General features: G+C 41.8%; 1 protein-coding gene across 4 annotated transcripts; it reads left to right on the top strand.

Moving 5' to 3' along the window:
* Nucleotides 1–33,861: 33,861 nt before the first annotated feature.
* OPRK1 (opioid receptor kappa 1) lies at nt 33,862–70,698 on the top strand. 4 transcript variants are annotated; one of them, XM_055128663.1, is made up of 4 exons: nt 33,862–34,256; nt 34,956–35,198; nt 52,850–53,202; nt 65,341–70,698. In XM_055128663.1, the coding sequence occupies exons 2-4, from the start codon at nt 34,963–34,965 to the stop codon at nt 65,871–65,873; spliced, it is 1,122 nt and encodes a 373-aa protein (XP_054984638.1). In that variant the 5' UTR covers nt 33,862–34,256; nt 34,956–34,962; the 3' UTR covers nt 65,874–70,698. The 4 variants fall into 4 exon arrangements, with proteins under 4 accessions (XP_054984638.1, XP_004602394.1, XP_054984639.1 ...); XM_004602337.2 differs by lacking the exon at nt 33,862–34,256 and adding an exon at nt 34,604–34,734; XM_055128664.1 differs by lacking the exons at nt 33,862–34,256; nt 34,956–35,198 and adding an exon at nt 43,557–43,675.
* Nucleotides 70,699–72,089: the final 1,391 nt, after the last annotated feature.

Here is a 72,089-nt window from a genome sequence, read left to right as displayed (position 1 = left end):
CTTTCCTCTTGAGAAAAGTTTAAATCTACCAGGTAGGATTTGTTGCTTTCAAGTATCAAAGTGTTATATTTGTTGCATATAGAAATTTCTAGGTCATTTAAAACACACACACTTAAGAGACATATACAAAATAAGCTCAATTCTCATGCTTGCTAAAATGAGCAAATGTTTATTTAAAACATTATTGGACTTTCTCTACACTTTTGACATAAAATAACTAGGGCATGTGACATTATGAGTAGTAAGAAAGCAGAGAAGAATATGCATTTCAGGAGTCATAGGGTCTTACCTAGCGCAGAGAGGAGAACAGGCCAGAGGCATAAATTTGGAGTAATTTTAGTAAACAAAGAACTCTCTCTTGCTTACACTTTGCATAATATGACATAAAGATAAAAATTTGCTTGTATAGTATAGATAATTCTACTCTTTCCCAGGTCATTCATTCTAATAGACGGATTAGGATCCAAAGATTCAAATTAGTCAATGCACTATGCTAAAAAATATGAATTTAAAAATAGTTTTAGAGGTTAATAGACCAGTTCAACTACAGACAATGCCTTGCCATTCAGCCAAGAACAACTGGCTGTCATTCCATGTGGAAAAGTGCTACACAAAGCACATGCCCCCAGGACTCGCCCTCGGGGAATTCTTCCCAAAGGCTTCTGGCCCAGCTTTAAGAAATCGATTGTTCCTTTCCCACAGAAGAATGGTGAGGGGCTGGAGCAATAGCACTGCGGGTAGGGCATTTGCCTTGCATGCGGCTGACCTGGGTTCAATTCCCAGCATCCCATATGGTCCCCCGAGCACCTCCAGGGGTAATTCCTGAGTGCAGAGCCAGGAGTAACCCCTGAGCATCACGGGTGTGACCCAAAAAGCAAAACAAACAAACAAAAAGATGAGAGTGTCACTATAACATTTATAATACTATGAAGAGTAACATTTTTTCACCTTAAGCACCCACTATGTTCAAAACTCTTATGTCTTTCCATGTGTTTTGAGCTTTTATTTTTTCCCCCTAAATTTCTTTCAGTATTTCATTCAAATATCACTTAGTCTAGGAAAATATCCTCAATTGTCTTTGTAGATTTGATCACACCTTTTATTTATTTATTTATTTATTTATTTATTTATTTTGTATACATGGCCCTTCGCATAAAAGGGTCTGTCTCTCTGTCTAAAACATTTCATAAATTCACACCTTTTATTCTCCCCCTACCCTGAATTCTGAGTGAAGAATAGCTATGATGACAGTCATATTCGATATCCTCAGCCATTATTTCAGTGCCTGGAAAATAGGAACTTTCAGGACTTATTCAGTAATTGGACTTTCTGTACACTTTTGATATCCAATTTGCTTGGATAATCAAGATAAGTCTGTGTCAACTTTATCTGGATTATTTGAGTGAAAGAATCTATGACAGAATAAAGTTTTGAGAACACTGAAAAATTTTCTGCCTTGATAGTGAATGTGGATCTATTATTTTATTCAGAAGATATTATATTATTTATGATGTCATTATATGAAAATATTTCTAAGTATAATCAGAAGATTATCATTTTGATACAGTAGATTGTGTCTTTTTGAAAAATCTTACAAATCATAAGTCCATTTTTCTTTTATTGTACACCAGTATGAACCTGGACTTAAAGCACTTGATATATAGTTAAAGTCTGGAAATGGAAAAAAAAACACCTGAGTTCTTACGGTGTCTGAATTTTAAATGACTTTTCCAACACAAATGCTGTTTCTATGACCTTTATTTTGTGATTACCCGAAAAAAGAGAATAAAGGAAGATTTAGCTTGATCAATAAGCAGAGTCAAGAGGGTAATTTAATGTTTTAGTGTACAATAAAAAGAGTATAATCAATCTTTAGAATATTAAATAGTCATATCAGTTAATTTAGGCCTAAAAATGTCATAGTGAGAATTGATTCAATAAAAGCAATTTTGTGTTTGAATTAAAAATAGACTGTATCTTAAATATTATCACTGATTTATGATATTATATATTGGAAGATACATAAATCTAAGGAAATTTTTAAAATTCTTTTGTAATATTGTTTTTTTATGTTTTCTACTTCTACTTGTAGCCTAAGCTGCCATTTTTTATCACTTTAAAGTTAAATTTAAAATTAAGAAATAAAACTACCTACCTCCAACATCACATTTCATTCTTTTCTTTTATTTGCTCTTAAGTCACTAAACCTCCTGGCCTTCCAGAAGCATTCCAAACTAGTTTTCATTTAGGAGATTTTTGCTTTCTCCCCTATGCCCACCTCAACCCATGCCTGAGATTTATCATCCTAAGTATTCACTAACATGGTTGCCAGTTTTCATTAAATTGCCATTTTATATGTAAAGCAGCATGCCTCTATAAAAAACTAAGATACAAAATAAATGATAATTTTCTTAACTTGACAAGAACTTAATATCAGAAAAAATGTTTACCGTTTTTCCAAATTATAGAGCAAATTGTATGTGGAAATGCTATTTATATGTCTTTAATATCTCTTGTGATTAAATTTGCTGCTTAATTGCAGAAAAACTTCCTTCAGTAAATTCATTAAAAAAATAAAACAGACAATTCATGGAGAAACTTATTTTTTGCAACCAAGTAGAATGATGTCATTGACATAATTTTAAAGGAGCTATATCTTCTATGGTTTTAGGAGCCTTATTTTAGAAAATTATGTGGTCCTCATTCTCAGATAGTTTTCAAATTTAATAAAATATTTCTGAGAGGGAACATGTAGGTCAATTTAATGACAACTTTGAACCATGAGGGGAAAAAGTGACAAATAATAGATTAATTACACAGAGCCTATTATATAAATAGAAATGTGACTGCAATTGAAGAATTTTGAGAATAGTAAATACAAATTAATGCTGCTTTTTGGTTTTTATAAACTTTGTCTCTATTGACTGTCACTTTCATAAATGATCAAATCTATAAATTTATTTAGAAACTTACTCAATTTGGTTAAAAATACAAAAGACCACAAAAACTGTTACTGGGAGAATGGACTGGAAATGGGGTGGGAGTCAGTTTATCGGTGTGACAAGTTATTTGAAACCAAAATGGAAATGAGAAGGCTCAGTAAGAGGGAGGAAAAGTTTAGAAAAAAAATTCCAGTACTCAGTGTAGCCTAAGAAGCGTGAGTGAGTATGTGTGTCTGTAATAAGATGCACTTTAATGCATGACTGGAGAAATTATTACTGCTGTGGCAGTTTGGGTTGAAATGTCAACTTACTGGGTTCGCTTTTATTGGAAAACAATCTTTTCACTCTGTGCTTCTTGTCTGAGCATATACAGAGAGGCACTAATATACGGCAAAATATTTGCAAGGAACCCTCATCCATTACTGGTGGGGCTGTTGTCCGGTCCAGCCCCCTTGGGAAACTGCAGAGAGCACTCTGGAAGCTCAGGATGGAGCTCCCACATGACCCAGCCATCCCGCTTTCGGGTCTTCATCCCCAGGACCACAGGACGTTTATCCAAAAGGATGTACGCATGGCATTATTCACAGCAGTGTCCAGTGCAACAGCTGAGATTCGGAGTCGACTTAGGTGCTCAAGGACTGATGAGGGGCCCTCAAGGTGGGGAGTTGGGGCACAGTGGAACACTGATCATGCAGTTGGCTGCAGCATGGATGGAGCTGGACGACAGACATCCCGTTACACAGAGTAAGCCAGGAGAGGTGGCACCACTTTCCCGCGGTGTTTAGAATAGCTGGGGGAGGGAGCGCCCCGTGCCAAGGGGAGGCTGCCCGGGCACAGTGGCCCCAGGGCACAGGGAGGAGGATGGGAAGCCTGCGGGAGGGCGTGAAGACACAGCTGGGAAGGTGGCCAGGTTGGGGAGTCAGGTGCCAAGGGGGTGTTAGTGAGCACCCGAGTCGCAGTCAGCAACGCTGAGCTCAGGGACCCGAACTCTGACAACTGGACTGAGGAAGGGGCCTCTGGAGAGGGCAGGCTGGCGACGGGGCCATGGGAGGGACTCGGGAATGTCGGTGGAGGGCAGTGGACACAGCAATAGCACAGCGGGTAGGGCGTTTGCCTTGCATGTGGCTGACCCCGGTTTGATTCCCAGCATCGCATAAGGTCCCCCGGGTACCGCCAGGAGTAATTCCCGAGTGCAGGAGCCAGGAGTAGCCCCTGTGCACCGCCGGGTGTGACCCAAAAAGAAAAAAAAAAAAACATGTGACGGGCCAGGAGATAAACTGTGCTTAGGGTGCTGTCCAGCTTGATCTCACCCGTGTTAGATTCCAAGCAGCACCTGGTGTGCCCTAGGATTTACCAGCACCAGACTGTGGTGTACCCTAGGATTTACCAGCACCAGACGTCGCCCCGGAGACCTTCACCACAGCCACCGTGGCCTGGGAACCCCCACACTGAGGGTCTGAGCAGAACCAGTCCCTCAGACCCTCTCAATGAGTCACCCAACTGGTTTGCTGAGTTAGCGGAAAGTGCTACATAATCCTGAAACTTTATTTTCTTTTTGAAACTTTATTTTCTTTTTCTTATTAACTTTAGTTATCTTGGCTTTGCTGAGATTCGACCCGGGTGGCCATGCTTTTGCATGGCCGCTTTGCTGCTGAACAACCAAGATCCAGAGCCAGCTACACTACTTCTGGTCCCAGCAAGTGCTTGCAGCCATGTCTCCAGACTGTGAACTAAGCTTTTGCTCCATGCTGCTCCAGGAAGGGAAATGATGCAATTTCCAACATAAATCTCCCTGGACTTAATTACTAAAATACAGAAATCCTAAGCCGCGAAGCCGCTACCGTGGTTGCACAACTTTATATCACTTCATTCTCATCAGTGGAAAACTAATCATCAAATGCTTCCTCGTCAGTAGGGCTGTATTTTGGGGGGATAAACTCCAACAACAATAGTGAGTTTTGTGTTGAAATATGGAATGTAATCTAGGTAAAGAGAAAATGTAGTGAAATTTATCAGTTATGCAGGCGGGGGTGGGGGTTTGGAAGGTGGGGGGTGGGAGGTATACTGGGTTTTTTTTGGTGGTGGAATATGGGCACTGGTGAAGGGACGGGTGTTTGAGCATTGTAAAACTGAGACATAAGCCTGAGAACTTTGTAACTTTCCACATGGTGATTCAATAAAATAAATTAAAAAAAAAACTTTAGTTATCTTGCTTGGGTTTCATTGTTACAGCTTAATACCTCCATGTGCACTTAGAACCCACTATATGAATTTTTCCCGCTTACTTTTTTGTTCATACTGTTGTAATCAGAAGAGAATAGCTCACATAATTCCAATCTTCACATGTTTTTTATTAAAACATTTTGTGTCCCAAACAATGATGTTTCCCTGGGAACCATCTGGGTTTGTTTCTTTGAGGAAGGAAACTTTAGCTTATATCTGTTAAGCCATATAATGAATTATTTTGTTTAATGTCACAATTTCCTGGCAAATATTTATCTAGATAAATTGACTGCTGTTGCAAAAGTTATGCTGAGATCAAGACAATTATTGTCTTGCTGTTAGTGTACCAATTGAGGTCTTTTAGCAGTTGGCTTTATTGTTAAGGTATTCTCCTCTTGGGTGCATAAATATTGACAACCGTTTAATCCTCTTGATGCATTGGCCCCTTGACCTTTTTCTCGTGTTATCTTCTTGGCAGAATATCCGCTTTGTCAGGCCGGAGAATCACAGTTCCTGCTCTTATTTCTGCAGTACTGTTTTGGAACGCCTTGCTGTAGCTTTTCTCTCTGAGCCTGTTTGTCTTTATTTATTATGTGAGATTCTTGTGGGAGGGGCATAGATGTGTCCCGTTTTCTCCCAATCCAACTCTCTGCATCTTTTGATTGTTGAGTTCAGTCTGTTCACATGTAAGTGATGGCAGATTAGATGGCTTGCTTACTGCTATTTAGTCACTTGTTTTTCTGATTGTTTCTTATTTTTTTAGTTACATTAAAAATTGTATCCATCTGTCTTTTCATGTGGGTGGTTTTCTGGCTATTATTTTCACATCTTTGTTTTTATATTCTTTATAATTTTTTTTTACCTTATTTAAGTACCCTGGTTTACAAAGCTGCTCATAATCCAGTCGCTTCCAGCCTTTGCTGTTCCAGCCTGCGTGACCTTCCCTCCACATCGTCCCCACTTTCCCAACCACCCACAAGCCCGCCCTCGTGGCAGGCACACAATAACTTGTTTCATACTAGTTGTCAGCCCTGGAGCGATAGCACAGCTGGTAGGGCATTTGCCTTGCACTTGGCCGACTTGGGTTTGATTCCTTAGTCCCTCTTGGAGAGCCCGGCAAGCTACCGAGAGTATCCCGCTTGCATGGCAGAGCCTGGCAAGCTCCCCGTGGTGTATTCGATACACCAAAAACAGAAACAACAAATCTCATAATGGAGATGTTACCGGTGCCCTCTTGAGCAAATCAATGAACAATGAGGTAATAGTGCTAACAGTTCTATATTAGTTGTTACATCCAAATGGCTAAAGGAATTATCAAAATTACTTCAGTAAAAGAAAACTAGTGAAAATTGCTTTTTCTTACCTCGGTGTTACTAAGTCTTTGTTTAAGGATTTACTAAGCTTTTTGTCCCTACTTGAGCCTTCTGGATTATTGGGTTTGTGGGCTTCTTGTTACTCTCTCATCTAATTTGGTGTGCTCCTACTGGAATTTCAGTACTGTGCAGTTTGGAGGTGTCATGTGACTGTGTATAATAATGCAGCTGTGCAGTGCAGAGATTTTGGATCTGTAGAATTGGGCAAGTCTGCAGAGACTGATTCTTAGTGAAGCTGTGAAGTTGGGCAGAGCCAGGACTGAGCCCTGAGTACAGCCAGATGTGGCCCCCAAGCGCTAAACAAACAAAATTTCTCTGCTCTAAACTTTTGCTTTTTGGTTACCACAGGGGGCTGAATCAAACTTACGATACCTACATACCTAAAGCTAATATTTTGGTGCTAAAATCAGCTCGCTACCATTTGACTACGCAGATTATGTTCTTCTCTTCCTATTTTTTGTTTTGTAATTGTCTCATAAAATGCGTCTTGCCTGTTTATTACCTTTCAAAAGGTTCTGTGTTCTCTGTTATTTTCATATACTAGATGTTCTTTCAACATTTCTTGCACAGCAGGTTTCGTGACAGTAAATTCCATGAGTCTTCGCTTGTCTGTAAGAGTCTTTATTTCATCATCATGTTTTAATGTGAGCATTTTGCTCCACTCTCTTCTAGTCTGTGTTATTTTTGCTGAGAAGTGCAACAAAAATGTGATAGAGTTGAGTTTCTATGTTACTTTTAAACTTTATCGACAAGGTTGAATGATTTTCTTTATATTTGACTCCTGACAATTTGATATATTTTGGGTTTCGGAAATAGGGGCATCCTCTAAGCTTCTTAGCGTCTACAGCTAGTTCTCTTTTGAGGTTTGGGAAGTTATCAACTATTATTTCTTTTAATATGGTCTCTGTTCCTTTCTCTATTTTCACCTTCTGGAATCCAATTATTTGTCCAAAAGGATAATTATAATTAGAATGATATTGATTCTTCAAATGGCCTGATATTTGTTGTAGCTTTTTGTTTTTTTTTTCTTTTTGGATTACACCTTGCAATGCGCAGGGGTTACTCTTGGCTCATGCACTCATGAACTATTCCTGGCGGTGGTCAGGGGACCATATGGGACGCTGGGAATCGAACCCAGGTCGGCTGCATGCAAGGCAAATGCCCTAGCAGCTGTGCTGTTGCTCCAGCCCCTGTTGTAGATTTTTTACTTAAAAAATACTTTCCTGTTTGGGTGGGCACTGGACCCACCCATTCCCCTCTGGGATGCCCTGGTCTCAGCCATGCTCATCTTTCATGATGGACTTATGAGTCTCTGTAGCAAGAAAGGTGAGCTCATGGGGATGTAGTTCATGGGAGTAACTGCCGGGGCACTGAAAGGTAAAGGAGGGGGAGGTAGCCCATCCCAACTCCAAGAAAGCCTGGAGATTTCAGTCACAAAACCCACATACCTGATTTTTTGGCAGATTAATTTCTTAGAGAGGTTCATCCTGAGACTATGGAATCTGGCTGGGGTCATGGTGGCAAATATCTGTTTGGAATTTAAAAAATACTTTCATGGGACTAGAGCAATAGTACAGCGGGTAGGGATTTGCCTTGCACTCGGCCGACCCGGGTTCGATTCTCAGCATCCCTTATGGTCCCCCAAGCACTGCCAGGAGTAATTCCTGAGTGCATGAGCCAGTAGTAACCCCTGTGCATCACCAGGTGTGACCCCAAATCAAAAAAATAAAGAAAAGAATGAAAACATACTTTCAGGGGCTGGAGCAGTAGAACAGCAGGTGGGGCTTTTGTCTTGCAGCAGTCTGGGTTCAAGCACCAAGTGTCCCTTGTATCGGGAGTCGTCTCTGAGCACAGAGCTAGTAGCACTGCAGGGGACAGCCCCCAAACAAACAATACTTTTCATGCATTTAGAAAAGGACTAACACCCAGCCGTGCTTGGGCACTACGAGGCTAAGCTTGGCCTGGGGCTATGTGGAGCCAGGAGCAAACAGGAGCCTGGACAAGCGGGTACCTTAACCCCTGTACTAACTCTCCCAGCTCACTCGGAGTTTTGGTTTCATCATTTTCTTAACGAGCAATGAATTTGAGCATCCTGTCATAAACTGAGGTAGTAAAAGTATTTTAAATGACTCGTTTGTTGTGTATTTCCCCATTTTTGTGTATCTGTATCTTTGTATATCCACCCACCCATCTATCTGTCTAACTTTTTCTTCAGTTTGAGTCGATCACATATTAGGACATTATCCTTTCTCTATTCTACACGTGCCAAATACATTTACTTCCAGTTTATAAGTGATCTCATGACTTATTTTTGAAGCAAAATGATTTTATTTGGAGACATATGAGGATACAGCACATACATGCAAGAGAAAGACAGAGAGATCGAGATGATAGAGGCAAACATCTTCAGAAGAGAACACCGGCTTCTTCAAACGGGAGAAGGCAAGGAGAGTCACTCGGGGGAAGGTGTGGGAGACCCCCAGAAGGAGACTGTGACGTAAAGGAAAGGAAAGGAGTTACATGTTTCAGGTTGAGCGTGGGCAACCTCTAAGGAGAATGTGCTCTGCCTGATCTTCCAAAATTTGTTTTATATATAGTAGGGCTTTTCCCAAATTGTTCCCACCTGGGGATATCTCTTCCTTCCTTCCTTCCTTCCTTCCTTCCTTCCTTCCTTCCTTCCTTCCTTCCTTCCTTCCTTCCTTCCTTCCTTCCTTCCTTCCTTCCTTCCTTCCTTCCTTCCTCCCTCCCTCCCTCCCTCCCTCCCTCCCTCCCTCCCTCCCTCCCTTCCTTCCTTCCTTCCTTCCTTCCTTCCTTCCTTCCTTCCTTCCTTCCTTCCTTCCTTCCTTCCTTCCTTCCTTCCTTCCTTCCTTCCTTCCCACTCTTTTTTCTCTTTCTTTTTCTCTTTCTCTTTCTCTCTTTCTTTCTCTCTGTCTATCTTTTCCTTATTTGTTTAGATTTGGATCACACCTGGTTATGCTCAAGGCTTATTTCTGACTCTGTGCTCAGTCATCACTCTGGTGGCCTTGGAGACCATAGGGGTGAGCGGGACAGGACCCCGATGGACTGCCTGCAAGGCCAAGCCCTACCCGCTGTACTGCCGACCCAGACCCATCACCAAATCTTTATCCTTTGGGATGCCTCAGGGCTGGTGACTGGGCATTTAAAAAAATTATTACTTAAAAAAACCCTCACTCCCAGTCCCCTCTCCATCCATCCACCCTCAACATTTCTCCCAGAGGTTTCATCCCCTTAAACCTTCAACACTTGGCTTGGCAGCACATGCGCCCTTCCTCTGCTCAAGGTGCCTTGTAGGGTTCCTCCAACCTGCCCCCACCTGGGCTTCTATCTAGGGAAGAGTCCGTTGCTAGGGTGGTTGCTAAGGGGATACAGTTGGGAGCAGTTGAAGGTCCTTTATGAAATTCCTTTCCTAGTCTTTGTTTTTTGCTGGTGTTTCCCTCTGAGGAAGGTCAGAGTTTGCTGCCGCCAGGTGAGTCTTATCAGGCCGTGGTTCCTGTGTTTACAGCCTGGCACTATTGATTTCATTGCTTCCTACCTACCAGTCCCTGCCTGCCAGTGTTTCCAGGTTCCCTGTCACCCACCCCTCCTCCCAGCCTGTCCTTTCGACAGGCACCTTAAATGATTTACTTTTATTCATGACAAAGTGCAATGTATCTGTTTGCTTCAGGTGATAGATCATAAAAGAGTTGTTAAAATCTCTAAAATCTACAGAAGTAAAAAATACAGTTTAAACAAAAACAATTATATTTGAAACCTCCAGTTCCTTTTATTTTTCAAATCTCACAACAAATTGTACTCTGCAATATTTGTTAAAGTCTTTTTCCTACAGATCACTCTGATACAAGAATTAGCACCATTATATAAATGGCAAGAAGACTTTAGAATGTTCACAATGATCATGAGATAGATAATATTTATGCATTCAAAGATAATATTTATGAATTTTAGTTCTCATAGTCATACTTATGTTGAATTATTTTATTAAGTCATTACAGAAATATAAATATTAGGGATCAGAGAGAGAGAGAGAGAGAGAGAGAAAACAGCAGTTAAGGTGCTTGCCTTTCACACAGCTGAACGAGGTTTATTCCCACCGTCACATATGGACCCCGAGTCACTTTAGGAATCATCCCTGGTACAAATCCAGGACAGTAACTCCTGAGAACAACTGAGTGTGGCTCCCCACACCCCCCAAACCACACACATACACACAAAGAATGAAATACAAGTATTAGAAGTAGCTATGAGATCTTTGGTCCTTGAGAATAATGATTTTTCTTATTTTTTAACTCTATTTGACAAGTAAAGAGTACTCTTTAATCCTTATGGCTGAGAATTTTAATCCTCTTGGTTGAGAAAACTTAATAAAGTTAAGTGATTTCTTATGTCCTGTTTATGCACGTAATATGGCTCAATTTTTTCTTTTTGACAGTTTCCCTGGAAGCAATTTTATAAGAACATAGAATACTACAAACACGAATATGGCTGAGGAAGTAGGCATAAAATGTCACTCAAAATGTCATTTGAGCCAGAAAAACAAATTCAAGACGACTAAGCACTATCCAAACACATAATGTCTGATATAGTTCCTAGTCAAACTTGACACAATAAAATACCAAAGCCTTGTTATTTAATAACTCGTGACTTTGATAATATTGCCTTTAATGACATGTATGTATGCTTTTATACTTTTGAAATATCGTGCTAGCGAAGATGATGAACAAAGCATAGATTTTACTCTTGGGGTAAAAGGGAAGTCTGTAGTGATATTTCCAGGTCCATGACTGTGCTTCATAATTGTGCTACGATTGTTCTCAGTCTCAGCTCCACTGGGAGTGAGCAGAGAGGTAGGTTCAAGCTCAGGCACACGCAGATGCGGCTCCTGCTGGCCAGTGTCCAGTGCCAGACCAGTGCCCTGGTCTAACTATAGAAGAACTAGACCTACGTAGTCTTTTCAAAACCACGTCTAACTCAGAGGGAACTTGATCCAATCAGCCTGAAAAGGATCATTGTATTTATCCCATACAGCGTGACTGTGAAATTTTAAATGAGTGGCATTTCATTTCATATTGAGTTAATATTTTTAGCCTTAAGCACCCAGAATACACAGTGACCCCACGTCCACTTTACATATTACAGTCAGCTTGTGGGCAGTGATGTGTGGCTCCACCTGGCCCGGACACACACAAGGATTCTATCTGGTCTAGACATCCCGGTCTTTTGTAAGACCTGTAAGCACTTGAGTCTGAGACTGTGGTGACGCTGACAGAGAAAAAATATCCATCACATCCAGGCCAGAGAGATAGTACACTGGTCGCCTTGCCTTGCACACAGCTGACCCTGGTGGTATCCCCAGAGTCCTGTATGGTCCCCTACATGCCACCAGGAGTGATATACAAATTCAAAGCCAGGTATAAAGTCCTGAACACAACCTGCTGTGCACCCAAACAAAAAATCAAGTGATAAATGTATTGACATGAAGCCATCCATGGACACGAACTCTCTGTGTGTGTGTGTGACAGAGAGAGAGAGACAGAGAGAGAGAGAGAGAGAGAGAGAGAAAGACAGACAGACAGTAAGACAGACAGTAAGACAGAAATACAGAAAGACAGACACAGACACAGAGACACAGAGAGGCAGAGATAGAAATAGACAGTGATAGAGACAGAGACAGACAGACAGACACACACACACAGATTTAGTAATACTCCAAAAGCAAAGTAGTCTGGTGGAATGTAAACTTGATTCATGCTGCCTGTCCTTTAGGTTGTCATTCCATTCACTGTAATCAAGTACCGATAGCATGCCACAAAATAATTTATGTGAGATATTTTAGATAGCATAGCCGTAGGGCGTTTGCCTTGCACGCGACCGACCTGGGTTCGATTCCTCCACCCCTCTCGGACAGCCCGGCAAGCAACTGAGAGTATCTTTCCCGCACGGCAGAGCCTGGCAAGCTCCCTGTGGCATATTCAATATGTTAAAAACAGTAACAACAAGTCTCACAATAGAGACATTACTGGTGCCCGCTTGAGCAAATTGATGAGTAGTGGGATGACAGTGACAGTGACAGTGATTTTAGATCACTCCAGGGACTGGCCACAGAGGTATTATTTTCTATATCCAGATATTTCTCTGTTTTTGCATTTATGACCTTGCTTGCTTAGGATCACCCTTCAGGCAGCAGAAATCATTCTAGCAGTTATGATCTCCTCAGAGGCTTGTGAATTTGAATAGAGAACCCTTTAATCTAAAATATACCTAGGAAGCTACCCAGAAAGAGTAGAGTTCTCTCAGTGAAGTGTTCTTCATCACGATGGGCCAATACTTGGACATAGGTGCCCGTAACAGCTTGTTGTAGAGACAAAGACGTTCCATTTGTTTCTGAGAGACATGGTGAGAAAGGGGAATTAATTTTGAGAGAAAGAAAAGGGTAAATTAACTAGAATCCACAAAGCTCTCTATGGTGTACCTGAAGACCGTAACCCCAGGGAGAGCGGAGGCAAGGGAGGACACGGGAGTTAGCCTGGAACTTGAATGCTGCCTAAGCGTGTTCTGCTTCTTTCACATTTAGGAAAACTGACGGTCACTAACAGAAGACTGGTGAAGTAGCGGCAACAAGGTGGGTGCATGTCAACAAGCTCTTTCATGTCTGTTTGTGTCCTACAAAAACTCACGCAGTTAACATTAAAGCTTCAATCCAGAAGCAACAGAGAATATGATGTTCGTAAGTATGAAATATGATATTGGTACTTTACACAAACATAAAAGGCCAAAGAAAAAGAAATTTATTGTTTCCTTTGACATCAACCAGATTACTGTAAACAAAATGAAATGAACATTGAAGCATTAAATTATACTGCTTAAATTATTTTCCATTGAAAAATAGATTGCCTTAGAAAACCAAGGACTCTAAATTGATAGTGTACGGTGGTAAAAATCATTATTTTATTTCTTGATTCATGATTTCATTGTACCTGGTTAAAAAGAAGTATAGTCACAAACAGCTATATATTTAGTTGCTTCCCTTTTCTTCGTGATTGATTATTTCTCTGCAATTTATACTGACACCTAAAGGGAAAAAAAACCATAGTTGAGGAAAGGATCACTCTAATTTACTGCATAGGCAGGTGGTGTTAAATACCAAAGATGAATTGACGTACAGAGATCAGCTGTAGGCTTTAATTTAACATCCCAATAAATTTATTAATTATCTTGGAAAAGTATATATTACTTATTACCTTCTACTTTTAAAACTAATTATAAAGAAAATTAATGGGCAATGAAATAATAGAGTTAAGAGTGTCTAATTAAGAATTAAATTAATTAAGAATTTGTAGGACTGGTTAGAGGGGAGCCCAGAGGGCAACTCCAGCTGAGCGTCTCCACGCCCCGCACAGCAGAGCTCTCAGGAGAGGCTGCTCTGGAGCCTCCTGCACACGGGGGCCCGTGGCCTCTCCCCCACAGAAAGGATGTCAGGGGAGGTGAGGTGATGCAGCAAGAAAGATTTTATTAAGACATATTTAGTAAGATGTGAGGGAAAATGGGAGAGGTAAGTGTTTGAGAGAGAATACTGGCTTCTCCAGTGTGGAAATTAGCAAGCAAAGAATCATTGAGACATAGGCCGTGTGGACGGCAGGGAGAGAAGTGTTCTACCCAGAGACAGGGCCCGTGTGGGCGGCAGAGAGGGAAGCATTCTACCCCAGAGACAGGGCCTGTGTGGAGGACAGAGAGGAAAGCATTCTACCCAGAGACAGGGCCCATGTGGAGGGCAGAGAGAGAAGCGTTCTACCCAGAGACAGGGCCCGTGTGGAGGGCAGAGAGGGAAGTGTTCTTTTGGGGACTGAGATGTGCAAGACAGCACTTGGGTTTGATCCCATGTCCTGGGACACTCTTAGTGAGTCCTGTCCTTAAATAGTTGCCAGTGGTTCTCACTGTGGGGACCAATGTAACCAGAAACATAACTGGTTACACAAAACAGCTGTGTGGCCACTTTTGTGACCTCAGTGTTTGCTTTTCAGAACTATCCGGGGTATCTAAACCCGCCTGTGTTCCTTTTCCCTCCCAGGTGAGAAAAAAATCTCAGTCATTATTCTTTCAGTGATTCAGTAAGTTTAATTTCAGTAAAATTTCTGTTCCTTCTTTCGTACCTTTCCTTTCAGGACTCCCTCGTGCCTAAGCCAGAGAGTGGGACTCGCTTTGTCTTGTTTCAGTGGGGAGCATCTCTCGCTGCACTGCGGGCGGGGCTGGCTCTCTCCTCCTCGCTGCACTGCGGGCTGCTCAGTGCTCTCTCCCGGTGGTGCCGGGGAAGCCGCTCAGATGTGGGGCCGGCGGTTGTGCCTTCCTTGCCCACTGTACTACCTTTGGCCGCCAGCTTGATACTGTCTCTTTATTAAACGAAAGAATAACCTCCATTCTTCTTTTCCCTCCTTTTGCTCTTCTGATTGGGTGAATCCTATTTCCAAATGGCTAATTGTTTCTTCTGCTTGGGTGATTTCTGCCTTTATGGCCTGTACTGAATTTTTTTGTCCACTGACATCTTCGACTTTGTGATTTCTATTTGGGTCTAATTTTTTTTCTTTGTTAAAATTTTTACTTTTTAAATGTTTTTCTCCTACAGCCTGAATCCTTTTTTTTTTTTTTTTTTAGCATATCTGGGCAACATCTGGCAGTGTTCAGGGCTTATTTCGAGCTCAGGGATCACTGGAGGGAAGGGGAGTTCAGCAGACCAAACGAGATGCTGGGATTGAGCCCAGGTTGGCTCTGGGAAAAGCAAATGCCCTGTCCACAACAATAGTTCTGGCCTCAATAAAAATTTATATGACCATTACTTAAAACTCTATTTGGGAACCACTTATCTCTGTTTTGTTAAGATCCACTTCTGGAGATTTATCTTGTTTTTTGGTTTGGATCCCGTTCATCTGTTTATTCATTTTCTTTGAAAGTCTGTGTTTGTATCTGCAGATTAAATGAATGAACCACATCTCCAAGTCTTCAGAGAAGCTTCCTCTGGCAGACAGCAGGCAATGTGTAGCAAATTTGCAAACCAAATGGTGCAGGCTGGGCCCCATCTAAGCTCCAAGGTCCTCTCAGGCCATTGCAGGAATCCAAGTCGTCTTTGCTTTAATAACACCCAGGACAAGTTGTCATTGTCAGAAAGATAGAGGTCTCAGTCAATACCTAGACTGATCAGAAATGGGGTCGACCAGGTCTCAGCCAGAAAAGTGATTAATCCTCTTCCAGGCTAAATTGAGGAGAAGAACGTTATTTTCTGTTCCTTTTACTGAGTCCAGGGTATATCCACTGTGCAATACTGCTATATCTATTCAAAGCTGCTTCTTTCTGAGTAAGGAAGATAGCACAGAGGTTAAGGCACTTGCTTGCATGTGGATAACTCAAATTTAATCACTTGGCACTCATCTGACCTCCTGAACCCCATCAGGACTGAGACAGAGCCAGAAGTAGGCACCAAGGACCACTGAGATTGGCTCCGAACTGAATAGACAAACCACGGCTTTCTTGTTTGTCATAATTCTGCGGTGTTCATAAATGAAATCTCTGTTGGCTCCCAGAACTGGGCTGGCTGGTGGTACACACAACTTGTGAGAGTGTCATGATGTTTCTCAAGTGCATGGAAACTGGACCAAGTGACCCATTCCTTGAAATAAGCCTCTCAGTAGCATTTGAGATGAAGGTATTGGTGGAGGAGAAACACACGAGTTCTCGAACTGTAGAAACCTTACTAAGAAGATTGGGGGAATGTTACTGGTGGAAATCGATAGTTCATCCTATTACAGATCACCTGAATAGAAATGGTTCTGCCTGCTAGTTTCCAGAAGCTGTTTCTGTACAACAGGCAGAAAGCCCGAGCCCCAAATGAGCACATTAGCTTTAGAGGACTAGAGTGTGTAACCAAGGTTGTCTTGTTTTCAAACTTAGAAGCTTAAAAACAAGTCCTTTGCAGTTCAGTTGCCGATTAACAAAATAGAAAGTAAGAGGCTAGACAGTTTTCGGGAGATGCCTGGGACATGAGTGGTTCTGACTCATCCTCCGTTCCCAGCTCCGGGAGGCTGTCATGGTGAAAGGTCACGTGCCTATTAGGACCTTCCCATTTGCTAAGTTCATGTGGGTCTCCTGGAGAGAAGCATTTTAGTCTTCAGAGTCAGGTGTTTGGGTGGGCGCCTCTTGGAGAGGAGACAATAGTTGTAGTGCTGGCTGTGTGGTTCAAACTTTTTAACGGAAACGGTGGGAGGTAGGAATGCTTCTTGGCTTTGAGGCACAATCCTGGGGTGAAGCTTCTGGACAGAGAGTTGTCACCTTTCCACCTGGCTTAAAATGTGGCTGGTTGCTAATTTTCTTTCTGTGTAAGGGTCTTTAGGGACTGGGTTTCTTCCAGAAGGAATTCCTTTGTGTCGAGTCATAGATGGAATGTCAGTGTGGGAAATAGAAAGTTCTGGAACATCGACTTGTCCAGCCCTGTCTGATAGTAACAGACTACTACCAGACAGTGTTATTAGAACGATGTCATCAGCGAAGCGGAGGTGGTGTGGTTGCCGACCGTCTATCTTCACTCCCATTCCTTCCCATTCCAGTTGTCACATGACGTTCTCGAGGGTGGTATTGCCCTGCCGCACCCCTCTCTTTACGTCAATGATCACTTCCTTGTAGAATGGTGAGATCCTGGTGGTGAATCCGTAATACAGCTCGCGGAGGATCCTGATGTACTGAGTTTGAACACCCTGTTTGGCCAGGGCTTTGATGATCGCTTCAGTCTCAACAGAATCGAAGGCCTTCTTTAAGTCAATGAACGTTAGACAGAACAACATCTTGAACTCTCTTGAAACTTCAATGAGCTTGGTCACCATGTGGATATGGCCGATCCTGCTGAATCCTGAATCTAGTTTTCAGCCCTTCCTACTCAGGATGACTCAAGTGAACAACTTGTAAATGACGGACAACAGGCAGTTGCCAATGTCGTGGATGTCTCCCTTCTTGTATAACAGAATGGTCCAGGAATAAGCCCTAGGCACCACTGGGTGTGCCCCATAACCAATAAATGCGTTTTTTTTTTTTTTTTGAAAAGAAGAAACAAATTGCCCAGTAGATGGCTCAGTGGCCCAGAGCATTTGGCCACCAAGCCTGAGATCATGAGATCAAGCCCAGGTCCTTCCCATGAACCGTGAGGTGATCCTGGCAGCTATGTTGTTAGGGGATACCCCCCTCCCATATGAAAGAGCCCAGAACATGAGCCAGCAGCTTGCACCGGGGCCAAAGAGACAGTCAGTGGTGAAAGCACTTACCTCACAAGCAGGTGGCCGGCCCGGTTCCATCCCCGCACCCTATGTGGTCCCCTGAGCATGGCAGCTGAGAGCGATCCCTGAGCACAGAGCCAGGAGTCAGTCCTGACGGCTGTGCCCCCAAACCAAACTGAAACCGAACGCAAGAGGAAAAGCGTGGGGCTGTGAGCTTGGTCTCGTTTGCTCCCCGTCCACAGGCACTGAGCCCTACGCAGCCTCACAGTCTCACTGTCGGGAGCCTCCCCCGGGGAAACCGAGTTCCACTCCAGTGGACAATGTGAACAGCAGCAGTGGATCAAAACTGAAAACAAATTCCTTTGGAAAGGATTTGGTGAAAAGCAGCAATGACAAAATCAGATACAGGATCAATTTACATTTGTTGTTCTGAACTCATGAACACTGCAGCTACATGTCATTCATCGATTTGCTTGAGTGGGCACCAGTAACGTCTCCATTGTGAGACTTGTTAAAGCAATATTAAATTTGGTAACGCTCTAACTGATCATTTGTAGCATAGAATCAGTTTCAAATATCAAAATTCATAAAGTCATAGTGGGTGAGATAAATTATTTGGTATTCTAAAGAGTAGTATTAGTAGTATATTTCACCAAAGCTGATGTTAGAATAGACACTGATTCTTTTTTTTTCAATTTATGTCCAGGTAGAAAAGACAAATTCTTACTTAACTTATGCAAATATCTCTACAGGCTGTACAAAGGCTCGGTATAAAGCCTTATGTTTCTGGAGCTATGGAATAGTGCAGGGTCAGAATCACACACTTTGTCCGTGCTGACACCAATGGCAACTCACCCCATCTTCATAGGTTGTAGCCCTGGAGGTCCTCCAGAATCACTAGGATATCCCTGGTGGATTCAGGAGCCTTGCAGCACTGTCACCTCAGATCCTAGCATTGCACTGCTGGCCCCCGGGCAGAGGAGAGCCACGACCCTGCATCCCTTGAGCACTGCTTGGGAGCACGTCCCAAATGGGTGAGTTCTCCGAAACTCTGAATCAGATGTCGATGAAAAAAAGCCTAATTCTATTTATCAAAGTAAAGTTGATGAAGTACTTATGGATTCCGTATACTTTAATTTCCTTAGTAAATGGCATGCAAGTAAAAATGTAACCACTGGCTCTCTGGAACACCAAACAAGAGAAAACAAAATGCTGACTTGCAGCATTTCCAGTTTCTGAGCTAGAAATGACTGTCATTGCTGACTTCATTTACTGTTGAACTAAATACAGAACTTGGGACAAATGAAGAGTTTGCTTTATACCAGTATGATATCGTAGCTTCCAAAGAATAGATGACAATGGAAATAACAAACTATTTGGAAGCAATTATTTTAAAATGTTTACTGGCTTTATAGTTTAACTTGTTTAGTCGCAATAACTACTTTTAGCAGTCCCTTATTTAACTCCATCCCTAATGAAACCTGTAAGCAAGCACAATGACATGTAAACACATTTGCAGCTTTGTCCATGATGGACAGACAACATAACAACTCAAATTTATATCCCTGATGTTGTTATGTAAACCTTGTTATTACACAAAATGGAGTGCTATAAAGAAATAAAACACTGTTAAAACACAAGAAACTTTCAGCAAAATCTCCAGCATACACCCTTATAATGGAAATTTATGGTAAGCATTTTTTAATTTAATAATTGATATATAGGATGTACTTTAAAGAGATGGACTGGAGCAATAGCACAGCGGGTAGGGCATTTGCCTTGCACGTGGCTGATCCCAATTCGATTCCTCCATCCCTCTCGGAGAGCCTGGCAAGCTAACAAGAGTATCCCGCCCACATGGCAGAGCTTGGCAAGCTCCCTGTGGCATATTCAACATGCCAAAAACAGGAACAACAAGTCTTACCATGGAGACATTACTGGTGCCTGCTCAAACAAATCGATGAACAACAGGATGACAGTGCTACAGTGCAGTGCTACTTTAGAGAGATGGTTTTGCTTGTGGGTTTAATGTTTTGAAATGATTCCCACTGTGTTTTCCCTTGGGATGACCTTCTTCATTTGAAGCTGAAAGAACACCGATGTAGAACCCTGGTGTAACAACTCCCAGTAGCCATGTGACGAGATGGCATAGTGTTCACGTGCTCCTGCATGCTTGAGGATGAAGCAAAGGAATGATGGGTCTGTAGTAATGTCCTATGAAAACAGGCTCTTGGACCCCCGGGCTCTAAGACTCATGGACTGCCTCACCTAGACCTACCGGTATCATCAGCTGGTGTGATAAAAACAATTAATTTAAATTTCCTTTTTTTAAAAAAAATTTTTTTTAGTGAATCACCGTGAGGTACAGTTACAGACTTACAAACTTTTGTGCTTGCATTTCAGTCATACAATGATTGAGTACCCATTTCCCCACCAGAAGAGAGAGAGCAGAAGGGAATGCCTTGCCACAGAGGCCGGGTGGGATAATTCTTTTTTTATATAGTTTTGGATTTTGCTAAAATTTTGTTGAGTTCCTTTTTCCCCTGCTGTGGATCTTCTTGGTGTGCTTAGTGAAGCGAACACCGTGTTGTTACTGTGGTACATTACAAACACAGTGCGGGACGATGGTTTTTGTGTAAGATAGTTTAGTGACATCTTCATAACGAGTCCCACCAAAGAGGCTGAAGACGAGGGCTTTCCAAAGACAAGATGTTGGAAATCCACAGCACAGATCAGGATTCTGAAAAGTGAAGCTTTGCCGTATCTTTGGAAATGTTTGGTCTGTGTGACTGTGCGGGCGACACTGATGCCAGGACAGGCTGCACTAACATTAAGTCTCCACCAGGCCTCAGTTTCTGTTCTCTGAAGCAGGACTTGCAGTTCCTGGTAGACTCCCAGTTGAGTCATGTGCCTGGATAAGGAATTGGGCAGTTGGGTCTGACTGGTCATGAAGAGCCCCTGTCCCCTCCTTAGAAACTGCTACTAACCACTGTTTAACTGCTGACCACTGTTGTAATAGGGCCGACGCTAAAAATAGCCCAGTGTATAAACTGCTCTTAACTCTGAACCCTATATAAACCGCTTGTGATTTGGAGTCGGGGTCCTTGTCAAGACTCCACTGCGTTGAGACTCGGACCCAAGTTCGAGCTAGCAATAAAGTCCTTTGCTTTTGCATCATCGTGTGTGGACTTGGTCTCTCTGCAATCAGGGATCTGAAACTCGGCACAACATGACTATCTTATCAAAATAAGCAGCAAAGTTTTCAAAAGAATACAATAAATATTTGCCTACTTTGAGCCCTGTGTTATATATTTATAATGTTTATCACTTAACGTTGATAATCTGAATTAATTTATTATGGTGAGAGTTATTTTCACAAGTGATATGTAATCTAGTTCATTTCAGTTATTTCCCCTCAACAAACCTTTTTGCGGTATTCACTGTTCCATATCTTTATAATTCCTATGGAATTCTTTCTACTTGCCTTTGTTGTCTAAATAAATCCAATTTATAGGGCAGTTTTGCTCTATCCTGTCACTGGTTTTAAATAGCAGTGCCTTAAGTCATCTGAAATTCACAAAAATGCAGTTGACATACCTGAACCGCAAACAATAATAAAACAAAATAATATCCACTGTTGATCAGAACGACAGCTCTCAAAGGGCTCAGTGGCCACAAGTGTGATCAGAGAAACACACACACACACACACACACACACACACACACACACACCCTCTGTCCTGGGGGACACCTCCAGGCCCACAAGCAAAATCATCTCTTTAAAGTACATTCTATAAAGCAATTAAAAAATTAAAAAAAATGCATATTATAAATATCCATCATAATTTACCCCTCTTTGCAGGTAGATATCAACTCATTGATTCCTCAACATGTTTGGTCAGCAAAACAGGGCTACAATGGGTGTGCATAAAAATCAATTCAACAAAAGTCGTAGGATCTAATCAAAAATCCAACCAGCAAGAGAACAAATGGTCTTGCTAATCCAGTCGACATTAATTGAGATTGGGTGGGCAAAGAAATGAGGCGAAAAGACAGAAACAAGTCTTTTCTGTCCAGTCCTAATCCTCAGTGGCATTGGTCCTAGCAACAAACCACTGGACCTGTCCCCCTGGCTGGCTATCAATAGGAGTGACCCTAGGTATACTGTTAGAGAGACCTCCAGCCAATTTTTCCATTGTGCCCATTTTTTCATACAGCACATTAACTTGCAGACACCAAATCCACAGTTCAGGCTTTAATGTCAAACGAACACTTGACATTCTTCTCACATTTTAATTTTACTCTATGACTCATCTCTGGTTTCATTAAAACTAAAATTCTGCGCAACCAAGGAAGGTGAAGAGATCACTAGATGGGACTCAAAAGAACAATTCTATTCCTAGTTTTTCCGCTTATTAAATGATTATGGTTAAAGTGCTTTACCCCCTCAGAGCCTGTTTTGTTAATTATGACATAGTGTTAGAGTTACTCTATATAAAGCAAGAGGAAGTTATGGTCAAATGAGATATTTATATCATTTTGTCCTAGTACTCTGAGGAAATAAAAGGCTTACACAAATTTATATTATCATCACAACAACAACAACAAAAAAGGGTTTTTTTTTTCAAATTTTATTGAATCACTGCTAGATAGTTACAAGCTTTCATGTTTGGTTTACAATCACACAATGATCAAACACCCATCAAACACCAGAGCACATTCCCCACCTTTTAACATACTACATAGACCTTGGGCTGGTGCCATAGCACAGTGGGTAGGGCATTTGCCTTGCATGTGGCTGACCCAGGTTTGATTCTTCTGTCCCTCTCGGAGAGCCTGGCCAGCTACCGAGAGTATCCCACCTGCACGGCAGAGCCTGGAAAGCTACCCCTGGCATCTTCGATATGCCAAAAACAGTAACAAGTCTCACAATGGAGACGTTATTGGTGCCCGCTCGAGCAAATCGATGAACAAGGGGACGACAGTGCTACAGTGCTATGACTTTAAAATAAAAAAAAATTTAAGATGATTTAAAATTTGAAATAACATTGGGATCAAATAATGTTCAGTTCAACATTGTCTCTCATTGAAAATATTTACGTGTCAGTTCTATTTTTATTTGCTCTTATCTCTTTACCTAAAGTAATCTTTCATAGCACCTGCTCCCTCTGCTGTTGCCAAAGTCCCATTTTCTTATTTTGTAATATTGGGAAGGAAGATAAATCAGCAATAAGATCAAACATAATTCACCTCTATATCTGCTAAAATTTTCTTATATAATTAAATTTTTTTTCTTGGAGATATCATTTAAGAACTGTTTTATTCTTGCAAAGTCTTCTTTGAGTGAAGTCTAGGTTTTTAATTTTAGTGGCACATGATGTTTCAAAAAAGCAGTAAGTTGGAAATAATTTTCTTGCAAGATGAAAGAGTCTATCTGACAGCGTTATTAGATGTCATGAGCTATTGTGACTTCTTTAGTCAGGGGATTTTGTTTCTAGACTCCAAATGCTAACTGGATAATTGTAAAATTTGTTGCAAAGCCAGTATCAATTTTTAAAGCTTATTTTGAGCCTGATATCTTTTCAGTCCTATATTCTGTTAAACTCAGGGATTTTATTGATCTTTGTAAACATACACAATATGATATAGGATTCACAGAAATGTAGCAATTTATTTTCTCCAGATTTATTTTGTCTTGTAGTAAAGGCATACATATATATATATGCTTACATATTATTAGACATGTATTTTCCTTTGCTGTATACTTTTTTGTTTATAGTTTTGCTCTAAGAAGTCTGTCAGAAAAGGGAAAAAATTGCATTAATGCTTGTAAATCGAATATGATCACTCTCTCAATATAATGGTACCTTTCAAACACGTACTGTAGTTCTATTAGTCCATCCTACCATATTTTTGTTTTTCTGTGAAACAGTAATGTTTAACATGCCATTATTATTAATTCATTTGGTCTATATATACACACATGTAGGACATGTAAATGTCGTGTTAGGGAAATGAATAGCCACATCATTATGAATACTTATGAGATTGAATAACTTGTTATTTGCATATTGGCTGGAGCGATAGAACAGTGGTTGGGCGTTTGCCTTTCACGCAGCCAACCCGAGTTCGATTCCTCCGCCCCTCTCAGAGAGCCCGGCAAGCTAACGAGAGTATCGAGCCCACGCGGCAGAGCCTGGCAAGCTACCCGTGCGTATTGGATATGCCAAAAGCAGTAACAATACGTCTCTCAATGAGAGATGTTACTGGTGCCCACTCAAACAAATTGATGAGTAATGGGAAGACAGTAATAGTGATTTGCATATAGTGATTTGCAAGTTCTGTGAACTTGTGGATGCTCTGACTCCACTCTGGGGGTTTCATCTGGGCGTAATTTCTCTTAGGGGATTCGGGGCATACTAAAAGGAAAGAAACCAGGGGGGGGGAGGTAAAAAGAGACGGATCGGAAGTAACAGGGGTAGGGGTCAGTTGTGCCTTGATTTCATTGGTGGTGTAGAATTATGTTATAGGCACATAAATATACAACTGTGGTATATATGTGTGTGTACGTATGTATACATACACATACATACACATATATGTATGCATGCATGTATATGTATCTACACAAGCTATAGAGTCAACAGCACTGCAAGCAGGAGATCTAAACTACAATACCCAAAGTCAAAAACATGCCTGCAAGGAAGCGGGCTGGGGCTGGGAGGGATCTGGGGTCTCTGGTGGAGGGAGGGTGACAGTGCTGTTGGCACTGGTGTTGGAATACTGTATGCCTGAAACTCAACAATGAATGACTATATAAATCATGGAGCTTTAAAAATTAATTTGAAAACATTTCAAATTAAGAATAACTTCGGCAATTGAGCAATTCAGGAATCTCTGTTACTGGGGAACCAGTTATCTTCCCAACTAGCAGTTGGCTAATTCTCCAGCTGAGTTGCTTTTGTAAACATTCTTGCTAAGGAGTGCCTCTGTAGTTAAAATTTATCTTTTTAGTTCCCAGCTAAAAGCTTTTGACCGTTGACTCTCCTTTGAATCTCATGTTTTTGTACATAAGGTGAAAGAATAAGATAACATATGAACTACAATAAATACTTAGATATTGTGCTCATGTTTTAAAGATTTTTTTATTCAGTTTTCAGATATTGAAGGTCTAAAGTGCCTTCGGGTAGTGTTATTAAATAAAGGTGAGCATTAAAGATGGACATGGAGAGTTACCCTCCTCTCTGTCTCTAGCTAGAGTAGGTTTTATCAGAAAATGATTGGTTCTGAAATGTTTGTGAAAAGGATTTCCAGAAGGGTCCCTGTTTTACTCTACTTCTTCTACTTTTTTAACGAATCACTGTGAGATACAGTTACAAAGCTTTCATGATTGAGTTTCAGTCATACAATGATCGAATACCCATCCCTCCCCCAGTGCACATTCTCGACCACCAATGTCCCCAGCATCCCTCTCGCCACCCCAACCCATCCCCCACCTGCCTCTGTGACAGGCACATTTTCTCTTACTCTCTCTCTCTCTCTCTCTCTCTCTCTCTCTCTCTCTCTCTCTTTCTCTCCTTTTTGATGTTATGGTTTGCAGTACAGATACTGAGAGGTCATCATGTTCGGTCCTTTCTCTACTTTCAGCAGTATCTTCCATCCCAAGGGATCCCTCCAACCATCATCGACTTAATGATCCTTTCTCTATCCCAACTGCCTTCTCACCCAGCACATGAGGCAGGCTTCCAACTGTGGAGCAACCTTCCTGGCTCTTGTCTCTACTATCCTTGACTGTTAGTCTCATGCTGTGTTATTCTATACTCCACAAATAAGTGCAGTCATTCTATGTCTGTCTTCTCTTTCTGACTCATTTCACTTAGCATGATATTCTCCATGTCCATATAATTATAAGCAAATTTCATGTCTTCATTTTTTTCTAATAGCTGCATAGCATTCCACTGTGTAGATGTACAATAGTTTCTTTAACCAGTCGTTTGTTCTCGGGCACTTGGGTTATTTCCAGATTCTGGCTATTGTGAACAGTGTTTCAATGAAAATACAAGTGCAGATGACATTTCTACTGTTTATTTTATTGTTTATTTGAGTCTATCTTTTCCAAGTCAAGCGGAGAGCATAGAAATGACTGGGAAAAAATAATTCCCAGAAGATTATCCATAATGGTGGTTAATGTACCATATTAGTTAGATCTATGCTAGAGATAGAAAATCCATTTATTCTGAATAAATAACAAAAAAAAGTAGGTAAAAGAAAAACAAAGATTTCTTTGTAATTCTCTATTGGTGGCTATGGGTTTTTTTTTTTTCAGAAGACCTTAGACAAAACAAGCAGCAGAGTTTTATGACATATCAGTAGAAATATTTTACCTTCTATAAATAATTCAGGGATATCAAGTCTCACTCAAGTGAGAGAAGGAATCCGGAGTTCTGACCTCCGTCGACGGTCAAAAATCAGGGATGCTGTCTCGTTTGCTAAGGCATCAGAGATCAGATGGGCCGGTCACGTAATGTGATTCAGAGAAGACCGCTGGACTAGAGCTGTTACCGACTGGATTCCACAGGACGTCAGAAGACCTCGTGGCTGCCCACCAACTGGATGGTCAGATTTCTTCCTCAAATCCCTGAATGAATGGTTTGAGGCTCTTCCTGTTCCTGGAGCGAGCAGATATCATTGGGCTGCACTAGCACACAACAGAGACAAATGGAGATGTTACTGGCGCCAGCTCAAGCAAATCGAAGATCAACGGGACTACAAGTGACAAGTGATAAATAATTCATATGATGGGTTTGGAAGTGAGTTTAGATTGACTTGGTATGGAAATATGGAATCACTAAACCATCTCACTAAACCATCTCCATAGTCAGTGAAGATACTGTTTGGTCGATATTTGATTTAGTCACAACATGTATTATGTAGAGCTGTTTTCAGCTCAGTGGAAATATTCAGTACTGATTGTTCATAGGAAAAGGGGCTTCTTTCTGGAGCACCACCGTATGGATATTGTTTTGCAGCACACACGAACTCTTGCTGTCATGTAAAGACAATTCAAAGGCAAAATCTCTTAGAAAATCAAGACGATAACAGAATCTGTTCAGGGTCAACTACGGCCTTGGGGGAAGACAGATGATCAAACAGAAAAAGCATAATCTTGGAATAAGATCAAGGAAAAGCATACCGACTTCCTTCTGTATGAATGTGGATTAGTTCTGACAAAGGTAAGTGCAGGAGTTTTGCTGACCAGCCACTTATTTGCAGCAGGGGGAGTGAGTACAATGGCAACAGGCCCCGAGTGAATTGAGGAATGGGGGTCCTGGGGGAGAGAGACCTATACCATAAACTCTGTAATGAGAGAGCTTAATAAAGGGATATTCATAGGCTGGGAGATGAACTGAGAGAAAGCATCAAAGGGTCAATTCAATATCTCCGTGAGAGAAATAGGACAGTGGTCATTATTCCACCTTTAGCCGGAATAGTCAAAAGAAAGAAGGTATAATGAAGTAAGAGATGATAGCCGCATAGGAGGGCAGGCAGGAGCTGTGCTCCTCTGCAGGGGTGGTCACACCACGGAGCCCGATAAGAAGGCAACGGAACAAAGAGAGCTTCATGCTTGATTTTTCTGCTAATCACCACACTGCTCCTCTCTGGGGATCCAGAGATCTTTAAAACACGGAGCAAAGAAGAGAAGGTAGTATGTATGTGTAGTGGCAAGCAATACACATTGCCCTGGTGAAACAGGAAGGTCGATATCTTCATGCACAAAGACTTACAGTTCTTTTTTTTTACTTTATGGTTTATAAAGTTGTTCATAGTGCAGTTGTTACGAGCACTTGATATTCCAACACCAACCCCTCCACCAGTGACCTTTCCTCTATTTTGTCCCGAGTTTCCCATCCATCCTCCAAGCCTGCGCCCTTAGCAGACACAAAACAATTTATGTTATACTGCTTATTACAACTAAATGGCCAATGGAATTATAAAAAAAAAAACTTGAGTAAAAGAAATTTGTGAAAATTGTTGCATCTCATCAGGGGGTCATCAAGTCCTTGTCTGAGGGTTTACTAAGTTGGTAGTTGCTGGTTGAGTCTTCTGCTGTTGTTTTTGTTTACTGAGCTTAGTTGGTGTCTGTGTTTGTCCCTTGGTGTCCACCGTGGCAGGAGAGCCAGGATCTATAGACCTGGGCCAGTGTCCCTGGCAGCAGCTGTCCGATGTGGGTGTGGCTGCGGGAGCTTCTGGGAGTATGGGGGTCTAGGGAGGGAGGGAGCGTTCCCACCGCCACTCCATTCTCAGAAAAGACGCATAAAAGCTGAGTTTTGGCTTCCAACATCATAGCTGCTAAAAGTCTGGAGTCGTGGAAAGCCATCGCCCACCACGAGAGTGTCCAGACTTCCCACGCAGTCGTGGCCGGTCCAGATGGTTGGTCTCTTCTGTTCCCACAGTGTGAGATGAAGTGGGGAGCTGATCGGGACCAGCCTGTGAGAAGAGAGAACTCTTCACACTGGCCACTCAGCGGAGTTCTCTCTCCCCAGGGGAGAATTCCTCCCACACACAAGGCCTGACTTCAGGCCCTTCGCCATCCAAAAATGAAAATAAAAATCAAGTGGTCTTCAGCCTTTCATTTATTTCTGTGTCAATGCTAATTAGTAAATTCTGATTTAACCAAAGATAATGCTGAAACCCAAGAGTCATTTTCTCCAATACTGTATTTTTCCTTTTATGTTACACGAATACTATAGGGATGACCTCTTGCTCCTGAAATTCTCTCTTCTCCAATATTTTAATGGTTCTCCTTCACTGATCAGTTTCCTTTTTCTATGTTCTCCTTAAGTGTTTCTTTTAATTAGTGAATCATCATGAGTTACAGTTATAAACTTATGAACTTTCATGTTTGCATTTTGTTTATATCCCTCGACCAGTGCCCAATCCCCTCCACCAGTGTTCCCAGTATCCCTCCCATCCTCCCACCCCATCCCCCCGCCCCACCCCAATTAAAATTAAGTGGTTTTTAATTTTCCAGCATATTCTCATCACCTTGGTTCCCTTCTACAGCTATCGCTTCTCCTTTCCTCTCCATCCATGAAACTCTCCAGCCTCGTGTGGTGCCTACACGAACACCCAGAACATGCACAAATATTTCACCGACGTCTCAAATGGAGCCGTGCAAAACAGGAGCTGATTTCATCCTCCCACAAACGTGCTGCGGCTTCTCCCGTATTTCCCATTTCGGTTAATGGCGCCATCACACACTTGGCCGGCCAAGCATAGGCCTGAAGAAGCTCTGCGTTCTTCCCTCTCCCTGAGCCCCCCGTTCTTCACACCGCTGCTTTGCCAATTTAATTTCCTAAATGGTTCTCATAACTATCATCTCCTCTCTGTTTTCTCAGCAATTGCCTTGCTTGGGGTTGAGTCATCTCTCACAAAAGCTTTAGTACTGTTCCCTCCAAATGTACCTTCTCCAAATCTTTCAGCCGCCACTCCTGTCGTCCCGTCTCTGCTCTTCTACCTCCTTCACTCCACCCAGGGTTTCTCTTCGTTCCTCTTGTGAAAAACACAGTATCCAAATCACCATGCCAGGCTGTCATCCTTTCGTTGGGGTATTTCTCGTCTTTTTAATTTTTGAATCAGTAAATTTTTGCTGCATTTTTTAATCCCTAAATTTCATCACCTTCATTCCACTTCTATTGACCCCCAATTTTTATGGCATTAAGCACCTTTGGTTGACATAATTTCTTTCATTCTAACCGCTGCCTCCATGGGATTGGAACCGGACTCTCAAATTCGTAGATTTAACTCACCTGAGGCTGTCTGTGTAGGAAGCTTCAGGTTTAAGCTTCAGCTCCATGACCAGGGGACAGTGTACATTATACCATCATTTGAATAATATTCAGGGTCATGGTCCACCAAAATGCCTTTTAATATCTGTGCTAATATTAAAATGGTCTAATATTAATATTTTAATTAATTTTTTTTTGCTTTTTGGGTCACACCCAGCGATGCTCAGGGGTTACTCCTGGCTCTGCACTCAGGAATTACTCCTGGCAGTGCTTGGGGGACCATATGGGATGCCGGGGATTGAACCTGGGTCGGCCACGTGCAAGGCAAACGCCCTACCTGCTGTGCTATCGCTCCAGCCCTAATTAATATTAAGATATTTAAATGGCAGAGCCCAGATCAGGACATAGTACTATAGGAGCATGAACCATTCTCTAGGGGCATTTTCAGTTTTCTGTTCACCTGGAGTCTTATTGGCAAAGAAATTTGAGAGATCTTGAGCTGATTTTTACACAAGTAACCATATTGGTTTTTATCTTTTTCCAGCTTTGCAAATGAAAGATTTTTATGAGCAGCTTGAAACTCATGAAAACAGTGAAAATGTCATCATTTACAAAATTGGGCTTTAGGTATAATATCTATTGTTTGATATTTAGTGTTAATTTGGAATAAATATCTAATTTAAAAAAAAATGGCAGAGCCCAGCAAGCTACCCGTGTCGTATTTGATATGCCAAAGACAGTAACAACAAGTCTCACAATGGAGACGTTACTGGTGCCCGCTCAAGCAAATCGATGAACAATGGGATGACAGTGCTACAGTGCAGTGCTGAGCTTCTTAGAAGCTGACCTTAGGCTCTCCAAGAGATTCTACAAGTTAAAATCCCAAACTTGGGACCAGAAGGTAGAGTGTTTGCCTTGCACACGCTGTCCCAGGTTTGATTCCTGGCACCCTTTATGATTCCTTGAACACCAGTGGGAGTGAGCCCTGAGCACCTCTGGGTGTGGCCCCAAAACAAACCAACCAAATCCCAAACCTTAACACACCCCTCTTTTGACAGACCCTCCTATGACTCAGACTGAAATCCATGTCTTCAGGTATTTGTTAGGGCATGGCGTGACCTTTATCTTGACCTCTATTTTGTTCGATCCCAGACTTGCCTTTTTCTGAGTTGGGTATACTGCTTCACTTTGGTCCCATAAATGTGTCCTGCTTCTGTTCAGTCAGGTCCTTTATCCAAACCGCCCTCTGCCTAGAATAGCCCTCTCCCCCTTTTTACCTGGAGAGCTACTTGCAAGCATTAATTAAATGTTGCTTTAAGGACACGTCATCAGGAGGGATTTCCCTGGAGTTGCTAGACTTAATTCTCAGATATCAGGAATCTTATCAGGTCCTCATCCGAACCCCTACAAATATGTGCAGACTGTGTACAAGATTCAGGCCAGAGTCAAGGGGACTTAAATAATTATTATGGACATTTGAAGGATGGGGGCCATTTTGAATTTTTTAGGCCACAGTTATCTGCGTTTGGGGCTGACACCTAGCTTTGAGCTCAGGGATCACTCCTGGTGGTGCTTGGGGGACTTGGTGTGGTGCTGCAGATTGAACCTGGGTCTGCTGCATGCAAGGCTAGTGCCCTACCCACTGTACTATCCCTCTCACTGCTCTACCCACTGTACTATCTCTCTCACTCAGCCTTCTAAAAATTTCCATTACAGTAATTGAAGAAGAGATGAAAAGCCAAATTAAAAGTTATGTGATCTTGCTTTAGTGTTCCCCATGTGTTTGTATTTGTTAATTTAAACTCCTCTCCCCATGTTGTACTATATTCAGACAAATAAAGTATAGAATCAGGAAAAAAATTTTTTTTGTGCAAACCTACTGCATTTGTTATTGTTTACCATGTTTATGAAATGCTGTCCTACTTAGCATTCATCAGAATTAACTGTATATGATTTTTATTATTAATTAATAATCATTTGAGAAATAAAGTCTGGGGCTGGAGCAATAGCACAGTGGGGAAGGCGTTTGCCTTGCAAATGGCTGACCCAGGTTTGGTTCCCAGCATCCCATAAGGTCCCCCGAGCACCGCCAGGAGTGATTCCTGAGTGTAGAGGCAGGAGTAACCCCTGAGCACCGCCAGGTGTGACCCAAAAAGGGAAAAAAAAAGAGTCTGTCTCTCGCTGTCCTCCTGTCCTCTCAGGGGATGGAGGGCTTGTCGTTTTCACTGTTGCACATTCAGAGTCTGCTTTGATGTCTACACCTGGGGAAGGACAACCGGAGTGATGGACGGGGCGGGCTGGAACCGGTCCGGCAGTCCGAGCAACACTTGAGTCTCCACAGACACGACTCTCCTCTCCACTTCTGCCTCACTGCAGGCTTGTGTCTATTGGAGACACACGAAAGTGAGTTGATCACAATTGCTGTGTGTTTTTGCTATGGATGGCAGAAGGGTCAGTGCATTAGCCACCAAAGAGGCTCTGTAACATTCACCAATAATCATCTCTGAAGACACAATTTCATTAAAAAAAACTTGTCTGGTAGTTATAGTCATAATGTTGAGCAGAATGGCAGGTAGAAAAACAGTTTTAGTGAGTTTAATGACACATGCTCATAAAATTATATGAGTGTACTGCCTTCTAAAAGTTCATTTTCTCTTCTCTCTTATCTTCAGTGTAAGGTAAAATAGCCTATCCCTGACTATGGGATGCCATGCAAACAGCTTTCCTCTCTGTGGTCGGGAAACTGGCCAGTTACCGCGGTAACAGAGCTACCTGATGGTTTCTTAACGCTTTCCCCAATCCAGCTTCCCTTTATTCTGGCCACTAATTTGTTCTAAATAACAGAAACTCTCAAATGAATAAAGTTCATCTCCCATAGTAAGTAATTTTTTTGCCTTTAAAAGACTCCTTAATCAATGGTCTCTGATAACGAGCATAATAATATAGTTAAATTTTCTTATAGCTTAAAGGTCCCAGATTGACTTCTGATTCAACTTTTACTACAGGAGAATTTTCCACAAAACCTTTGCACATACACTGTAGACAGGTGAGAAGGAAAATTCAAAAATTTGAATTATAAGTGTACAGATCTGGAAATTGTCTTATGGAATTTTATTCTTTCTTTCTCTTTTTGCAACTTATTGGGATCTTGTCAAATAATACCTTTCTTACATGTATTTTTGATCCTTACTAATATCCTTTGCCATACTTGTTTTGTCTTTTGGGAAAAATTTGGCTCTCCATTTGTCCCCTGATAGGAAATAGCTGTGTGCAACTAGCATATGGCAAGAGCTGTGTTGGAACAAGGTGGGCACTGCCAGCTGTGACAGCCACCTGTGCTAGACTACAAACACAAACTCCTCTAATGTGGCAAATGAGCGTGAAATGAGGGGGAATGTTGGAAACACCTTTTCAAAGATGTGCAGCACAAATTTAATGAAATAAACTAAAGATAAATGTAATAGATAAATTAGTATTTCTGCCTCTGTCCCATAGCTTTCTCATCTTCCCTCCCCCCCTCCGATTTTTGGGCCGCATCTGGCAACGCTCAGGGGTTACGCCTGGCTCAGGAATCACTCCTGAAGGTGCTTAGGAGACCATCTGTGATGCCGGGGATAGAACCAGGTCAGCTGCATGCAAGGCAAGCCCCGTGCTCGCTCCAGACACAACTGTTCTCATTTACTATACTATTTTTTATTTTTATTTTTTAGATTTTATTTTTTTTCCAATAAAATAATATTATTTTATTTTTTTTCTTTTATTAGTGTCCAAGTCGGAAAGAGAGAGTTAAAAATTATTTTTTAATTTTTAATTCTCTCTTTCCGACTTGGACACTGTCCAGTTTTTATGATCTGCAAATAAATCATCTTGCTGCGCTCGTTTCATGGTAGTCTGGATTCCACAGAGCCAAAGAGAGTTGTTGGGAATGAGGCAAGGACAGCCATCTCCCCGAGACAGAGGGGACCCCACTCACAGGGAGGTCACGGAATTAAAATGAATATCTGGTGAAGGTAGGCGTCATCTTCTTATGGAAATTTGCGAGCAGACTTCCAAATGAAAGGTCTGAGAATAAGTCCACAACTGGAAGCCTCAGGGCTGACACTCGCCTGTTTTCCCATGTTCCATCCCACCACTAAAAAGAGCTCCACGTGTTGAAGCCTGTGGTCAAATTTGGGGGCTCAATTGCCCTTTGAGGGGAGCTGTCTCACACCATCAGCGATGGATAGAAACAAAAATGGGAGCAGCCCCTGGGGTGCTCAGGTGTTGGTGCTCAGGTGTGGACGTGAGCTGCGGCCGGCAGCGTGGAGGCGGGGGCGTGGGTTCAGCTCCAGTCCCTGAGCCGTCCAGAAGAAATCCAGGAAGAGGCTGGGGTGTGCTGGCCTTCAAGACCCCAGCGGGAACAGCAACTCTGCAGCGGACTCCTGGATGCCCAGGGCGTCCTGGCTCCAAGCATCTCTCGTGCTCCTAACCTTCGTCCCTGCCCCGTGCGTCTGTACAGAAGGTCTGTTTCGCACAGCAGAATCTGGCGGGCAGAACTGTGCCAAGAACACAGCAGAATTTCCCTACCGGGGCTCGAATTCCTCTCCAGGGCTCTCGGGGGAAGGCGCGCTCGAGAGCAGAAGCGAGACGCTGCGGGCAGGGGACTGATGTGAGAGTCGGGTAAGGACACAGCCGGGTAAGCCCCTTCGAGTCAGTCCTAGGGGCGCGCAATGGGCGCGCGGTCCCGGAGAGACCCGAGCATCCTCGGCGTGTGCGCACCCTGGACCACTTGGGATGCCCGGGTCCTGTTCCTGATCCTCCCTCGCTCCTTGGATGGCTCGTTCGGATAAAACAAAATCACCGTTTTTTTTTTTTCCCTGTCCTCTTCCTCTGAGAGCCACCGGGCACTGGAAGGAGTTGTGGGCTCGGCCGGGAGCCCGCGCCCCCTCCCCGAGCTGCAGCGTGGGGGGCTGAGGGCGGGGCGCGCCCGCCCCGCGCCGGCCCCAGCCCCCTGCGCGCACCCGGACTCGCGGCTGGTCCAGCCGGCGGGGCTGCCAGGAGCCGAGCACCCGGCCGGGGGGCGAGCGGACACCGCGGCGGGTGGGCACCGGGACACGCGCGGCGCCCCCGGGACCGGGCGCGTCTGCGGGAGCCGGAGGTGAGGCGCGCGCGCTGGGGAGGAGAGAGGGTCCCGGGGAGGGAGGGCCCTCTTGGGGGGGGGCGCATCTGTCCCCGGGGCGCAACGCCCAGGAGGGAGACGAGAGCACCGGCGCAGGAGCCCCCGCGCGCCCGGGTGGGGTCCTGCAGCCCCGCGCGCGCGCAGCCCAGACCCCGCCGAAGTTTGCAGCTGGGGTTCAGCTCGCCCTGTCGCCCCCGCAGCCCGAGCATGGAGCCCCCAGTGCAGATCTTCCGCGGAGACCCGCGCCCCAGCTGCCCCCCTGACGCCTGCCCGGCCCGCAACGCCAGCGACGGGGACGCCAACGGCACCGCGGGGCCCGGGAACGCGTCCCTGGAGCCCGCGCACGTCTCCGCGGCCATCCCGGTCATCATCACGGCCGTGTACTCCGTGGTCTTCGTCGTGGGCCTGGTGGGCAACTCCCTGGTCATGTTCGTCATCATCCGGTGAGCGCGGGGTCGACGCGCGGGGGCCCGGGACCGTCTACCGCCCCCCCCCCGCCCTTGCCCAGGTCCAGGGGTGGGTGGGGGGTCTCTTGGGACCAATGAGACATTTGCAGGGAGAGCTCTGAGATGTCCAGTGGCACCCTGGGTGGGTTTCCGAGAGGCCCACCCACCCAGCTGACCAGCTGCCTCCTCCAGCTCCTGCGGAGAACTTTGCCCAGGGAAAGCGCTAGGGTATGGCCCGGGTCCCTATCCCAGGAACCAGGAACCCAGCGGTCTGATCTTTTGCCTGGACCCCACTCACCTGGGAACCCCCCCTACCCCCATATCTTTTTGTTTGGTCGTATTTGGGGGCCACACCCGACTGTGCTCAGGTCCTACTCCTGGCACTGTCATCAAGGATCACTCCTGGCCAGGTGGGGGCAGGGTGGAGGGGTAGGGAGCACCATATGTTGAATCTGGGATCAAATTCAGGTCAGCAGGGTCAGCTTAGTGCTAGGCAAGAGCCCTGCCTGCTGTGCTCCTTCATGCATATCTTCAGATAAAACCCAGGGCCAACAAACACAGTGAAAATAACTGAGAATTTTCTGATTCATCAGGTCAGAGTTAGGTTTACAAAGCAACAAGCCAATACAACAGTTAAGGTTGATATGTCCCCACCGAGCTTTATTTGGTACTGAAATGGCATTTCATTTGCTTAGATCTCCAGTGACCTTTGGAAATAGGCCACCTGACTATGTGTATCCTCTTAAGGACAGAATTGTAGAGGCTTGCAAACATTGTTTAACTTCAGTGTGATAAATGGAAGGTTTTGTTTCGTGGTTCCTGTGTGGGGTTGCATTGAAATCAACTTCCAAGAGCAAATCTGCACATCTCTACATGTATGCCAATTTTTAGGAAAATGTAGTCATTCTTATTCTGACTGCTTTCAACAATGAAAAAAATCTGGAGTTCATTCTGGATAGTTTTTGAGGTATGTTTCACTTTCTGGGAGACAATGTTTTCAGAATGGACCTTTGAGAGTGAAGAAGAAGCCTACATTTCTTTGAGTACCTGTGAAATTAAATGAAGGATGTATGTCACTTTTTAGAGACATTTAAAGGACATAACTAATTGATTTTTTTCAATTATAGTAAATTTAGCCTAGAAACAGTTTCTTTACTAGGAACTTTAAGAATGTTATTTGCAGTAGTACAAATTTGTCTTGAGAAATCATCCTAACAGAAATAACCCTTTTATCCTTGGGAATGTCCAGTAGTTTATTCTTATCTGAATTATAACTGCCACTTAGGCCTACAAATACATTATTATAAAGCTCACTTCTCCTACAACACATATTTATAGCTTTGTGTCCTTGGTTTCCATAGTTGTTTATTACATTTTACAGAAATTCTATCAGTCATGAGTAAAGCTTGAAAACATGGTCATATTTTGAAAGCGATTTGTTTTTCCAAATCCTTTGTAATTTTAGTTTTCTTCATTAGTTAGATTATAGTTACCAAAACAAAAGACAACTGTATTCTAAATTATAATGAAAATGTTAGACTATTGTTTCCTTGTAAAACATCGTTACACACAAAAAAATGACAAAGAAAATAACTCTGCTTTCCCCACCATTGGTTAAGTACTTTAGTAATGCAGAAACTTTACCCAAATAATTATTTGAATGATTATCTTAAGTTCAGCGTTCTTGAAAAACCTTCTTAATTGTTTTGCAATCTTTTTATAATCTGTAGAATAATATAAAAAAGAAAAAGCAAAGAATCCTGAGATAACTGCAAAGACAGTTCCATAGTAGAACAACTGACTTGTTGACAGAAAAATAATCATTGATATTAATAAATGAAACATAACAGATATTTACGCATCCAAGATAAAATTGGTTAGGAAGTGATATATTCAGCTTAAAAATACAGAGGAGTTTACATGGATTATCTAAATTTCTTTCAACTATTGAAAAATTACGCTTAATGGCCAATGAAATGTAAGAGTTACATGAGCATCTTGGCATGCCAACCTACTGAGTTAAAGCTATGGCTAAGAGGTTACATATGTGTTTATAATTTATTCAGAATGATAGATAAAGATTTTTTAAAACTCAGAACCAAAGTTAATGGGTTTAGATTTTGCTCAGGAGAAGAAAGAGCTAAAAATCTGAGAAATCTTCAAATCTCGCTGAAGTTTCAAGAAGCCTCATGAAACTAAGAATAGACCCGAGTGATTCTGAAGTTAAGTGTATCTGTAGTTAATGTTGAGAGTGAACAGCGCTGCTAGAAAGTTATAAAGTCAGTCCTGAAGACAACACCATCATGAAGTATGAGACTTAAAGCAGGGTTCTGGCAGAGTCTAGCCGTCTAGGAAAATCATCTCGAGATGGAATTGAGGTCCGTGGCTGTGGGACAGGTGCAAGTCTGAGAGAGCGAGCCCAGGGCAAGGGTCAAAGTGGTAGAGAAAGCTTTGAATACTTTTGTCTTTCTGTCTGTTTGGGGGCCACACTAAGCAGTACTCAGACACGATCTGCACTCAGGGATTACTCCTGGTGGGGCTCGGGAGACCATGGGAGTGCCAGGGGCTGAACCCAGCCTGGCCATATGCAAGGCAAGAGCCTTACCTACTGTTCCACTCTCCAGCCCCTGCTTTTGGATTTGCCTAAAATCAGCATCTTTGACAGCTGGAATACTGCCCACCATCTGCACTCTAGAGATTACTGTGCATTGTGTAACTATAGCTTCTAGTTTCTTAGTATTTCATCCTAAAATGTTAAACTTTTGACTCTCAGTCTGCCTTTTCCCATATTCTGTCTGGGCTTTTGTGGTTCTGGGGTGGGCAGTTATTACATCAGTTCTTAAACCATGACCTTGGCAGCTCCTGTCACTTGGGGTTTCAACCTTGTGTCCTGAGGTCCGTCCTACCTCCTGATCAGAAGGCCTGCAATGAATGAAACACAGCCCACCTCTTCTCTCCACAGCCCTGGCCGCAGCCCCTCTGCTAACTCCTTGGACACTCACTGTCCACTCTTATCACAGCTACACACGCAGGCAGATATCTCCACTCTGTGCAAAAGACGGTTAGAATTTAAAGAGCACTTAGTATAATGCTTGATGGAACCACCTGCTTCGTATGAATTATATTATTTCATCTTCACGATCCTGAGTTCTATGCAAGGTTACCATGTCCATTTAATAGATGGTAAAGCTAAGGCCAAATAAGGGGGGAATAAATTGATGAATGTTATACCTTGCTGCCCTCCAGGAGCCAGGATAATCATAACAAATTAGCTCCAAGTCCTGTTTTTTTTTAATCCATTTATCTATTTATTTTCCAATCTACCGCATCTGCAAGCTATTAGATGCCTTCTTCCCAGGCAGCCTTAGATTTCTCACAGGTCACCTCCTGGTTCCCGGTCCCTTCCCTGGACTCCAGAACCTTCATTTCAGCTTCTCTTCACTCTGCCTTTCAGTTACAGTCTTCCATTAAATCTTAGTCCTGGATCAAACCACTCATTTTGTCCTATACCCAGGTCAGCAAATGCTGCTAATGAAATAAATTTTATCTTGGTCAAGGCAAAGTCACTGCTTCTAAGAGTATCTAGCCCTAGGCATTACGAACTTCGCTATGTTCCTCTCCTATTTCCTAGAATAAAGCAAGTCATTTTTTTGCTCTCTATAAAATGAGCTCATATTGATACTGATGTTCAAGCTGTTCCTCTGAGTATTTTCTCTACTTTGTCAGCAAATAGTCTTCCCGAGCATGTCACGGTGACATTTGAGTCCAGAGGCAGGAACTGCTTTTTCCTGTATCGACATACATTAAAAGCACTCTCCCCGATTTTGGGTTATCTCAGTAGAAAAATTCTCTTCTTTCTACAAAATGTAATTTCCTTTTTCTGTTTGTTGAATTTTCTTACTTCCTTCTTCGCTGGGATCTTTCCCTTATCAATTGTCTCCTTTCTACTCTATTAATAGTGCTCTCCTTCAATTTTTATTTATTCAGCATCTGTATATGTTTAAGTATCTGTCTTCTTATAATAAAGAAGCATTCCTGTTTTTTTTTTTGAGTTTCTTATTCCATTTATTCTCCTGTTTGCTATGGGTAAACATCTTGGAGGGAATTCTCCTTCTTTTCTTTTTTTTTTTTTGGAGAGGCCACTCCAGGTTGTGCTCAGGGCTTACACCTTATTCCTGACTCAGTGCTCAGGAATCATTCCTGGTGGGCTCAGGAGACCATATGGGGTGCCAGGAATTGAACCTGGTCCGCCAAGTGCAAGGCAAAGGCCCTACATCCTGGACTATCTCTCCAGTCCAGCTCTTTCATTTTGGTTTTCATGTCTGCCTGGAATTATTGGTTTTCCTGCCTACTGCTCCTTTGCTATGGCAGCAGCTCCCCTATGTCAGAGGCTGGTTCTGGCTCCCCTGGATTACCAGGGAGAGTTGCATCCTTGGATGAGCTCCCAGCTGTCGATTCTCCAAAGCACTCTGTACTTCCAACTTCCGCCTGCCTTTGAGCCCCTTTGCTCTCCATCACAGACTCCTCTCTTCTCCTGATGCCTCGTAAATCATGATATAGTTCTAGGGCCTTCGGAGTTGTTTTTCGTCCCCACTTTGAATACTCTTAATATTAATCAGGACTTAGCCAGAGAAGTAGAACCAGTAGGGAATGAACATGCTTAGAGATTCCTTGCAAGAGACTTGCTGAAGTGACCCCAGAGCTGACTCAGGAGGTCTGACATCCATGGACGGTGCTGGAATGTCCATGTGTGGATGCTTTCTCCAGGTGAAGCGTGTACTTTCCCACGAAAGGCTTCGCTCTGCTCTTTCAAATACCTGAAGCAAGTCTGCCCAGAAACAACCTTTTAAAGGAAACCTCTGCTTCAGAGCAACTGAGAGTGGACGTTAAGCAGAACTGTGAACACCTTCAGAGCATTGCCCAGATGAGCGTTTGACTGAATGTTCTCAGGCCATGGTGTGGTCAGATTAGAGACCAAAGTGACCTCGGCCTTCCGTCTCAGTGTCATCATCCATTCTTGTGGCTAACGCAGGAAAGTTTTGACAATAACTAAGTGTAACTCTCCCGTTTGTTCATCTTCAAGATATGAGTTACCAGGTCTCCTTCTGGGTGCTTTTACATGATTTATTGATATAATCGACTTGTTTTAGTTTGCTAGGGCAACCATAACAAAGTCCCACAAGTTGGTGGAGAAAATAAATATTTCTCAACCTTTTTCTGACCATGATTCTTTCTGGTCTGGTTTCCTCCCTGTGGCCCTCCTCCTAACCTCTCAGTTGGCTCCAAAATCTCTTTCCAAGGCCCCCCAGTTGTTAAGTTTTCACCTGTGCGCCCCTCGAAACACCCTTGGCCTATAGGAGGCCCATGCCGCCCCCAGCCCCCCTTGAGAAGTTCGAGCACAAACAATGAAGGTTTCTTTCCACGAGCCCCTGTAGGCTGCAAGTCCCTGCCAGGGCGTCAACAGGGTTAGTTTACTCGGGAAATCATTTAAATGAGAGATAGTAGGCTCCATCCTGGGCACAGAGACGTGCCTTTGTCCCTTTGTCTTATTCCTGTATGTTGGTAGTAATCTTTTCTCCTAATCAGACAGGGAGTTGTACTAGATTGGGATATGTATGCTACTGAATTCATTTTAATATAATTTCCCCTCATTCTTATCTCTTTAAAGTTCTATCTTCAAATATAGTAACATTCTGAAATACTGTGAGGTTTAGAATTTGAATATATGAATAAGAGAGGGGGGTAATAATTCATTCCTAAGCACTATCTATCCCATTTTAGTTCTCCTTAAGAAAACATCTTTAAAAACCCCAATTGCCAGAATTAAATATGTGCTCTTTTTCACCAAGAGGAAAGATTTATTATTAAAAATATGTTTCTTTTCAAGTTGATTATGTTGATTAACAGGAAGCAATGATTCAGACAAAGCAGGTTTCAGAATTTGGTTCTTGGTATTTTTTTGTCTTTGCATTTTCTAAAGATCTCAAGGGATCAGTCATCTGCTGACCTGTTCTGAATGTACAAGTCCTAATTCAATATGGGAAATGTTGACATTTTTAAAAAGGAGTAATTTTATAAGGGACTTAAGACATATGATCACAAAAACAACATGTAAATGATTTCTTTTCTTGAGCTCAAATATTTTCTCATAAACCGTCACATTTCTTGGGCACAAATGTGAACCCTCAGGAAAGCAGCTGTATTTCACTCACAGAGAGGAAGGCAGAATGTTCCTACTCCCAGCTTTCGTGTGCCAGTGAAGTCCTACTCAACTGACATCATCTTAGATTATCAGGATATAGTGGGACAGCGTAATTGAACTTGTGCCTGTCCTGTCAACTCGCATGACCATCGCTCAACTAATTTGAAAGTGTAGGGATGACTCAGCTGACCCAGAGTGTCTGTCTCTCTGCCCCTTTTCCACCTTAGATGTCTTATTTCTTCTCCATAAAGTACCTGCCAAATCATCTTAGTTTAAGATGATTTCAAAAACTGCATTCCAGTTTATCCTGAGCTCCTCTTGGAATAAGCATGATAGATTTCCTCTAAAGCAAATATGGGAAAAAATTAGAAATTATTTTTAATAGACTGACATTTCTGAAAATAATTTTATTATTATTTGACAAATACTTTTAAAACGGGACCATTGGTTCCTTTAAAAGTGTTTATATTGATCAACTAAATATAATTACTTCTTCCCCAGGGGACAGATATTTCTAACTGAATTCCAAATGTTCAGGGAAGGGTTTCAGAAGTCAGAAACTATAGTTCCAGAAGGCACTGATTTCTCACTGGGAGGTGATGACACCTCTTTATTAACCATTCTCTGTATCTCTTAAGCAGTGTCTTTATGTTCACCTTGCCACTGGCACCGTCTTCACTCCAGATTAATTGAAAGTGGTGAGGTGAGTGCATCCAGTTGCCGAGAGACTCTATGCTCAGTTAGAAACCTGGAACTGTAGAGTTTCAGAAGAATTGCCTTTTCAAACTTTGAGTTAAATAGATAGTTTCAGTGGTACAAATAATACAAGCTTAGAACTACTTTTTAAAGGTTGCATCATTTGTTTATTCATTTGTTTACTCATCAAAAGAAACTAAGCCAATAATTGGCTTTTTTTTCTTTGCAAGGGATATTAGTGTGTCTTAAGGAAAACTGATACATGAAGAATAGATTTTATGCATGAAGTTAATATAAAATATTGCTTTTGTTTGTGTGTGTATGTTTTTAAGTACAGACCATCTCCACTAGGCAAGCGTGAATTTTAATAAAATAAATATTTTATTTCATTTTAAAGTAAATAAAATAAAACTAGAACATGATAAACAGATTCTAAAGAAATTGGTTTGATGATTGAACAGAAACCTTAAATTAAGAATTAGAAGTTATGCAGCTGCAATTGTGGCCACACGACCTCATATCTCTTCACTCTCAGCAATGAAAACAAATTATCAAATGCTTCCTTTCCAGCAGGTCCGACTTGGGCGTGGGGGGGAACTCCAAACAATAATAGTGAGTTTTTTGTTGAAATATTGAATGTAATCAAAGTAAAGAGAAAGTAAAGTGAAAGTTATCAGCTACACAGGCGGGGTGGGGGGCTTGGGGAGCTTGGGGGGTAGGGCGGAGGTTTACTGTGGTTCTTGGTGGTGGAATATGTGCACTGGTGAAGGGATGGGTGTTCGAGCATTGTGTAACTGAGACTTAAACCTGAAAGCTTTGTAACTTTCCACATGGTGATTCAATAAAAAAATAATAATAATAATAAAATAAAAAGAAGAATTAGAAGTTAGAGGCTGGAGAGAAAGTACAGTGGTAGGACCTTTGCCTTGCACACAACCAACCTGAGGCCTACCCCCAGTTTCCAATCTGTGCCCCTGAGGACCACCAGACTTACCTCTGAGCACAGAGACAGGAGTAAGCCCTGAGTAATGCTAGGTATGGCCCCCAAACAAAACAAAATAAACACACATTGAGGAGTTAGTTATTTGGAGATCTACTATAGCGATAGAGAAAATTTTGTATCTCTAGTTGAGCATTAGCTTATGTAACTTTCCAATTAGATTCTAACCCCTCTCTGCCTGTGTTGGTCTCCCTAGTGAAGACGGTGGGAATCCCATGGTCTCTCTGGCATCCTAGAGTCAGACATTAGCTAGGTCAGTTTCTTTTATGTATAACTGAAAGACTAATTAAGGTATATGTAGTTTATATATAACTGAAAAACTAATTAAGGTACATGTCATATACATGTGATTACATCATATTAGATATATTAGGCAGGCATATTAAGATATATGCATACATTTATATTTCTAGGTATGCAAACAATTCTTTACTGGGAACAACAAGAAGCAGATTGTCTGCAGCGTTCACTGGCGCATTTGCCACCATGCACTCAGCTCTGCGTACGGCTGAGAGCACTGGAAGGTTCATTCTGGGAGTCGAGACGTGACTGTCGAGAGGACGGGCAGTTCTCGGAGTAAGCAGCTGTTGCAGTAGGGCAGTCACTCAATAGCCCCGCCTCTCCAGCCTCTGGGCTGCTGGGGCAGCGTCCCGGTGAGCCTTGAGCTATGCATTCCTGTCCGACTCTCTGTTCTGTGATAAATGCAATGAAAATAGCCTGGAAACCCGGAGATCTGCTCTGCCCCACCTCTGTTCCTTTTACAGTTCTTTTTGCATGGTAGAGTAATTATAGGGAACTGCAGTGGCAGAATGAGTATGTTATGACTCCCATAAAAACTACATAGGCAATTTTAAAGTTAGATCACCAGAGAAACAGTGACTGACTTGTTCCTTTCACAAAAATATTAAGCTAGTACCCTTTAGTAAATAAACATGATTGTGATGGTGAATCACCTAAGTGGACACATAGCAAATTAATTCTGTAGAGATGAACTGTGGGTATCTTCATAATTTAATGAAGCACTTCATTGAATGCCTGAAAACTTATTTTGAAGTTTGAGAAGCTGTTTTCAATTAAGATCTTTTATTTTATTTTATTTTATTTTATTATTTTTTTGCTTTTTGGGTCACACCTGGTGATGCACAGGGGTTACTCCTGGCTCTACACTCAGGAGTTACTCCTGGTGGTGCTCAGGGGACCATATGGGATACTGGGAATCGAACCCGGGTTGGCCATGTGCAAGGCAAACACCCTATCCGCTGTGCTATCACTCCAGCCCTTCAATTAAGATCTTTGAGAATTCACTAAATACATCCATCATTATATCTGATCATCTGAAACATGCAATTGAGAATGATATATATCTAGGAAACACAACTAGAAAAATGAAGAAGTGGTGCTTGTTGTCAGTGAAAAGAAGGGTGCCCAAATCAGTCCCTAAGGATGGTCATTTCTACTGTAGGTTAATAGGCTTACATTTAGTAAGCGTTGCAGGACTCCCCTTTACTGAATTGGGGGCCGTTAGGCAGCTAGTTCAGCTGTAGTGTTTTAGAATAGAGGTCAGCTTTCCATGGATCGAAAAAGTTTGAGCATAAACTGCATTTTACCATACTGAACAGTGTTTGCTCAGATCATTTTTCTTGACCACTTGGCATGTACTATATTCAAGAGGTCTATTCCAAAAAATTGTGACTAGGGTTTGTTGCTTTTATCAGTTATGTTGGCACCTACCTCAGATTTTACTTAACATTATTTAGCTAATTTGTGAATTTTAGCATATACTGTCCTTTACTTCAGTTCTGTTCTTCAACAATGTTTATACATGGAAAAATGAGAATGCCATGTGTATATGTATTTGTTTATTTTAGGGTTACTGGGGATCAAGTCCAAGGTTCAAACCCTCACACATGCAAGTTGCTTACTACTGAACTACACCATATCTTACCTTCCCCAGACATTCCCATAACACGTATGAGTTCCTTTACCAATAGAGAGCACTGTGCTGATATTTTATATTCATTTCCTTTTGTTTCCTTCTGGTCCATGCCATTTCTTACACATGTCAAAAATGTTCTGCTTTCATGATTCTTACCAAACTACACTAATTTTTATTGATTGCTTTTCAATTTTTAGCCGTTAGATGTGCCAGAATTCATAGAATCACATTATTTCTCTGATAAAATTTGCAACTTCTGGAGAAGTTTGGAATATCATCCATAAATGCTTTCACTTATTAGACTGAAGTTTGCAATGTCATCCATAAATGCTTTCACTTATTAGATTGAATTCTAACAAACTCCAAGAAACACTTTTAATACTCTTTCTTATTCCAAAATAATGAATTTAAGTAAAGTATTTGAGGCACTACCTCATTTATTTGTCATTACAACTTTGTCATAATATTCCCAAGATAGCATATGTTCCATAATAAACCCATAAATCCTCTTAATTATATATCCTCTTGGTATTCAAGATAGTTTGTGACAGGAAACCTCTTTTCCCATCTTATCTTGTCTTGCATAATGCCTTAAAAAGACCCCTCATCTCAGAAGAAGACTAATCATTACATCTCCTATTCAATCCTTTTCATCTGTATTCTCAAACCTTTAAAAAAGTTTTAATTTCGGGGGTCGGTGAGATACTACATCGGATCAGGATCTTACCTTTCACGTGGTCAACCTAGATTCACTCCCTGCCATCCCTTATGTTTCCCTAAGTACCACCAGCTATAATTCCTGAGTGCAGAGCTAGGAGTAACCCCTGAGCATCACTGGGTGTGGCCCCCAAAGCAAAAAACAAAAATCAAGTCTTTATTTGTTTATTGCACTGTCCTTTCTGTTTTGCCTAATCTTCTGGTTCACATTACAATTTTGACACACTTGTTTTAAAGATCCTAGAAACAGTGCGTTTGCATTGAGTTTATATTCAGTCCTCTTCAATGTCTGACATATATTTGTGTATGCACTGGGCACTTAAAAACATATTGAAGTAACGAGTTGCAGACAGGGGATAGAACATGACCCTATTGGAGGTAGATGAGAGAGTTTGTGTAAGTCAGGGTGGCAGGTGTTTTAGACAAGGGCTAAAAACTGCTGAACACAATAAAACTGTAAATATTTTGTATTGAAGATAAATGGTGATTCATTTCCCAAATTATGGATTTCTTATGCTTTCATAAGTTAAGAAGGAGCTCCTTGTTTTAAATTATTCTTTTTTAGTGGGGTTGGGGGGCACACCAAGCTGTACTAAAGGGTTACTCCTGGCTCTGTACTCAGGAATCATTCTTAGCAGATTTAGGGGTCATGTGGGATACTAGGGATCGAATCCAGGCTCTCCGCATGCAAGGCAAACACACTTTACCCGCTATCTATCTCTCTGGCCCCAAGAGCTTCTTATTTAAAATAGCACCATTGTAACTCACAAACACACACACACACACACACACACACACACACACACACACACACACAAGTAATGCACTACAGTTGCAAAAGATGCTAGTAATCTAAGTATGATCTCTTCTGTCTGTGTATGTCAAAATGCAGCAGTCTCATGCATGGATACACCTGGATACCCTGTGTCATACGGCCAGTGTTCCTCCTCTGAGAGCCTCATTCACCCCCAGAAACCTCACCTGTGACTGATGTTTTTGTTGGCTCAGGGAATAATACTCAGTTTGCCATGACACAGGCCTGCGTCAAGTTCAGGCATATTCCGAAGCCACTTCCCGGCCCCTGCCCCCATGTACGTGAAGGTTGGGAGCTGAAGTGTGACAGGGAATTTTATAATTTCTAGATACATTTCTTGACCAAGAAGCTGGGTAGTGAGTTGAAAGCCCAGTTTGGTGTGATTTCTAGGGGATCATGATCCAGTTTGGAGAGAAAAGCCAGATTGGCCCGACTAGTGCTGTATGCTCCTGGGGTGTAGACATTGAAAAGATTGAAAAGTGCATCCGGTCACTGCCGGACCAACTCCGGCCGTGTCTCACAAGCCAATTTCCCATCTAGATGGTTCCATTTCACTAGGAAAACGTGAATTCTTTTTTTTTCTTTTTGGGTCACACCTGGCGATGCACAGGGGTCACTCCTGGCTCTGCACTCAGGAACTACCCCTGGTGGTGCTCGAGGGACCATATGGGATGCTGGGAATTGAACCCGGGTTGACCGCATGCAAGGCAAAAACCCTACCCATAGTGCTATTGCTCCAGCCCCAGAAAACATGAATTTTTGTAATGCAGTATGGATAAAATGATAAACAATTTTTCATCTTGTCAAATTAAGAAGTTTTTTTTTTAACCAAAGGCTTATGACTGAAAGAATTGACAGCCCCCCCCTCCACCATTCTGGTTAAATATGAGCAATATCTGATATATGCTACCCTGGCATCGAGATAGGCCTGGCCAAAGTGCCTAATGCTTAACTGTAAGTTAAGAGCTTGGTCATGGACAAATGCTGTCATGATCCAGGAATAACTAGATTCGGACCCTACCAGGGTTAGGAATGATTCATCTGGCCTGAGTGCTGTAGTCTGAGTCTGTGGCAAGATGTTGTCAGGAGAGTTGCCCTACAAGCCTCAATGTATCTCTTACTATGTCCATACAAAAATAACTAGTATTAAGATCTTGATGGAGATTTTGGACCGAGGAAAAGAGAAAAACACCTTAAGAGGTATTTTGCCTGCAGGCCCTCAGGAAGGGCTTTCTTATGCTGATTTTGCTACCAGACTGGGCGTAGCCCAGAGGGCAATGTGGAGAGAGAGAGACAAGTAGGGGGAGAGACTAGTGAAGAGGGCAGAATTCAGAGGAGGAGAAGAAAGCGCAAGGAAGGAAGAGTGTGTGAGATGAAAGACGGAAGATTGAATAAACGGGAACTAATCAGAAAAAGAAAATATGAGCAATATCCAACTTGCTCTGAGGGTGAGGGACTTATAATGATGTGTTCATATGTTCGTTCCATTAGGCCCAGGAAGATTCAGAAAATCCAATAAGTATGTCACTGTCACTGTCACTGTCATCCCATTGCTCATCGATTTGCTTGAGCGGGCACCAGTAACATCTCCATTGAGAGACTTGTTACTGGTTTTGGCATATTGAATATGCCACAGGTAGCTTGCCAGGCTCTGCCGTGCGGGCAGGATACTCTCGGTAGCTTGCCGAACCCTCCGAGAGGGGCAAAGGAATCAAACCTGGGTCGGCTGTGTGCAAGGCAAATGCCCTACCCACTGTGCTAAATCAGAATTTATTATTTTTAGTTGTAACTATTCATTCTTGCTTTTCAAAAAAAATTTTTTTTTCTTTTTTTGGGTCACACCCGGTAATGCACAGGGGTTACTCCTGGCTCATGCACTCAGGAATTTCTCCTGGTGGTGCTGAGGAGACCATATGGATGCCAGGGATCGAACCCAGGTCGGCCACATGCAAGGGAAACGCCCTCCCCGCTGTGCTATCGCTCTGGCCCCTATTCATTCTTGCTTGTCAGTGTTGTAGGCTTACGAGGACAAGTCTTCAGAAATTCTGGAAGGTAGTAGGATTTTTTCCTGCTGACTGTTGAAGATTCTTTCACTGAGTACTGACTCTGATAATTCAAAACAAAATAGTTATCTGAGTCTAATTTTCTGCAAGTCTATTAGGGAAAGTACATAAGTCTTCTGGGCAAACTCTAAGAAGAATTGTTATGAGATTCAAATAAAATATACAGGAGTCAAAATATTGGGATTTGCCCATTATAAAGTGCTGGGGAGAGATGTGAGAATACATGAATGGAAATCAAAACTGCTGTAATTCCTGCGATAAATTTTATATTTATATTACTTTGAACAATTAATATAACCTCTGTGATTCTTGGAGGCCTCATCAATACCGATAAAGTTGCTCTGAGGATTCGTGTGTAGGAAAGGTAGCAGAGATTCTGGCTTATGGAATGCCCACAAAGAGAATTATTACATGTCATTGATCTGAACTGTGACAAAGTGATAGAACTGTGACACTGTGATGTTAGCAGATCCAGATTCTTCACAATAAGGGAGTGCTGGGACCCCTCATGCTTCTTGGGGGATTTCTCCAGACCTTAAGAAAGGACACAATAGCTGCAGTTCTTACTCACGTTCTCAAGTAGCCATTAAAGAAGAGCTTTTTCCCTGGGAAAAGAGAGAGAGACAGATTGGCAGACAGACAGGTAGAGATATACGCTTTAACTTTATATATAGTACGTTGAAGACCTTTCAGAGCTCATATCTATTATTCATTAATATCCAATTACAATATTTAATGTATCTTGTTATGTAAGTCCAAACCTTAAGAAATTTCATATATATCCTATAAATACATGTGAAGGGCAAAGAAGTTTTTATTTAATTTTTGTGCCTACAAAGTTTTGTTGCATCCACATATCATTTCATCCATTATTATCCTAACTTATAAAGTACCAGAATTCATTTTTACTCTTATCTTATATACTCAATTTGAATTGGATTAAAACAACAATGCCCCTGGTGGTTTGGGCCTGATAGTTTGGTTCTTGGGTTTAACGGGACTTGAGGGCCACTAGGGTGGTGCTGAGTTCCATGTGTCACATTGGTTTGCATGTAAATAATTATTGTGTGATTATCATGTGGGAAAAAAAATAAAAAAATTTAATTTAACTAGTTAAAAAAAATAAAACAACAATGCCCTACCTAGAAACTATACTGTTTATCTTTCTATGGTAATTGGTACCACCTTTCCACATAAGATAAAAGAGCAGTTGAGAAAGTGAAAAAAAAAATAGATTTATTTTCTGTAAAAGGTGCATTATATCAATTGTCTTGGGAGCCATATGAGATAAATATTATAATTCCCTCTTTTTCAGTGGGAAAACTACAATTCTGTGTTCCTCACCACCATATCTCCAAAGACTATCAGTTAGAGTGAAGTAAGTCCCTAGATGTCAGGGCTTACCAAGCTCTACAAAGCAGAGAACATCTCTCTTCACAATGAAAAAGGAAAATATCAAGATTACAAACTCAGAAAGCAAAAATCAGAGATATTGCCTGCTAAATCTTTGCTAGCATAATTTGAAAGTATAAAATGAAAATAATAGGTAGGCTTATACAATGAATTTTTTCAAACAAAAATCTTTTCAGAACACAATATTTGAACAGATAACATTTCATTTTTGCTTATTAGATCCATTTGTTTCTGGCTCAGCAGTGCACTTGTTTAGTGAGCTGTACCTCTAAAGTCTGTGAGATAAGCATAGCCTTGCCTAGTGCATCTTTCTGAAACAGGTGGATCATTTAATGATATCTGAGTAAAAGCTACAAAGGCGAAATATTTAAAATAAATTGCCCATCAGTGTAAAGCATTATTTGGCTAACCGGGAGTGAAAAAAGAAATCAACAGACTTTGATCTGGTATCCATCTTTACCAGCCTTCCTGCAAGCATGGATCAATCCATTCCTCATTCAGAAGACAAGAGGGAGGTCAGGTTGGTGTGTAACTTGGGGCTGGGTTTGTGTGAAGGGAAGTGGGACGCTGAACGTGCTCTTGTGTGTCAGGTAGTTTGAGGTCTACGGTCTTTAGGTCATACAGCAGCAATTTGTTTTAAGAGCCATGTTTAATAGCAACAGGAACCTATGAAAGTAAATCAAGCTCAGGCTGATTTGACTTCATATTTAGTAGCTTGACCTTCAAAGCAGGTCACTGCTGCTCGACCCCCACACAGCAGAAAGGATTGTCTTATGTAAAAAGGTATCTGTTGAATGATGCTAACCCATGGATCAATAGATACCGTTGATACTGGTTTTACAGAAACCAGAAAAAAGGTAACAGAAGACGTCCTCTTCCAATTAATAAAAGTCAGGCCTTAACACTGGAGAAGGTTCATGAGATGTAACTGAATTAGATATAATAGAGTCTGAAGTAGGTAGGAAGTTAATTAAATAATTAACGTCTGGATTTTCAAATAGTCTCTGAAAGCCTGATGTGGAAATATGTAGTGTGGAAGTGTACTCTAAGTAAAACAATCTTCTTAATTCAATTTTAGTTGAAAATGGAATTATTTGAAACTGCTTCTTATAATTTGAGAACTGAAGCAATATTTCTGTTACACTTCAAAAATACCGTACTCTTAGTGGGAAGCTGAAACAAATTATGTGCCTATAGAACAGCTTAGTGGCCCAGGTTCTGTCCCTGGAACCCAATATGGCCCCTCTTGCTCCTTTAGCAGTGCTCCCTGAGTCTGCAGAGAGAAGGAGAAAGGCCCGAGTATTTCTGAGTACGTCTGAAAAACTAAAAAATAAATAAAACAGAACGGTGTTAAAAACATCTTAAGATGGGGCTGAAGCAATAGTACAGCCGGTAGGGTGTTTGCCCTACCCGCTGTATAAAGAAAAAGTTGCACAACTACAGTAATAAGCTATTCTTGCTGCAGGTGAGGCAGCTCTTCCATGGCAAAGGCGAGGACGGATACAGGTATAGGTGAGTTTATAATTAAGTGGGAGAGCAGAAAGCTCAGGGACAGCTCAACAGAGACTTTTCATTTTCTCCATGAGTGGGAGGCAAAGAATTTGCTGGGGAGAGTAGGGCAGAGGCCGCTTGGCTCTGTGCAGAAGACACACCATTTAATTTTCCCGGTGATTCTGCATCTGCTAGCTCTGTTAATATCGTATTATATGACAACTATATCTAACTTTTAAAAATTATCCTACTTCACCATTCCACAGGAATAAAATGATCTCTTAGTTGGAGAGCTACAAGCTACAAGAACAAAAGCTAAATTTAAAAAACTCAAGAGTTTTGAATTCATTGGTACATCTAATACATCTAATACCCACAGGGTCTTAATTAAGTGTATTTAAGTGTGTTCTTAACTCTATGAAAATGTCACACAATTTCTTGGATTTTTTATTTAAAAATTTTCATTACATTTTTTTCCCCTGGTGCTGGGAATTGAACGCATGACCTCATAATCGCAAGGGCTGAGAGACAGCCCTGGCACTAAGATTCCACATTCTACAGCAGAAGGCGCTCACTTGAAGCCTTGAGAGTGGGGGAGGAGGTTGCACTTCCAGAGAATACTCAGTCTCTCAGTTAAAGAAGACACCCTCGGGATTTCTGAGAGGCTACACAGCAGAACTCACTTGACGGGAGGGACAGTGGGTCACCTCAGTCTAATTCCAGCACTCGTTTGAACATTTCTACTTATGCTCAGGTATTTAAAAATATCTTTCTTAAAGCCATAAAACTATAGGTAGGGAAAATAAAATTAATAATAAGATAAAAACCTACATGTAAGCCTGTTGAAAATATATACTCATTTAATTTGCTATATTCTTATTTTCTTTATTTTTATTAGAATGAGTTTTCTTGCAAATGACTAGAATGAAGATCTAAATTAGGAGATTTTTTTGGCTTTTTGGGTCACACCCAGTGATGCACAGTGGTTACTCCCGGTTCATACAGTCAGGCATTACTCTTGGTGGTGCTTGGGGGACCATATGGGAAGCTGGGAATCAAACCCGGATCTGCTGCATGCAAGGCAAATGCCCTACCCACTGTGCTATCGCTCCAGCACCTAAATTCGGAGATTTTTTTTGTCCACTATTCTACTCTCCCCAAATGTAAAACTTTCCTTTTACATACTAGACATTCAGTAAATATGAAAGGAATAAGTGAATGGGAAAATTCAATAATTCAAAGACTGCTACAGACACATTTGCTTCATTTTTTTTTACATAATGTAGTGAATAATGGTTTCATTTCCTGTCTTTTAGATACACGAAGATGAAAACAGCGACCAACATTTATATTTTTAACCTGGCGTTGGCCGATGCATTGGTCACCACCACCATGCCCTTCCAGAGTACTGTCTACCTGATGAATTCCTGGCCCTTTGGCGACGTGCTGTGCAAGATAGTCATTTCCATTGACTATTACAACATGTTCACCAGCATATTTACGCTGACCATGATGAGTGTGGACCGCTATATTGCTGTGTGCCACCCTGTCAAGGCTCTGGACTTCCGGACCCCTCTGAAGGCCAAGATCATCAATATCTGTATCTGGCTCCTGTCTTCATCTGTTGGCATCTCCGCCATAGTTCTTGGAGGAACCAAAGTCAGAGAAGGTAAGAAAAGTCATTTTCATTAAAAAAAAAAAAGTAGCAATTATATAAGCTCTTCATTTGGTAGTAAGTTGTACATGTAGCTAGTGAAAAACCAAAAAAAAATATCAGTGGAAATATAATGCCTACATTTGTGGAAGATGAGAAATAAAATGAATTTATCTCTCCATGGCTGAGCACAGAGTGGGATAATGACATTATCCAAACACAAACACCCAACCGTGTTTTATTCTAAAAATATTTTTACCAAAATGTGAGATAAAGGAGGATGCATAAGCCTATGGTGTCAAAGATAGAGTTACACTGTATGAGGGCAATTTCAAGATGAACACCCTCTTCACGCTTCTCTCTCTCAAAACAAGAATCCTTAGAGATATGTTCTGGTTCCATTTCGCTTTTTAAAAAATCGTTATGTAAACACTTAGTTTACAAAATTATTCGTAATAGTTTCAGGAATCCAATGTCCCAACAGCAGTACCACAGCCACTGAGACCTCTCCTCCACCAGGATCCCGGTTTCCCCTCCCTCTGGGGGTGCCTCAGCAGGCTTGAACGAGTTTATTTTATATTGCTTGTTACAACAAAATGGAAAACAGAATTCTGCATCCATAAAGGCCAAGTTTTGCTCCTGTTAAAGCTCACAAAGGTGTTGCTACAGTCGCTGTCTGAGGACTTACTGGGGTTGTTGGTGCTCGTTGGGTTTCCTGTGCTATTGTTTCTGCTCACTGAGCGTGGTGGGCTTTTAGGCAACACTCCCATCAACGTTACCATGCTCCTACTCAGTGTCAGTACTATGAAATTTGGAGGTGCCACCCAACCACATCTGAGCAGAACCTGCAGAGCTGGGTGATTTGGCGGTGTGGTGGCTTCACGAGGTCCAGTTGTGCTGTGCAGATTCTACGTGGAAGGGGTGCGGTGCAACAGGCCTCCTGGTGCAGAGAGGAATCCACCCACCCCACGCAGAGAAGGCCCCAGAGCTTTCTCAGCACGGAGATCCATTTACTGGGACAATGCAGCTCCTTGGTGTTCTTTATCCTTTATTCCCTTTTAATTTATATTCATGTCACCATTATAACTTCACTTTACTGTCGGCAGTTCAATATTGGGTTCACAGATGAAATGATCAACTGTGAGGTTTCAGACAAATTTCTTACTCCATAAAATAGGAAAGTTGCTAAGTTCGATGCGTTTCTAGGGTATCACTGTCACTATCACTGTCAAACTGTTGCTCATGGATTTGCTCGAGTGGGTGCCAGTAACCTCTTCATTTGTCCCTTTTGCATGCTAGTGTAGCCCGATGGTGTACTGGGGGCTCTTTCAGGGTCAGGGGAATGAGGACCGTCATTGTTACTGTTTTTGGCATATCAAGTACAGCACGGGTAGCTTGCCAGGGTCTGCCATGTGGGCGGGTGGGATTCTCTTGGTAGCTTGCGGGGCTCTCCAAGAGGGAGGCTTTTGGGTCAGCCTCTAATCCCCTTTACAGGTGTCCCCAGTCTACCAAATGTAAGCTTTTGGTCGACTGGCATGTTGTAACGATCTGCACACGGACAAATACACACCTGCTGTGTCTCTGGACAGCACCTGGGACATCTGTGGCCTCAGGTTGATCTTGAGGTTGATGGAGTGCGCCCAGAGGTTGTTGAGCAGCTGGCAGAGCAGGACCCTGTCTCGGAGGGTCTGTGCCAGGTTGAACACCTGCACCGAGTCCCAGGTCACCCGGTGTTTTTCTGACAGCACACTACAGTGGATGAGCCACTGTGTGCACTGCTGCCATAGTGCTGCGACTCAGCCAAGCAGGGGCAAGCAGAGACACTGCGGCTGCCACCGTGGTTTCTCCGTGCCCCGCCAACGCCATTCTGTCTGAATCTTGCAAGACAGCCAGCAATGTTCATCAGGAATCACGCGTAGAGTTCCAGCAGGGATCATGCGTAGAGTTCCGTGCCTGGAGTGCTGAGCTACGCGTTGTCCAAGGCGAGATGGTGAGCCGGGTTCGGGAGAGCGCGAGGGGCTTGGGCGGCATTGGCGCCATCCTGCTAGGGTAGTGATTCTTATTCTGGGTTGCACAATGGAATAATCTGGATACTTTAGAAAAGACTGCCTCCTGCTTCCTGCCCTTGAAGGGTCTGACTTATTTAATTGGCCTGACATGAGGTTTGGTCATCAAAATTTTAAGATAAGAATTGCCATTTGGGGAGTTCAGCTTTCCCGATGCAAGAGAAAGCTGTGAAAATATCTTTGGTTTTATTAGGAACTCATTTTTGGGGAGAGAATCAGAATGGTTGCTTTGGGCTTAATAAATGCTATTTATTGCTTCAGCGGTAGTGTAAGTGCTCCCGTTGATGCATAATATCAAGGTTTGTGCATGATAGCATGAAGACAGATAATTGGATATGCACGGCAAGGACTTTCCAGATTGATGTGAAATAGCAGTTGTTAAAATCATAACTTACCATAGCTTTGTACGCATTTTTAATTAATATCTATATTTTCCTTGGAAACTATATAATTTTCTACATAAACTATATAAACTAGGACAGCTACCACAGGTGTTAAAGATTATAATAGTTACTAAATTTTATAAATTTTCCAGCTTAATCACATAAGCGTTTTAAAACTTTACCGATAGACAAGAATTTGTTTCATCATGCTTTCAACAAATGGAAACAAAATTTCAGGAATTCTTGTGAGTCTTGAGTCTCCGTGAACAATAACTCCTACTCAAGGGAAGATGCTGCTTAGACCAGGAGGAAAAGAAAATCGGGCTAAATGATACAAGAGGATGATGTATTTCCCAAGTAGACAAATAACTTTCTAATTCACACTATACTTGTGGACTTTTCCACTATATTCTCCCAATCATTTCAGTCATTCTTCCGATCCGAAAAAATAAGAAGTCATGGATTTCAGTTAGAAGAAGAAGAAATGAAGATGGATGAACCTCTGGGGGCCTGACAAGGGGTACTCAGGGGTCCGGGACACTCAGCCAGTGGGGTTTGGCAGTTGACTGGGAGGATCTGAAGATGCAGAGCTGATCGGGATTTTCAGTGTCAGGGACCACCAAGGCGGCCTGAGTGTTGGTTGGGGCCCCCCAGGACTGCCTGGCGATGCGCAAAGCAGTGATGTATGCCCTCCTGACCCGGTGCCTTTTCCTTCATAGAGGTGGCTTTTTCGGGAAGGAATTGCTGCAGATGAATTTGTGCACATGCAATGGCAGTAAAGACCCAGAGCTGGCTAAAGTTTAATTTCTGTAGCAAACATTAAAAAGAAAAAACATCTTATAGAGAGACACTTTTTTTCAGTCTTACCTTTCCAAAGCAGGTTCTGTAGGTGTGGTGAAAGATTGTCTCTAGACTGTGGAGTAGAATAATCACTTTGGAAGGTCGCAACTCGTCGCTGTGAAGACGCTGGGTCCCTAAGGACGGAGAATGCTCCTAGAAAGGAATCCGCCAGCAATGGATTCGAATGCAGCCTAACACCAGCTGCTTTGCAACACAAATGCCTGGATAAGAAATTGTAACTTTCAAAAAAAGAAAAAAGAAAACCAGAACCAAGTTTGCACAGCTGGCGAAGATAGCTCAGGGGGCTGGAGCATATGCTTTGGGCCGGGGGGCCTGGCTTCAGTGCAATGTGCCATGTGGCCCTGTGAGCACAGGAGGAAGAAACTGGGCACTGCTGAGTGTGTCGGTACTTAGACCTCTGTACCTCAATTTCCTCACCTGAAAAATGAGTGTTTACAATGCCTCCTCGGGTGTTTCCAGAGATAAAGAGTCAATAAGTGGAAAGCTGTGACGTAGTGGCCAGCATCTACTGAGTATTTGGGAAATGTTATCTGATGTCATCATTTGCCATATCACTCAAGTGACTATCAAATATTCATTTCATACTGGGGGATCTTGTCCACAGTAAAAATTTCATCAATATGTCAACTGAAGAATTTTATATACCATATGTATGTACAGCCTGTAATATCGAGGTAGTTTTTGATGCCTAAGTGGTGAGAGAATTGGTTATTAATTGATACTGAATTTTTCCGAATGCTTCTTTGACCTCTATTGAAATAACCATCTGAACTTGACTTTCATTTTGTTAGCTGGTGAGTATTGTGTGTGTTGAGTCATAGTTGCAATTCCAGGCATAAATTCATCAAGGTATCCTGATACTTTTAATGTTGCTGTTGAATTCAGGTCATAAGTTTTTGGTTGGATTTTTATATTTATGCTCACCAGTGATATTCAGCTGCAATTTTATTCTCTTTAAAAAAATTTTCAACAAGACAATTTTCATATTTTGTGAAATGTGTACTCAGGGCTTACTCCTGGGTCTACACTTGTAGGATAACATAGAGTTTGTCCTTTCAGCCTTGCCACAGAGAACTTAGGTTCACCTGGTTACACCCATCACAGTGCTCCCGAGTCCCTCCCATTCCTTTGTTTATCTGTAAACTCTTCTCTGCTCCTTCCTTCCCAACCAGTTAATCATCTTTTCCCTAATCAGATTCTGTTAGCTTGTAAGATCAGAGTCTTCTAAGGACTCTGAACTTATATTGTAAGTTAGTGTCTTTTGCATAGTTTACCCTCAAGCAATGTCCTTTCTGTATGGATACAGGAAGACAGTTAATATTATTGTCTTGTAACTTGGGAGTCGATTGACTACAAATAATATTTACTCCTGGGCATCTGCTTTCTCAATTCAGTTGCCTTCAGTTCCTAGCACCCCAAAAGCAAGGTCCCAACTAGGGACTGAATGGACCCAGGGCAAGCTGTGAGCTACCCTGGCATCGAAATGGACCAGGCCAAAGCGCCACAATACTCAACTATAAGTTGAGAGCACGGTCATGGACAAACTCTGTCATGATCCAAAAGTAACGACGAGACTAGGACCCTGCTGGGGTTAGGAAGACTAACCTGACCTGAGGACTGTGGTCTGGAATATACAGTGAATGTCCTCAGGAAGAACCAAACTTTAAGTCTGATATATCTCTTACTTGTGCTCATATAGAATGACATTGATAGAAATATTAGAAGTAGGTTTACTAAAACTATTTAAGTGGATTACAAGCTGAGGAAGGAAGAAAGCGACACACCCTTGTTTGGATCCCACCTTAAGCAGATCTCCTAGCAATCTGGAGTCATCTCCTTAGATGAGATTTTGTCCTTGAGGAGTGGTCTTACCTCTCTTTGTTGATTTGTTAATGTTCCAACCCACCTTTGTGTTACCACCCTATGTGACTGCTATATAGACTAAGACTGTAGGAGAAGCAGGGGAGAAGACACAGAAGCAGAGCACAAGGTGAAAGAGAATCAGGGAGTCATCGGAGCCAGGAGCAAAGGGAAAGAAAGAGCACAAGGCGAGTGAGAGTCAGAATCAGAAGGAAAGGTCAAAGTCAGAAGGAATAGACAAAGTCAGAAGTGAGAGCGAGAAGAGCTGAGAGAGAGAAGAAGGGGAATGGAGATTGGAATAAACTGCAATTGATACCGACCAGCCTGGCCCTTCTTCCTTCCTTCGCCTGCCCATTGCTCTCAGCCTCCCCGGGGTGGGGGAAGTGGCATGAGTCTACCGAACTTGGGCGGCGGGAGAGATAGAGCCCCTCTGCCCTCTTTTGTGACTACAGATACACTCATGGATCGTTTCTGGGGTTCAGGGAATCACACAGGGTGCTGAGGATTGAACCTGGGCAGGCCAAATGTACGGCAAGTGTACACTCTCTCAGATCCCATTTATAATGCTTTCAACGATCTTGAGGAGATTTTGTCTGGCTGTGGTATCAGGATAATACTGACTCACATTTTGGGAAACATTTGAGATAGATTCATACTTTTAAATTTTTTTTGCTGGGACCTATGGATATATCCAATTGGCACTTGATTTTATTGGGAATTAAAAAAATTTAATCTTAATCACTTTATTTGCTATTGTGTCTGTTCAGATTTTGTAATCACACATAATTTATTTTTGATAGGTTTTATGTTCCTTTGTATAAGTACATTTATTTTGTATTTTCCAAAAGTTTAAATTATTCCTCATGCATGATCCTTTATCAGTTATGTCACATTTTCTCCTTATGATTTTTATCTATTTCACCTGTCTTTTCTTAGTCTAGCTAAGCATTTATTCACTTTTCCACCTTTTAGAATGCAAAACTACCTTTGTATTATTTCCCAGTATCTCTACTTCATTCACTCCTGTTATTTCCTTCCTTCTGTTAATCTTGGGCTCATTGTGTCCTTGTTTTCGAGTCCCACAAGTTATAAAATTAAGTTATTTGCGATTGTTCTTTTTCTATTAATATTGATTTTTACCACCAAAACTGTTTTAGATCTGTTTTTTTTTTATCACAGCAGTTTCTATATACTGTGTTTTGATTTTTGTCTTAGGAGATTATTAAAAAATTTCTCATTTGTGGGGACTGTGTCTACTTTGCACACAGTTGACCCAGATTTTGTTCCTGGCACTACATTAATTCCTCCAGCACCACCGGGAGTGACCCTTGAACCTTGTAGGTGTGGTCCCCTAATCCCCAAAAGCAAACAAAAATTTCCCTTTGATTACTGTTGACACATTGTTATTTTATAAGTGTGCTGCTTCATTTCCACATAGTTATGATTTTTCAACACCTCCAGTCTTTTATTTCTATTGTTAGAAAAGATGCTTGATATGTTTATGATTTTTATAAATGTTTTGACATATTTTGTGGCATATGCTATGATCAGTTTGGAAAATATTCTTTTCATGTTTGAGAAGAATTTATATTTCCTCTTAAATGGAGTGTTTTGCAGAAGTCCATAAAATACATTTTATGTATCCTGTTGCTTAAGTCTGCTATTCCTCATTGGTTTTCTATTTAAAGTATCTATTCATAGTTACAAGTAGGTATTAAAATACTGTACTATTTTTTGTTTTACCGTTTATGTCTTTCTTCCATTAACACTCACTTTATATTAGTTATGTCTGTATATTTATATGTATTTCAAATCATGCAACTATAGTCACCACTGTTATACATATAAAAATGCACAGTTTAAAAATAATTTGGTTTGGGGGCCACATCCAACAATGCTCAGAGGTTACTCCTGGCTCTGTACTCAGGAATCACTCCCGACAGTGTTGGGGGAACCATATGGAATGCCAGAGATAGAACCTGGGTGAGCCACATGCAAGGCAAGTACCCTATCTATACGGTACTATTGCTCCTGCCTCTTAAAGTAAACTTTTTAATTTTTTATTTTTGGGTAGTACCTGGTGATGCACAGGGGTCACCCCTGGCTCTGCACTCAGGAATTACCTCTGGTGGTGCTCAGGGGACCATCTGGGATGCTGGGAATCGAACCCAGGTTGGCCGTGTGCAAGGCAAACGCCTTACCTACTGTGCTATCACTCCAGCCCCTTAAAGTAAATATTTTAATTAATTTTCTTCACTTAATTTTGTCTATTTTTGTTACTTTTTCATTTGCCTGCAGTGCTATGGGATGGCAGGTGTATAATTTAACACCTCTATTTGTGTAGGATTTACCACACCCAATTCTGAACTTCCAGTGCTTCTGACCATCAAAAAGAACACCCTCCCCCACAAAATAGAGAACACACCCACTAAAAAAAGAACGCCCCCACTTGTGCCCCCAACAACTCCTTTCCCTGTGGCAGACCCCCTGGTTCAGATTAGTCTAGGGTTATGTTGCATATTTGCAGCTTGTTTGATTTAGTTGGACTGGAGCACATTGTTTTTTTCAGAAAGACTGCACAAATTTACCTTCCCAACAGTGTATCACAAATTTTTTTTACATACTTACCAACACTTGTCACGTCTGATCTTTTTGATATGGACCATCTTCCCAGGATTAAGTGTTTGCTCGGGGTTTTGATCTGCATTTCCCTGAATTTCCCTAATAAGCGGCCTTGAACATTTTACATGTCTGTGGGCCACATACATCTTTGGAAAAGTGTTCACCCAGGACTTTAGCCCACTTTATAAAATTGGTTGAATATCTTTTTTGTTGCTAATTTGCATGAGTTCTTTCTACAATTTGCAATAACCCCTTTGTTAGACTTATAAGGTACACATATCTGTTCCCAAATTCTGTGTTGTCCTTTTGTTTTTATGATAGCATACTTTGTTGTGTAGAGATTTTATGTCTAGCATCATTTTTTCCCCATGTTTCTGTTTCCCTTGAAGTTGAGTGTCCAAATAGATATCCGATGTTGAGATCCTTCAGTTTGTTTTTATATCAACTTTGTGCTTTTAGAGTCAACATCCAATCTTTAATGCATTTGAATTAGTTTTATGTATCCTTAAAGTGAAAAATGTGCTATTTTCTCCTAAAACATAACATGTAATGATAGTTGTGATTTTATTTGAATTTCCTTGGTAGTTTAAAATTGTTTAGAGAGGAAAATGTTAGGAAATAGAGCTCATTATCTCAGGAGAGCTCCCATCTAGAGAATTTGTAGGATGAGTATAATACAGGCAATTGTAAGCTCCATGGTAGCGAACTATCCAAATGGATCAGCAGCCACAAGAAAGAGACAGCACTGGAATGCACAATTTTTTTAAGCAAAAAAAAAAGAAAAATCAAAACTCGCATCTATATTCAAATAAATTAAATTCAATGAAAATATTAAGCCTTAAAGGAGATATCTTTTAAACTTAAATTTTTGTAATGTACCATCTATCAAAAGTTGTTTAATAATTTTCTGTGATTATAGTAATTTTTATTTTTAGAGGGAAGAAGAGGCTGTGTCACATGCCTCAGTGCTCAGGAATATGTCTGACTCTGTTCTGGGGTGACCCAGTGACATCTGGAGACCATATATGGTGCAGGAACTTGAACAAGGCCAGCTTCATGCAAAGCAAGCTTCTTACCCCGTATATTATATCTCTGGCCTGATGATGAAGGAATAATTATTTTTTTAAAAAATCACTTAATTGTTATTATTCCTATAAATAGTAAATCAAAAATTAAAAGATGCATGCTATTTTCTAGTAGTCTTCTTAGTAATAGTAATTATAATAGTGATTTTGTATTGCAGAATCAAAGCTTGTAAATATTGATAAAAGCCATATACAAACTGGTAATGTTTATATCCTTTGCATCTTAAGTTATGTCTGATTGAAATGCTATGAAGATACATTATGTTTTACTGAGGATCATTTTATTCAAATCATGTAGATGTTTTATAAAAAAACATCATTAATAGAGCTATCATTTAAATATTTTTGTGCTATTTTGTTATGTAATATTTTTCAATGTAAAAAATCATTATAGACTTTTCACTTGTAGATTCATTCACTCACTGCACTCCATTAATGGTTGATTTTGTGTATGCAGGAACAGGGCAAAGAGATTTGCTTGCTGCGTGCTAGGGGACAGCCCAGGCAAGAGAAAAGGTAGCGGGTTGTAGATGTTCAAAAATGAAACCTTGGAGGGGTGAAGAGCCCAATACAAATATAATAGAAAGTTCTCCAGCATGGTACTGGAATAAAAACAGAGCTGCAGACCAATGGAACAGGCTGGAATATCCTTATACACACCGTCAAGTATATGATCACCTAATCTTTGATAAGGGAGCAAGAAATGTAAAGTGGAGCAAGGAAAGCCTCTTTAACAAATGGTGCTGGCAAAACTGGACAGCTACATGCAAAAAAATGGGCTCAGACCTCTACCTAACACCAGGCACCAAGATCAGATCAAAATGGATTAAAGACCTCAACATCAGACCAGAGTCCATCAGGTACATCGAAAACATGGTCGGCAAAATTCCTCTAAGATATCGAGGCTAAAGGTATCTTTAAAGAGGACACTCCACTGGCCAACCAAGTGGAAACAGAGATAAACAGATGGGACAACCTCAAACTGAGAAGTTCCTGCACCACAAAAGACACAACAAACAGAATTCAAAGACAATCAATGGAATGGGAAAGAATATTCACCCAATACCCATCAGATAAGGGGTTGATATCAAGGATTTACAAGGCGCTGGTTGAACTCGACAAAAAGAAAACATCAAACCCTATCAGAAAATGGGGCGATGAAATGAACAGAAACTTTCTAAAAGAAGAAAGCCAAATGGCCAAAAGCTACATGAAAAAATGCTCTTCATCACTAATCATCAGGGAGATGCAGATCAAAACAATAATGAGATATCATCTCACACCACAGAGACTGGCAAACATCCAAAAGGACAGAAGCTACTGCCATTGGCGTGGATGTGGGGAGAAAGGGTCTCTCCTTCACTGCTGGTGGGAATGCCGACAGGTTCAGCCCTTTTGGAAAACAATATGGATGGTTCTCAAAAGATTAGAAATTGAGCTCCCATTTGACCCAGCAATACCACTCCTGGGAATATATCCCGGAGAGACAAAAAAGTATAGTAGAAATGACATCTGCACTTGTATATTCATTGCAGCACTGTTTACAATAACCAGAATCTGGAAAAAACCTGAGTGCCCAAGAACACATGACTGGCTAAAGAAACTCTGGTACATCTACACAATGGAATACTATGCAGCTGTTAGAAAAGATAAAGTCATGAAATTCGCATATAGATGGATCAACATGGAAAGTATCATGTTAAGTGAAATGAGTCAGAAAGAGAGGGACAGACAGAAAAATTGCACTATTTGTAGAATATACAATAACAGAATGGGAGACTAACACCCAAGATTATTAAAGATAAGTACTGGGAGGATTACTCCACAGCTTTGAAGCTGGCCTCACATGCTGGGGGGAAAGGCAGTTCAGGTAGAGAAGGGATCACCAAATAAATGGTGCTGGGAGGATCCGCTCGGGATGGGAGACGCACCCTGAAAGCAGACTATAGACAGAACATGATGGCCACTTAATACCTCTATTGCAAAACACAACACCAAAAGGAAAGAGAGAAAATGGAAATGCCCTGCCACAGAGGTGGGGTGGGGGGTGGAGGAATGGGGGGGGGATGGTGGGAGGGATGCTGGGACCATTGGTGGTGGAGAATGGGCACTGGTGGAGGGATGGATACTTGACCATTGTATGACTGAAATGTAAGCATGGAAGTTTGTAAGTCTGTAACTGTACCTCACGGTGATTCACTAATAAAAAAATAAATTCAAAAAATTAAAAATATTATAAAAATTTCTTATCCTGAATCTTTCCTTTTTCTTGTTTCTGCTCTTTTACATATTAAATCCCCTTCAAAGAAATAGCTATTGAGCAAAGGGAGACAGATTGTATTGCAGTTTTCTAAGTAATCAGATATATATGTATATATTTGTTTTAGATGATTTACACGGTGGTGACAAAATAAGAAATGTGCTTATCTCACTAATTTCCTTGTTTATTATTTTTTCCCTTGTTTTTCTCCTCTTCTGATATTTTTCATCTTTTCCCCATGATGCATCTTTCTAAATTTTAACAATTTCCTATTTCAACAATGCCCTGAATTATAGTTAAAATTTGGTTCCAATTAAATCATAATACATACTTCATACTTAGATAATGTTTATATAAATTTTTACCTACCTGATGTTTATTGTAAACAAGTTAATTGTTTCAGGCAAACTAGTGTTTGTTATATTTAGTGACTGGGTCTGAAATACTTAGAAATTTTAGATACTAGTTCCTTTTCTGCCAGAACCTTTAGCTATGGGAAAGTTAAAAATAACTGGGAATGTAAGTGCTGAGGCAGCTTAGCAGTTCTGAACCGAATTTTCAAATCAGATTACGCAGGTAGGTCATTCATATTCCTAACCAGTATTGTTTACTCAGTCACATTGCTATCCTAACAATCATTGACGACTTTCTGACTTGTCCTAAGGTAGGTCGGAAGCACATGGCCTTCATTCTTAGTCTGGCCATCTGCTTGAGGTAAAGTCATTGCAGCTAAGGCAGTGAAAATCTAGGGCTGGAGCGATAGCACAGCGGGTAGGGCGTTTGCCTTGCACGCGGCCGACCCAGGTTCAATCCCCGGCATCCCATATGGTCCCCCAAGCACTGCCAGGAGCAATTCCTGAGTGCAAAGCCAGGAGTAACCCCTGAGTATCGCTGGGTGTGACCCAAAAAGAAAAAAAAAAAAAGAAAAGAAATTCACTGCATGCAGAGCGAGCACCTTGCATTCGAGTTCTGCGAATGACTGGATTTCTGTTCTTGGTTTTGTCGACCCCTTCCAGATGTGGATGTCATTGAGTGCTCCCTGCAGTTCCCGGACGCCGACTACTCCTGGTGGGACCTCTTCATGAAGCTCTGTGTGTTCATCTTCGCCTTTGTGATCCCCGTCCTCATCATCATCGTCTGCTACACCTTGATGATCCTGCGCCTCAAGAGCGTCCGGCTCCTTTCCGGCTCCCGGGAGAAAGATCGCAACCTGCGCCGCATCACCAGGCTCGTGCTGGTGGTCGTGGCCGTCTTCATCGTCTGCTGGACCCCGATCCACATCTTCATCCTCGTGGAGGCGCTGGGGAGCACGTCCCACAGCACGGCGGCGCTCTCCAGCTATTACTTCTGCATCGCCCTGGGCTACACCAACAGCAGCTTGAACCCCATCCTCTATGCCTTTCTCGACGAGAACTTCAAGAGGTGTTTCCGAGACTTCTGCTTCCCCATTAAGATGCGGATGGAACGGCAGAGCACCACGAGAGTCAAAAACACCATCCAGGATCCTGCTTACACCAGGGATGTTGACGGGATGAGTAAGCCAGTATGACTAGTCGTGGAGATGTCTTCTTACAGTTCTGCAGGAAGGGAAGAGTGCCAGGATTTAGGCTTGACTCAGATTACCACTGCAGTCTGAAACGGAGGGCAGGATTCTAAACATACTTTCAGAAACCTGGTCTGATCAGGAGGCTGCATTAGTGACCCAAGTTGGTGAAGGCATTAGGACTGTAGGGATAGAACGTAGAAGAAGAACGTAGAACATAGAAGATTCAAGCAAGAAAATATCACCCCGGTCCAATTCCTTTGAAAAACAAAGACAGAAGCTGATTTCTTCTGGTTACTGATATTTAGTTTAAGGCTCATTTACCCTGACTTTCCTATGCAATGGGATTTTCAAAGCTCTGTTTAGAAAAATATGGTTTAAAAGCTTTGTGGGCACGCAATACAGGTAACGCTGGAAGCAACAAGCAATAAGAAGAAGGAGTGTCCAGGGCTGTGCACAGCCCCATCTGTACTGTGAGCTCACCCACATTCCATGTGAGTCAGCCGACTGTGAGAGCTGGAGCTGTGTCTGAAATATCTACTGCTCATGTCTACCAGACATTTATCTTGATATTTGTAAAATTGCTTACACATGCAAAAGTGGCTTCTCATGTAGTTTCATATCTTAAAACGGGTTTATTTTTTGCATGCTATTAAAATAACTTTGTGATAAAGCATGTCCTGATGTAAGAAATATCAAATGGGTTTCATGCCACCAAATGTATATCTAGCTTAATCTGTAAATAATAGTATAAATACAAGCAAGAAATGGCTCTCCTCCAGCCAGGCAGTTTCCAAGGACAACAATGGTGTCCCCAAGTTATGTAGAGCTGACGTTGAGACATTCAGAATGCTATTGTTTTTCACACTTCCTGAGTACTATTTCAAGTGGTTTTTAAGGAAAAAGTTTATTAAATCTTAAAATCTTCGGTCATGGGGCTAGAGTGATAGTACAGGATGTAGGGCATTTGCCTTGCAAGTGGTCAACCAGGGTTTGATTCCCGGCATCCCATATGGTCCTCCAAGCACTGCCAGAAGTAATTCCTGAATGCAGAGCCAGGGGAAACCCCTGAGCATTTCCAGGTGTGACCCCAAAAGCCAAAATAAACAAATAAAATAAAAAGTAAAAGTTAGTAGTTCCAAGGAACATTTAAAAAAAATAAAGTAAGCCTTGGCCACATGTTTAGAAAAATGTTAACAGTGTACACAGCACATCTCCCCATGGCCAACGTGCCGAAGATACTCCACCGATATCCTTATGTCACTTCCCGTCTACTCTCTCAACCCCTCCCTCCTTGAATGGGAGCTCTGTTTTGTAATAGAGGGCCTTGGGCCTGTTATTACTCTATTCCTGTGTTTTGTTTCTCTATATTCCATGGTTGAATAAGAATATGTGGTATTTGTCCTTCTCCCTAGAACCTATTTCTCTTAACAAGATCGCATCCACTATGATCCACTGAACTGCAATATTCCATCTTTTCTTATGGCGGGATGGCAATATTCCATCTTTCCTTATAGCTGTGTATATTTGCCAACTTTTTTATCCATTCATCTTTTGATGAACTTTTGGATTATTTTGATATTCTATATTGTACAAAACACAGCAATGAGCATAGGTGTGTATATATCTTTTTAAATTCATAACTTGTCTCTTGGGGGTAGACACTAACAAGTGGGATCTCTGGGTCATACGTAAGTCTTATCCTGATATTTTGAAGAAAAAAACTATGCACTCTTCTGTAGGGAGCAAACCAGATGACACTCTCACCCACAGTGAAGGAAGGTTCTCTTTCAGCACGTTACCACCAGCTTTGCTTGTTTCCAGCATGCCAAAATACACCATTCCCACAAGGGTGACAGAGTACCTTGTTGTTTTTTTAATTTGCATTTCCCTGATGATAAGTGATGAAAAACACTTTTTCATATACCTACTCATAATCTGTATGGTCTCTTTGGGGAAATGTCTGTTTATCTCATCTCCCCATTTTTTGATGGAGTTATTTGTTGGCATTGTTGTCTTGAGCTTTATGAGTACTTTGTATATTAGATATCAGTACTTTATCTAATGTACAATGTACAAGCATTTTTCCATTAATTAGGTTGATTTAAAAAATTATCCCATTTTTTTTCTTTTCTCTTTTTTTTTTGGCTTTTTGTGTCACACTCAGCAATGCTCAGGAATTACTCATGGCTCTGCACTAAGGAATCAGTGCTCAGGGAACCAAATGGGATGCCAGGGATCGAATCTGGGTCGGCCATGTGCAGGGTAAATGCCCTACCTGTTGTACTATCATTCTGGCCCCAATTATCCCATTTTTTTCTGTTAATTTATGACAAAAAAGCTGGAGGCATAAAATTAGAGCAAGGAAAGCCTCTTAAACTAATCACCTTGGGAAAACTGAGTACTCACAAACAAAAAACTTAAAATGGATCTATCTCAAGTAAACTAGAAAAGTTATGTCCGAATCCATAAAATACCTTGATGAAAACAGGTAAAACTCTCCAGAATACAGATATGAGAGGTGTTTTCAGTGATGCGATTCCACTGGCAAAGATAACAACACTAAAGCTGAACAAATGAGCTTCCTCCAACAGCTCTGCAACTCTTGCATTAGGGAATCAAAGCATATTTAACTGGGCTCCAAGATGTAGCCGTGGCAGAATCTCGGCCGTGGGCAGTGTCTCTCTGTGACTGGGTCGCTCCTGCAGAATTGTCTCTGTTTATGGAGGAAGAGCATTTCACTGAAACAACTCACAAGATAGCCATGGTCTTCAGCAGCAAGCAGCGCTGTTCCTAATTGCAAGCGGAATGAAGACATGATGTCATTTCTGAAGCTCGGACAAAGCTTGTGCTGTGTCCTCTAACGAGGCTGCCTGCTGAGGGCGATGCTGTGAGCAACACTTTTGGAGACACTTTGGTAATTCTCCCCATGCTATATAAATTTCCCCTTCTTTTCCTGAAACCGTGGTTTCAGAGGTAATGGCTTTTTTTCCCTGCAATTTTCCTGAGCAGAGAAAAAACATAATTTAGACAGAACACCCATCTGTTCTTAAAGCCTATATGGTTTGGGCATTGCCCTCTAGGATTTAATAGAAAAATCAAATATATCGACTTATTTAACTCGAGACATCCCTGCATCTTTGGCTCTGCCCATGGAGTACATTTCTTGTGTAATTACTCTCTCGTTTTGGAAACAAGATTTGCACAGAGGCTTTACATGTGAAATTTGTATCTATACTTCACATTTTTTAGTATACAACACCGGTTGCTTCTCTCTAATGAACATGAAATTCTCTTTTGAGCACTTCTTAAATTTCACTGATTTTCCTTGTGTTCTTATATTATTACAAATAAACATAGATGGGAATGAATCAAATACTGCCATTCATTCCATGTTTAAAAATATTAGCTATCATGCAGAAGGGATATTTATAGAGAGAGTAGTCATAGGAACACGCTCTACAGATGTGGAAGATAAAAATATTTTTATTAAACTACAAAATTCAGGAGATTTTCTTGAAGGATTCTTATTCGGTGTGAAGAGCTAAGCAGAGGCACAGTCATGGAATAAAGTTATAATAATGTTCTCTCTTTGATGCCCTCTATACCCTCACAATACCCCCTGTTATTAGAGTATGAACTTTATCCTGTTTATCCTGCGTCTCCGCATATCTAGGTTTGTAGTTCAAGACAGAGGGAAATGAACCCTTGAGTATTTGAAGTTTACCCAGGTGTACTAACACCTACTTCCCAATATAAAAAAATGTGGGAAGGTGATAATGTCAATTTGGAGCATTATTTACAGAATGACAACATGTGTATCATTATATTTTAGGAAAAATCCCACTATACAATGGTGTTTTACTGTCAGGCATGTGTACATGTGTAAGAGTACATTAAGCTGTGTGTGTTCATAGTGCAGAGGGAAGCATTTATGTAATAGTGAGTGTATGTAATGTGTAAGGAGGGGAGAGTGTGTGTGTGTGTGTGTGTGTGTGTGTATGAATGTGAGTGACATCTATGTCTCATCCTTCGATGTTACTGTTATTTCATCACAGCAAAAAAGAGTGTTGTCCAATAAATTTCTTCTGATCAGAACTGCATACAGCTAACCTGAAGATCAACTCTCTACACAACTTCATTCTCCCACACCAGCAACACATTTTAGGAGAGGAAATCTCCTGAGAGTCCAGGAAATAAATGGGAAGAAATGAAACAGCCATGCAGGAGGCAGCAAGGATAATTTTAAAAATAATCCTGGTGGCAGTTATAATTTGAATAACAATTCTAAGAAAGAAGAACCACTCAGAATCCCTTCAACCCGATTCAAGATTTAGTAATAAAATGAAAGCAAAGTTTTAAAAGGTAGCTTGGCAAAAATAAAGAATGTTTGTATAAATCTAAAGAACTGGCTGTATTCTGTGAAGTATCACTGAGTTATAAACATTCTTAATCACTGTCAGTAGATGTTAGTAGATGTTTCATTGAGTGTTGGGTCATACAAGAGTAGGTCCCTAAAATAAAAGGAGAACATTGACTGAACTTAATTTACAACTTTGAGGAAGAAAACTGTGATGGGTTGTATGCCCATTTGATGGGATTTATTTTCTAAGCAAGAGCTGCTTGGAAGATACAACATAAATATCAAAATTCCATCTCAAAGATATAAATCTGTTTTCCCTAAGTCAATTTACTTCTCTGAAATAAAATATGTTAACATACTATTTGATAATATATGTGAATATTGTTTATATATTGTACTTGTAGGAGATAATTATGTACTATATATACGATTGTATGACTTGCAATAAAATATTGCACCTGCTAAGAAGCGCAACTGGTAAAACACTCTGTTCTGTAGTGGCTTCAGTAGTACTGCTCAGAAGTATCAATAATCCTATTAGGAGTTTACCGAGTAGTGCTCAAAAGCCTTGCGGGCACTCAGAGGACTTGGTGGTGGTCTCGGCCAGCGGGCTGGGCGGGCCAGTGGCAGGTGCTGGAGTGTGCGGTACTAGAGCCAAGGCGATTTTCCTGCTCTTGAGGGTTCTTGAGGCTTCTACGAAGGATTTGCAAGCAAAACTCGGTAAATGAGAAGTTTAGTTTATTGCACAGACAGTGGGTGATAGGTCGGTGGGCCCGGGTCTGAACCCAGGTCCAGGCCTCTCCGTTACCCGTGACCAGCGTCACCTGTCCTGTCTCATGCCGTGTCCCCCGCCCCATGAATGACAGCCAGGTCTTGTCCAGCTGCCCTGTCCCATGAACCACTGCCCTGTCTCTCCCCCTGCTCTGTCTCTCTGTTCCAAGACAGCTCTCCTAGGGCCTCACGCGAGACCTCTGTGCCCCGGACCCTGCCCCTGCCGGGCGTGGAGGGGCCGCCAGCACTGGGCACGTGGCCCTACCTGATCCTGGAGGGCCAAGGAGAGCCCAGAAGGCACGTGCTCAGAGAGACAGAGACAGAGAGACACAGAGACAGAAGCAGAGAGACACAGACACAGAGGCAGAATGACAGAGACAAAGAGACAGAGAGAAGCAGAGAAACAGAGAGACAGAGGCGGAGAGAGAGAGAGACAGAAGCAGAGAAACAGAGATAGACAGAGGACAGAGATAGGCAGAGGCAGAGACAGAGACAGACACAAAGACAGAGGCAGAAGCAGAGAGACAGACAGAAGCAGAGAGACAGAGACAGAGACAGAGGACAGAGACAGAGAGACAGACAGAAGCAGAGAGACAGAGACAGAGACAGAGACAGGTGCGGGGCAGAGCACTTGCTTTTATCTGCTGCCAAACTCCACCCGGCCATCCCATTCTCCATTCTGATTGGCTACCTGTTCCAGGGCGGAGATTTAAAGTGACCTGGCTCCACACCTCAGCTCCTGTCTCTTGGGGTGTCCCGGAGGGTCCTGTGGTACGGATGTGGTGGTGGTGTCTTGTTTGTGTTCTATCACTCTATCACCGACACTGTCACTGTCATCCCGTTGCTCATCGATGTGCTCAAGCGGGCACCAGTAACGTCTCCATTGTGAGACTTGTTGTTACTGCCTTTGGCATATTGAATATGCCACGGCTAGCTTCCCTGGCTCTGCCATGCAGGCGGGATGCTACTCTTGGTAGCTTGCCGGGCTCTCCCAGAGGGATGGAGGAATAGAACCCAGGTCGGCAGCGTGCAAGGCAAATGCCCTACCTGCTGCGCTATCGTTAAGAGGAAGAAAAGGGGCCTGGCCA

The sequence above is a fragment of the Sorex araneus genome, chromosome 2 (assembly GCF_027595985.1).
Source record: "Sorex araneus isolate mSorAra2 chromosome 2, mSorAra2.pri, whole genome shotgun sequence".
Taxonomy (NCBI): Eukaryota; Metazoa; Chordata; class Mammalia; order Eulipotyphla; family Soricidae; genus Sorex; species Sorex araneus.
This window is presented reverse-complemented; position numbering and strand designations above follow the sequence as displayed.

Bases quoted from the DNA above. Each gene is read 5' to 3' on its own strand.
- OPRK1 (XM_055128663.1), top strand. From the start codon at position 34,963: ATGGAGCCCCCAGTGCAGATCTTCCGCGGAGACCCGCGCCCCAGCTGC. The intron at 35,199-52,849 runs GTGAGCGCGGGG...CCTGTCTTTTAG, and splicing joins GTCATGTTCGTCATCATCCG to ATACACGAAGATGAAAACAG. The intron at 53,203-65,340 runs GTAAGAAAAGTC...GACCCCTTCCAG, and splicing joins AGGAACCAAAGTCAGAGAAG to ATGTGGATGTCATTGAGTGC.